Below are 72,089 nucleotides of genomic sequence, written 5' to 3' on the forward strand. Positions count from 1 at the left end.
GGAAGCTGAATTGGAGAAAGAAGTGCTTGATGTTTTCAAGAAGGTTGAAGTCAATATTCCCTTTTTGGAGGCAGTAAAGCAAATTCCTAAATATGCAAAGTTCTTGAAAGACCTATACACGAACAAGAGAAGATTTAAAGCTAATGAGAAGGTCAATCTAGGAAGAAGTGTATCAGCTTTATTCCATGGAGGAATGCAGTGCCAACCCCCTATGCCTTTAAAATGCAAAGATCCGGGGAGTTTTACTGTAACACTTGCCTTGAGTGTTATCCAAAAATCACATAATTCAAACAAACTAAGTGTGGTTAAGGAGTTGATCCTCTAACCAACTTAAGAAATAAATAATTTAAAACCTTAAAAATAATTATAGGTTCTACCTATAGCGCACGGAAGCAAGTTAGACGAAAATGGAATAAAAAGATGCTGTCATGACAGTAATTTATTGCTGTCATGACAGCCCTCCTGGGCCAACTTCCAGGAGGCGGTGTTCCATCATTCGACCACCGATTGAAGTGATTTTAAAGCTCACACGTCACATTCAAAGGATACTATAAGTGTACCAAATTTCAAAAAGATCCAACGGTCGGATTAAAAATTAGACATGTTAAAAGATTGACTATTTTTGCTGTCATGACAGCTAAAAAGCTGTCATGACAGCACTTCCGGATCAACTTCCGGAGTGCACCATTTCATCATCTGACCTCCGATCGGAGTGATTCCAAAGCCCACATGTCACTTTCAAAGAATATTATTAGCATACTAAATTTTGAAAAGATCCAACAGACGGATTGAATTTTGTGCAGGTTACAAAATCAACACTGTAGCTGTCATGACAGCAATTTAATGCTGTCATGACAGCACCTCCAGACCAAATTCCGAAGTGCGTCGTTTCTCCGTCCGATATCCGATCGATGTGATTCTAAAGCCCACACGAAGCTTATAAAAGGTTTTACTTGTGACCCAAATTTTAGAGAAATCCAACGGTCGGATTAAGATTTGGACACCCAGATGCAAAAGTACAGCTTTTTGGTAAAAACCATTTTCAAAATTGTCCAAATCTCATCCTAATGGTCACAAACCTGTGGGAACACTTTGGACACGTCAAATATGATTAAAAACACCTGATAGAACATTCAAATGATGGAAAAACCCCATACATTAAAATTTGACCACCCGGGTGCCATTTCCCAAAATGGACCCTAAACCCCCAAAATGCACAAATCATACAAGAGTGGTCACAAATCAATCCAAATATCATGTATTTATATAAATATATATGCTAAACATTTTCACTTGGCTCAGAGCTCCTTGTGGGGCCCACGCACCCACTCTCTCTATCCAAGCTGTATGTTTTCCCATAGCACACCATTTGCAATGCAACCACTTTGCATTTGCTTATAAAATCACATATATATCAAAATAAAGATCTGCTTGTAATAGAAACTTGGTGTACTAAGTAAATCCATCAAAACCACACACCATAACTAAGTTTCCTAGCCACAAGTCTGCAAACAGACAAAAATTCATACACAAGCACACAATCCACACATATTCACACACACACACATAATCATATCCTACTGGCACCCTAATCTTAAATACATTACAATATATTTGCTCAAAAGAAAGGGGTTGCAGTTCTTTACAAATCACAAGCAAACCCCTAGCTTTGCTCTTTTCCCCGTCCACCACTGGATCCTTCGCCTGGACCTAGAATATTGAAAAGAAAGGGGTGAGACAACCACAGTCTCAGTAATAATGAAATCTATATTGATTATTACAAAGTAAGCCATAATTAAATAAATGAATAATAAATTCAATATAGTATATAATTTAGCCATTTAAAATGCATGAATGCATGACCTAGGCCGGTATGGCCTTTCATGACCAACAGAATGCCCCTTGGCACTCTTTAACTCGCAGGTAAACCTTATACCTACTTGTACCTCCACAGGCACAAAACATAATCTAAGGCATGATCTAATCCACCGAACCGCCTATGCCCCTTCGACGTGAATCCTGAGCAGTCAAAGCTAACTCCCTCCCAGAGCTAGCCCGACTTACTCTCCATGTGAGGGCTACCTTGGCCTAGGCACTCAACCTCACACTTCATATGTCGGATTCCCTCCCCCACTGAGAGGTGTCGAACACTCAATACACTAACCACTTTAGTGCACTGAGCCCACAATACGTAAGACAACACTGAGTACTGACAGTGTGCCATAGAATATCAAAAATCCACACCTTCTCATTGGTGAACTCCCACCGAGATCATGCCTTTTACTCTTGTCTACCTTTCCTGAGTATTGACCATTCAACACTCTAAAGTAGTATAATATTTATAAATCTCATTTCCATAAAAACATTGTTATTAAACAATTAGAAAACATATTTGCACTATAATCAAAGTAGTACCCCATAACCCCTTATAAAGCACATTTAATCTTTTAAAACATGTAATGCATGATAACTAGTAATATTTATTCAAAAATAGCTAAAACAAAGTAATAAGAAATATAAATTCCCCTGTTACCTCAACCCTTTAGTACCAAAAGGGTTCCCCTTGTACAAAATAGGGCTCGGCTTGTTCCTTACTTCTCAATAAGTTCCACCAACAATTTTCTACAACATATAAGTGATCCACATCACTTATCATGAAAAATAGCATTAATGAAGACTATAACTCATACCACACAACTTGGTCTCATAATCCCACCTAATGGTCCATATATTAAACCAACCATTCACATAGTATCACTTAACCACCAAAACCATTTATTAGCCATCACTAGGCTAATTTTCAATTTATATAATTTTTTATCAATTAAAAACCTTCACTTAGTGTCACCAACTTTCACCATTAGCCCTTATAATGAAAACCAAACCTTAATTTAAATCTTATTGGGCTCAAATAGCAAAATTATAACTAAATCAATAAGCTTAAACCATTGAAGAGCAAAAACCCAATTTCTCAAGGTTTATTTTGTGCCCAAAACACCTCTTTTCATCCAATTATCCACTCAAAATATTAGATCACTATATAGAAACTCAAAACATGCTCCCTAGGATCCAAAGAAATAAAAGCTTACAAGAATAAAGCCTTTGGGATCAAAATCCAAAAATTTCCTCTTCCAAAAATTGAAGAAAATCAAGAGAAAGAGAAGAGGATTGAAGTAGGGAGTTTACCTATCGTGTAGCCGAGCTCGCAACGGTCGCAAAGACTCCTAGATCCAAGCCTAACTCCCTCCCTTTCTCTTCTCTTCTTCCTCTCTCCCTCTCATACGTTTCCTTTCCTTTCCTTTCCAACTCAATTTCTGCGTTTCTGCATCAATTTGGGTCTTTAAATTGCTGGTCAAAAAGTTTGGGGAAAATTACAAGAAAGGGCCCAACATTTTTTATTATTGCACAAAAGCCCGGGTCAACTTTGGTAATTTTTCCATAGTTAAAAATAAATAAAACCAAACTTTTGCTTAGTAAAATTCAAACTCTGGGCCTCTATTAAATTATTCTAAATTTTAATTTAATTATAGATATTTTATTTTATTTTTATTTATTTTTTTAAATAAATTTGAGTCTTAAAATTTTTAGGATGTTACATTCTCCCCTCCTTTAAAAAGGATTTTGTCCCCAAAATCCAAGCTAATACATGAACCAAAGAGATAAACATACCTAGGGAAACAACTGTGGATATTCCTTCCTCATTTGATCCTCAGTCTCCCAGGTTGCATCTCCCGGAGCTGTCCCTTTCCAAATCACTTTTACCAACCGGATTGTTTATTTCTGAGTTGCTTATCCTTAGCATCCACAATACGATCTGGTTCAGTCCGGTAGGTTAAATTCTCTTGAATTTCAACCTCCTCAGGTTCTATCACATGCGACGGGTCTGGCTGGTACTTCTTCAATTGTGACACATGAAACACATTGTGTAGACCCGCTAACTGAGGCGGTAATGCCAACTGATAAGCCACCGGCCCAACTTTCTTCAAAACCTCAAAAGGACCCATATATCGAGGAGATAACTTTTTAGCCCGAATTGAGCGTCCAACGCCCGTCAATGGGGAAACTTTGAGAAAGACATGATCCCCAACCTCAAAAGACAAGTCCTTACGACGATTATCTGCATAACTTTTCTGTCTACTCTGTGCTGTAAGAAGCTTTTGTTGGATCAATTTGATTTTCTCTGTGGTCTCATCTACCACATCCGGTCCCATCATTGTCCTCTCACTCAACTCATACCAACAAAGAGGCGATCTGCATCGTCTTCCATACAATGCTTCATAAGGAGCCATTTGAATACTGGCATGATAACTGTTATTATAAGCAAACTCTGCCAGAGGTAAATGCTTATCCCAGCTTCCCTGAAGCTCTAGGGCACATGACCTCAACATATCCTCTAATGTCTGGATCGTCCGCTCAGTTTGTCCATCCGTTTGTGGATGATAAGACGTACTGAATTTCAGATCTGTACCCATAGCCCTTTGCATAGCTTGCCATAAATTCGATGTAAACCGAGGATCACGGTCTGAAACAATATCCCTCGGTACCCCATGTAGTCGCACAATCTCCTTAATGTAGATCTCAGCATACCTATCAACCGTATAGGTGGTCTTGACCGGTAAGAAATGTGCTGACTTAGTCAAACGATCTACAATTACCCAGATAGAGTCAAAACTAGCCTGGGTCCTCGGCAAACCAGATACAAAATCCATTGAAATACTCTCCCATTTCCATTTAGGAATCTCCAAAGGCTGTAATAACCCCGATGGCTTTTGGTGCTCTATTTTGACCTTCTGACAGGTCAAACACTTACTAACATACTCTGTGACATCCTTTTTCATGCCTGGCCACCACCAATGACGCTGCATGTCATGATACATCTTAGTAGCACCGGGATGAAGGGTGTAGCTACTTCGATGTGCCTCATCCAACAATTTCTTTCGAATAGACTCATTGTTAGGAATACACACCCTATCCTTGAAAACCACATACCCATCATCACTAAACCAATAGTCCATTATCTCACCATTCTCGATGTCTTGACTTATTTTTAACAAAATCGGATCTTGAAGCTGAGCATCTCGTATCTCTTTCCAAAATTCATTAGAAATAACCATAGTATTAAGACCATTCAAAGAGAACTTAGTCATACCCAAAAAAATTTCAACCAAAGATTCCATCAATCTATGCTCCCGAACCATTAAATAGGCTACATGTAAGGTCTTGCGACTAAGAGCATCTGCTACCACATTTGCTTTCCCCGGATGATACTTAAATTCAAAATTATAATCTTTAAGAAACTCCATCCAACGTCTCTGTCTCATATTCAGCTCTTTTTGATCCACCAGATACTTGAGACTTTTATGGTCGCTCATGACCCTGAACTCTGTTCCATAAAGATAATGACGCCAGATCTTTAACGCAAAGACCACCGCAGCCAACTCGAGATCATGTGTTGGATAATTCTCCTCATGCGGTCTAAGTTGTCTAGATGCATATGCCACTGCTCTCTCATCTTGCATTAGAACACAACCAAGACCCTTATGAGAGGCATCAGTATACACATCATAGGGCTTTTGAGGATCCGAAATCACCAATACTGGAGCTGTTGTTAACCTTTCTTTCAACTCAAGAAAAGCTGTCTCGCACTTATCATCCCAGATAAATGGCCTATCCTTCCTTGTGAGTCTAGTCAAAGGCATAGAAATCTGAGAGAAACCTTTGATAAAACGCCGGTAGTAACCTGCTAATCCCAGAAAACTACGGATCTCAGTTATCGATTTTGGTCTCTCCCATTGCATGACTGCTTCAACTTTATATGGATCAACTGCAATACCATTTGCCGACACGATATGTCCCAAGAACCTAACCTCTCTCATCCAAAACTCGCACTTACTGAGCTTGGCATATAGCTTATGATCTCGCAGAAACCTTAGGACAGTCCTCAAGTGTCTGGCATGCTGCTCCTCATCTTTAGAGTAGATCAGTATATCGTCAATAAAAACTACCACAAACTGATCCAAGAAAGGTCGAAAAATGCGGTTCATATAGTCCATGAAAACCGCAGGCGCATTAGTCAGCCCGAATGGCATAACCAAAAACTCATAATGACCATATCGAGTCCTGAAAGCAGTCTTTGCCACATCCTTCTCACTAACTCTTAGCTGATGGTACCCTGAACGTAAATCAATTTTAGAGAAAATCGTGGCACCAACCAACTGATCTAAGAGATCATCGATGCGAGGCAGTGGGTACTTGTTCTTCACCGTAACCTTATTCAACTGCCTGTAATCGATACACAATCTTAAACTACCATCCTTCTTCTTCACAAATAAGACAGGAGATCCCCAAGGAGAAACACTAGGTCTAATAAATCCCTTATCTAACAGCTCCTCAAGTTGCTTCTTCAACTCAGCTAACTCTGAAGGAGCCATTCTATAGGGAGCCTTTGAAATTGGCTGAGTCCCCGGTACCAGGTCAATTGAGAATTCAACCTCACGTTCTGGAGGTAATCCTGATACATCCTCAGAAAACACCTCTGGGAACTCCCTAACAACCTCAATTTCATCCACTATACCTGTCTCAGACCCTTGGGTAGCGAGCACTACCACGTAAGCCTCACATCCCTGCTCAATCAACCTTTCAACTTGTAAAGAAGAAAGAAAACAAGAATGACCAGGGTATTCTTTGATCACCTCCGGTACTTCTACCAAAGTCACTGTCTTAGCCACACAATCTAAGACAGCACCATAAGCTGTCAACCAATCCATACCAATAATTAAATCAATCCCTTGCATAGGTAATTTGATCATATTTACCCAAGTCGATTGCCCATTAAAAGTCATCTTAGTCCTACACACCACACTGGATCGACCAACCAAACCAGAAGTAGAGGAAACTTCTATATCATGGGGCAACTGGTCAACAGGCATAGCCATTCTATCTAAGCGCTCGGCAGAAATAAAAGAATGCGTCGCACCACAATCAAACAAAGCTTCTAAATCGAGGCCACAGATAGAAACCATACCAGTGATTAGATTCGATGACTTCCTAGCCTCCTCCTGAGATACTGTATACACTCTACCAGGAATCACGTTCCTCCGGTCCGAGCTCTCATGTAAATCAGGGCAGTCACGGATCAAATGGCCTAACTTTCCACACTTGTAACAAGCAAAGCAGCGACCAAAATGAACCCTACCACATCTATTGCAAGGTGACCTCGCTGTACTTAGAATTGGGGCTTGACTGGTCTGTGAAGAACGTGCTGGAGCATTCCCAGAGAAACGAGAACCCCCAGATCTCATATTACCACCCCGATTACCTTGAAATCTTGAACCCCTATTTAAATTTCGATTACCAGAAGCAGAAGAAGACCCGATTCTAAAGGAGCCACTAGAAGAAGAACCAGAGCTAAAACCCATTCTCTTGGATACACCACCAGTAGGAGCTAACTCGACCTCGTATCCCTACTCCGGCTACTCTCTGTGTCTCGGCCTCGACGAGCGGCAATCCTCAGACGATTGCACATCTCATCATATGTCGCCTCGCCTAACAAAGATAGCTGCTGGCGGTATTCTGGCCTCATCTTTTCTAATAACCTCTTTGCTTTCCACTTGCTATCATTAGAAGCCTTCAGATATGTTGAGAACTTAGACAGCTGATTGAATTTTCTTATAAAAGTCTCCTCGTCTAAGTCCCCCTGCTGAAATGCATGAAACTCTGCCTCTTTCTCATCTCTGAAAGCTGGCGGAAAGTGAAAATCATAAAATCTTTCTTTAAATTCATCCCAAGACATAGATCTTCCATCTGTGGGCTTAACAGAATCCCACCAATGCTTGGCTTCACCAACAAGCTGCATCGTAGCCAAGATAACCTTCTGCTCAGATGTACACCTCACAACAGTAAATAACTGCTCCATCCGATCCAACCACTCCTCAGCTTTCCCATCAAGCATACTACCATCATATGTAGTCGGATTAGAGCGAGAGAATTCCTTCCAAGGTTCAGATATGTCATCCTCTCGATTATTAACAACTGGTGCATGAGCTCCCATAGTACTAGAAGATCCCTGCCCAGCACTTAGGTCAACATGCTGATCTGGAACAGTATGACTTCTAAGATTTTGCTGTATATCCACCATAACTTCAAGCAGCCTAGCCATGACTGCATCTGTCCCCTGTGGTGGTGGTGGAGGTGGAGGCGGAGGTGGAGGCGGAGGAGGTAGAGGTGGTGGTCGTTCCTCATTCCTCGATCTACCCCTTCCCCTTCGAGCCATATTAGAACTGAAAGGTGTACGGCTACAAGCGTACGGACCTTTCTCCCCTCCTAAAGGAACAAGCCAGAGAAAGAAAAACATATTAGTCCAGGTTAGTGGTAGAAGGGAAAGAGCATAAAAGTAATGTATTTAAGGTGCCAAGTAGGAAAAAGGAATCATAAACCTAAAACTGATACCAAATGTAACACTTGCCTTGAGTGTTATCCAAAAATCACATAATTCAAACAAACTAAGTGTGGTTAAGGAGTTGATCCTCTAACCAACTTAAGAAATAAATCATTTAAAACCTTAAAAATAATTATAGGTTCTACCTATAGCGCACGGAAGCAAGTTAGACGAAAATGGAATAAAAAGATGCTGTCATGACAGTAATTTATTGCTGTCATGACAGCCCTCCTGGGCCAACTTCCAGGAGGCGGTGTTCCGTCATTCGACCTCCGATTGAAGTGATTTTAAAGCTCACACGTCACATTCAAAGGGTACTATAAGTGTACCAAATTTCAAAAAGATCCAACGGTCGGATTAAAAATTAGACATGTTAAAAGATTGACTATTTTTGCTGTCATGACAGCTAAAAAGCTGTCATGACAGCACTTCCGGACCAACTTCCGGAGTGCACCATTTCATCATCTGACCTCCGATCGGAGTGATTCCAAAGCCCACATGTCACTTTTAAAGAATACTATTAGCATACTAAATTTTGAAAAGATCCAACGGACGGATTGAATTTTGTGCAGGTTACAAAATCAACACTGTAGCTGTCATGACAGCAATTTAATGCTGTCATGACAGCACCTCCAGACCAAATTCCGAGTGCGTCGTTTCTCCGTCCGATATCCGATCGACGTGATTCCAAAGCCCACACGAAGCTTATAAAAGGTTTTACTTGTGACCCAAATTTTAGAGAAATCCAACGGTCGGATTAAGATTTGGACACCCAGATGCAAAAGTGCAGCTTTTTGGTAAAAACCATTTTCAAAATTGTCCAAATCTCATCCTAATGGTCACAAACCTGTGGGAACACTTTGGACACGTCAAATAAGATTAAAAACACCTGATAGAACATTCAAATGATGGAAAAACCCCATACATCAAAATTTGACCACCCGGGTGCCATTTCCCAAAATGGACCCTAAACCCCCAAAATGCACAAATCATACAAGAGTGGTCACAAATCAATCCAAATACCATGTATTTATATAAATACATATGCTAAACATTTTCACTTGGCTCAGAGCTCCTTGTGGGGCCCACGCACCCACTCTCTCTATCCAAGCTGTATGTTTTCCCATAGCACACCATTTGCAATGCAACCACTTTGCATTTGCTTATAAAATCACATATATATCAAAATAAAGATCTGCTTGTAATAGAAACTTGGTCTACTAAGTAAATCCATCAAAACCACACACCATAACCAAGTTTCCTAGCCACAAGTCTGCAAACAGACAAAAATTCATACACAAGCACACAATCCACACATATTCACACACACACACATAATCATATCCTACTGGCACCCTAATCTTAAATACATTACAATATATTTGCTCAAAAGAAAGGGGTTGCAGTTCTTTACAAATCACAAGCAAACCCCTAGCTTTGCTCTTTTCCCCGTCCACCACTGGATCCTTCGCCTGGACCTAGAATATTGAAAAGAAAGGGGTGAGACAACCACAGTCTCAGTAACAGTGAAATCTATATTGATTATTACAAAGTAAGCCATAATTAAATAAATGAATAATAAATTCAACATAGTATATAATTTAGCCATTTAAAATGCATGAATGCATGACCTAGGCCGGTATGGCCTTTCATGACCAACAGAATGCCCCTGGCACTCTTTAACTCGCAGGTAAACCTTATACCTACTTGTACCTCCACAGGCACAAAACATAATCTAAGGCATGATCTAATCCACCGAACCGCCTATGCCCCTTCGACGTGAATCCTGAGCAGTCAAAGCTAACTCCCTCCCAGAGCCAGCCCGACTTACTCTCCATGTGAGGGCTACCTTGGCCTAGGCACTCAACCTCACACTTCATATGTCGGATTCCCTCCCCCACTGAGAGGTGTCGAACACTCAATACACTAACCACTTTAGTGCACTGAGCCCACAATACGTAAGACAACACTGAGTACTGACAGTGTGCCATAGAATATCAAAAATCCACACCTTCTCATTGGTGAACTCCCACCGAGATCATGCCTTTTACTCTTGTCTACCTTTCCTGAGTATTGACCATTCAACACTCTAAAGTAGTATAATATTTATAAATCTCATTTCCATAAAAACATTGTTATTAAACAATTAGAAAACATATTTGCACTATAATCAAAGTAGTACCCCATAACCCCTTATAAAGCACATTTAATCTTTTAAAACATGTAATGCATGATAACTAGTAATATTTATTCAAAAATAGCTAAAACAAAGTAATAAGAAATATAAATTCCCCTGTTACCTCAACCCTTTAGGTACCAAAAGGGTTCCCCTTGTACAAAATAGGGCTCGGCTTGTTCCTTACTTCTCAATAAGTTCCACCAACAATTTTCTACAACATATAAGTGATCCACATCACTTATTATGAAAAATAGCATTAATGAAGACTATAACTCATACCACACAACTTGGCTCTATGAGTCATAATCCAACCTAATGGTCCATATATTAAACCAACCATTCACATAGTATCACTTAACCACCAAAACCATTTATTAGCCATCACTAGGCTAATTTTCAATTTATATAATTTTTATCATCAATTAAAAACCTTCACTTAGTGTCACCAACTTTCACCATTAGCCCTTATAATGAAAACCAAACCTTAATTTAAATCTTATTGGGCTCAAATAGCAAAATTATAACTAAATCAATAAGCTTAAACCATTGAAGAGCAAAAACCCAATTTCTCAAGGTTTATTTTGTGCCCAAAACACCTCTTTTCATCCAATTATCCACTCAAAATATTAGATCACTATCTAGAAACTCAAAACATGCTCCCTAGGATCCAAAGAAATAAAAGCTTACAAGAATAAAGCCTTTGGGATCAAAATCCAAAAATTTCCTCTTCCAAAAATTGAAGAAAATCAAGAGAAAGAGAAGAGGATTGAAGTAGGGAGTTTACCTATCGTGTAGCCGAGCTCGCAACGGTCGCAAAGACTCCTAGATCCAAGCCTAACTCCCTCCCTTTCTCTTCTCTTCTTCCTCTCTCCCTCTCATACGTTTCCTTTCCTTTCCTTTCCAACTCAATTTCTGCGTTTCTGCATCAATTTGGGTCTTTAAATTGCTGGTCAAAAAGTTTGGGGAAAATTACAAGAAAGGGCCCAACATTTTTTATTATTGCACAAAAGCCCGGGTCAACTTTGGTAATTTTTTCCATAGTTAAAAATAAATAAAACCAAACTTTTGCTTAGTAAAATTCAAACTCTGGGCCTCTATTAAATTATTCTAAATTTTAATTTAATTATAGATATTTTATTTTATTTTTATTTATTTTTTTAAATAAATTTGAGTCTTAAAATTTTTAGGATGTTACATTTACTATACCCTGTACTACAGGAAATTTAGAATTTTCTAATGCTTTGATTGATCTTGGTGCAGCAATAAATGTTATGCCTAAGTCTCTATTTTCTTCTTTACAGGGTTGTGAGATGAAGCCAGCTAGGATTATTGTGCAACTAGCAGACAGGAGACTTGCCTATCCTAATGGTATGCTTGAAGACATTCTAGTAAAGGTAAAGGATTTAGTCTTCCCTGCTGATTTTTATATTTTGGATATGGGTAAAGATGATAGTCATGGGCCGCCGCCACTGATTTTAGGTAGGCCATTTCTTAAAACAGCTAATACTATCATCAATGTTAAAGATAGTACTCTTTCTATGGAATTTGCAGGACGTGCTGTTCAATTCAATCTGTTAGAGGATATGAAATATTCTATAGAGGATCATTCTGTTATTAATGTGAGCATGCTTAATATGTTAGTTGATAATACATGTGATGAGCCTTGGGATAATTTGACTGCTGAGTTGCCTAATGTGATGAATTATGAAAACATTATGCATTGTACACCTGATTACTTTCATAACTGTGTTGGAATAGATAAATTCATAAACTCTAATGATTCTTTGGATCCTCTTATTTACATTAACTCTATTGAGCGTGATGATCTACTTGACTGTATTGATTCTACTGAGGCTATTAGCCCATCTATTTGTGTTAAGTCTCCTGATTATAATGATATTTGTGAGACCATGCAGTCGATTGGTTGTTTTAATAGCATTGATTTTGTGATCCCTATGAGCTTTTGTGATGGCATTGATAATATCAAGAGTCATGGGATTATTAATTATGTTATGCATTCTGACTCTAATGGTCCTTGTGTGGAGGATTTTGTTGTTTTTGTTGAATTTCATGATCAGGTACCTGTGATTAAGAAAATTATTTCTACTACAATGAGGCCATCTTCAATGGAGATATTGTCATGCAACCTTCAACCAAATAAAGGAAAACCAGTGCCTAAAGGAGCTTTTGATAAACTTGAAGAGAAAAATATTTTAAACAAGCATTTATTCTCCATCAGAGATGAGAATTTTAACTTTAAGAGCTTACAGAGATTTAAATTATCTGGTTAACTCTTCTCCTTTCACTTTTACCTTGCATCTTATATTTTATTTTTAGATTAACTGGATTATTCTAAATTGAATTGCATTGAGGACAATGCAAGATTTAAGTGTGAGGAAAGGGATTTGTCTTTATTTTGAAATTTTTTTTAACAAAATTATTAGGTGTTTTCTTGCATTTTTTTTAAATACTTTTAGTTTTTTTTTTGTGTGAAGTTGTGGGTTTAAGACAATTTTAGTTTGAATGCATTTGAGCATGATAAGTAATTGATCTTATGTTTAGAATTTAAGTTAAGTGGCAATGAGTTTGGTTTCAATGAATTAATGTGATAGTCTTTAGCTTGTAAGGATTTGAGCCTAATATTATTCTCTTTTTGTGTGTATTCTGCTATCACTACTCCCACTTTAGAACTCGTCTTGATTCTTAGTTGAGACTATAATTGCATAGGCTTTGCATGAAGATGATTTAGGCATTCTTTTTTTAGCCTACTTAGCCAAATAGCCATCCCATGCAATTTATCCCTTGTTAGCCCCTTTGAGCCTAAACCTTTTCTTTAAAATTTTAGCCAATTAAAAACATAACCTATAAAAATATTTTCCTTTCATTCTTCTCACCCCACTTTAGGTGATGAAAAGTGTATTATAATATTTGTTGGAATGAAAGAATATGCTTGAAGAGAGATTTGGGTTATTTTGAAAAAAAAAAACGAGAGAAAAAAAAAAGCAAAGAAAGAAAGGAATAAAAGAAAAGAAAAGAAAAGAAAGAGCATAAAAGTCATAACGCAACAAAAATAAATAAATAAAAAGGTGCATGAAGCAAAGGAAAGGAAAACAAAACAAAGAGAGAAAAATAAACCCAAATCAATTTATTTTGTTTTTTTCATTCTATATATTTCGTTTCAAATATACTTTTCATTATCCTAAAGTTTATTAACCTTCATTTTCCTATATTATACCTTTACCTAAGCCCCATTACAACCTAAACTAAAGTCCTATTAATTCTTACATTGCATATGACATAAATAGTGGAGACCTAGATGATAAACAAGCCTATGGTAGTGAGGTTTTAATAGGGAAACTTGAGTGAAACACTTACCTATATACATTTGAGAGTTGAGAGTTAAACACTTGACTTTTGTGAGGGGATATTGCTTAATTTATTCTTACCAAATGAAATTGCCATGATACTTGTTATTCTCAATATAAGAGACATTGATTAGAGTGTTAAAATGTTAAAGAGCTATAATTATTTCTTATTCTTTGTTGCTTCCACATTTCTTTTCTTGAATTTTGAGATTTAAGTTTTGCCCAGGAGTGCAAAAGTCTAAGTGTGGGGGAATTGATAAATGATAATTTTATATATTTTTATTCTTTTAATTTAGACTTTTAAATATTTATTTAAGGCTAATTGAGTTTAATTAGATATTATTTGATTTTATTAGCTAATATTCAGTTTTGGAATTTTAACTAACTAAATCTTTGATTTTAAAATATAAATAATATCTTTAATATTTTTGCACAGGTGCTATTTAATTTTATTTTATTTGTGCAGATTTTCTAGATTCAATTTGAAAGATATTGATGAAGAATATTTTGGATAAGAAGAATATGGGCATGCTTGGAGATCAAATCAAGAATCAAATCTTTAAAATTTTATTTGAATTTATTTTGGATTATTTAGTGTAATTTTTAATTAGGGTTATTTAAGGTAGTTTTATCTTTTAATAAACTATTAGTTTTTATTATAAAAGAAAGAAAGAGAGACGCAGGGGAGAGGGTCCACTTTTCATATATATATATATATATATATGAATAGATGGGGGACACAGAGAGGAAGGACGATCTGGGAAAAAAAACGAAAGAAGGGAAACAGAGCAGCGATCGCCATTCGTCTTTCCTTCCTCCAATTTCTTGGGTGATGGCTTCTCAATTTTTCATTTCATGTTGTTTGATTTTTAATTCTATGGAGAGCTAATTTTTTTTGGTGTGATCAATCACAAACCATGATCCTAAAATTTAATCAGAGTTTTTAATATTCAGGGAAGATTTTATTTTAGCTTTATTCCAATTTTCTCTTCTTCTCTCTACCTCCAAATTTTATGCTTTAATTACTATTACTGATTAAAGTAGCTTTATTGCATAATTTTTGAGTTATAAATTTTATTTGAGGTTTTAATTGCTATAATCGATTGATATAGCATTGTAAGAGTAATTTGGCTTGGTTTGGGTGATTATCCATGCTTTGTTTTTGGTGTGACTATAAAACAATTGTTAGGCTGTGGGTTAAGGGAGATTTCAATTAATCTATAACTTAACATCTTGTTTAATTCTTGAATGATAATTTGAGAAATATATAATGAAACCAGAATAATAAAGTTGAATAAAATTAATTTATTTTGTGGACGAGGAAGGTTAAATTTAGGTGGTTGGGTTGTGATTGATTGCGCTGCTTATTCTCGGTAATTTTCTTAGTTGAATTTCCTCTATTTATTTATTTATAATTTAGTTTTTAATTTCATCAGAAAAAAAATCCCCATTATTTACCTTTTCATAATCATAATTTAAATAGTTACTCTATTGACTCTTAGGGAGACGACCTAGGTTGCACTTTACTGCAAAATTTAGTTTTTATTAATTTTGGTGCTATTCGACAGTAGTGTCACAGATATAAACAAATATAAAAACTACTCATTATATAAATATCTCATGCAGCTATAAAGATGTCATCTCCAATTTCATCCACTTTCTAATGGTCCTTCAATGGACTGCTATATTTTGCCCCCAAGAATAGGCTCTTCAACACTCGAGCTTTTTGTCAACGCAGATTCAGCTGCAGACACTCATCATTTTCCAATTCCCCATATTCTTCATTCTTAGAGATGTTCTTCTTTCCATGCTATTTCCTTTCTTTATTTCCTTCCTTCAATGCCTCTTTCTTGGAAACGTGCATAGCTTCATCTATCCAATTATTTAACAGATTAAATGTTGAATCAACATCTGTATTCCATTTTAGGAATCATTTCTAATTAACAGTCGACTACTAAAAATTCTCATGCATTAATCATTAAATATTATTAAAATATTAAAATAGTAGTAACAAAACAATTTTTGGGACATGGTTATGTATTAAAAAAGCTATTGATTTGTTGATCTGATATCATCATTCAACAACTGTATCAAAATTTTGCTTTCTCGCTAAATTTGTATCAAGCTATATATGCCCAGAAATTTGAATTGGAATGAATGTCAGATAATTGATAGGTACTGTTTAAGGACATTAGTGCAGAATTTTCAATGTCACTTATAAAATGTTCCCACGTCTAATCCTATTCATTTTCAGATGTGCTGATCTTCATAACTTCTGAAAGCCCTTGATCAGATGAATGTCAAACCCCTCCTTCACTTCTATCTTTCTATTGAATGACTTCATGCTTTAAAATATACTTATTTTCTGTTTCGTGTGCAGCAATATTTGTCAGAAATGAGAGGTCCGTCTAGAAAACACAACAGCTCCCAATCAACAGATCAACTCTGAGCTCCAACTGAGCCAACAAGTCCTTCAGGCGTCAATCCTGGTTCTCTCAATGCAATTTCTTCCTTTCTTGTCCATTTAACATCAAGCATTGTTTTCCCTTACATGTATTTCCATAATTTTAATTAGGACAAATGAACAATCCTGCTATGAAGCCTGTACTGCAGAAGAAGAGAGTAGCTAGACAGATGAGGCATGATAATGATAACACTGCATTTCAGGAACCCAGTGCTATTGTTCACGGTTATAATTCTATCTCTTACTACATATGATTAAAAGATTCATATTACATAATATTTTATTATATTATAGCCATACTGTTCTGCATGTGTAGGTCAAATCTCTCATTCTGACATGAAAACTTTCTGTCAAGTCTATGAAAACTTTCTTCTGCTCTGTTTGGATAGGAAGAAATGTTGAGAAGAAAGAAAATGAGAGAAAAGAAAATGGAGAGAAGAGAAAATTGAAGAGATAATATTATCACTCCTTTTGTTTGGATGAACAAGCGAAAATAGGAAGGAAAGAAAATAGGCACATGACATAATGGCAACAGTATCCTTATATTAAAATATATTATATGTTTTAGGTTATTACCTTAAAATAAATTGAAGAAAAAAAAAATAAGACCATCTCAATATTTTAATATCAAATAATTTGCAAGATATATTTTTATTTAAAAATCAAAACAGATAAATTTTTTTTAAAATAAAATATAACAACCCATAAGAAATCAAATTAACGTTACTGTGCTTATTTTTTAAAACAAAAATAGAGAAGATGATGGTCATGAAAGTGGAGATGAATATGTATGTGATGTTCTTAGTTTAAAACAGTGTTAGGAAGAAAGTTCACAACCAAAAAGATCAAGAAAAAAAGGAGGATAATATTGGAATAAAAGTTTTCTTTTCAAAATCTCTCCACATGTGGAGAGAAAATGTGAGAGGAAAAAATGGTGGAACTCACTCTTTATTTTCTTCCCAACTTTTGCTTCCTTTCAATTTTCTCTTCTCAACCAAACAGGGAAAAATATGTTTTCTCTCTCGTTTTCTCTTCTAGTTTTCTTTCCTCCAATAATTTCTTCCCAACCAAACAGAGGGTTCATGTATAATCCCTTGCCTAAACCAACTTCTGTATTTGATTATGACACAACTAATGACCTAGTCATGGAACAATTAATGAGGACAAGGAAAAAAAAATCAAGGTATGAGCAACAGCTGACAGATGAGGAGAGAAAGATATGAGATGATATCGTCTCAGCTGTCCAATAAAAAAAAAATGGGTTCTTCTTTGTCTATGGCTTTGGAGGTGCAGGAAAGACATTATTCCAGGAGTCATATTGACAAGTTTTCATATCTTATTTCACTTTACATCTCACATAATTTAAGGTTGTCATATAACATTTTTGTAGCAAAAAGGAGTATCAAACAGGACAAGTGCCTAGCTATTTTGAAATATCTTTTGTTTATGAAACTTGTGATCTTTTTTAGGCCATTAGAACTTAGGAACTCTGTATGTGTGTAGTGTGAAGTATTTTGAATGTTCTCATACGAAAAAATGTATTTGACAACAGACGATTTCTTTCATGCATATGCAAGATGAAACAAGTTTTTCTCATCTTTTCACAGATTTGCATCTTCACATGTATTATTAATCAGAATTTTGGAAAATAGTTAATTATGCATCTTGTTCTTTTCTTATGTTTGCTTCCATTAGGATTATGAGTTCTCTTTACTTTCATTCTATACGTGGCTTTGTTCTTTTCTTATCTGTCTGTTGCACCTTTTATCCTTATACACACAAGCACGTAATTTTGTTGTTTTACATGTTAATCTTATTGTAATTGAAAGTGTACCTTGTCATTTCTTCAACTAATGCCTTTTAGTTTCTAATGATGCTGTGATTAGTAGTTTTGCTTTGTTGTATGTTTGCTTATTTCTTTGATTGGGGATGTGAAATTTTATGTAAATTTGAATTTGAATTGTTTTACTATTGATCTTGGGTCAAATTGAAGGATTCTTGTGTTTTTTTGGTTTAAATCTCGTGTTCCATATCTGACTTCACTACTACAAAATAAGTTTACAGGAGCGCTTTTTTTTTACTTTAGGGAGCGCTTTTGAAGCGCTCTCGTATCGAGCACTCCGAAATGTATAGGAGCGCTTAAAAAAAGCGCTCCTGTATATACGCTATACGGGAGCGCTTTTCGAAAAGCGCTCCTGTAAGGGAGCTACATACGGGAGCGCTCTCTACAAGAGCGCTCCCGTATGCAACCATACCGGAGCGCTTTTATAAAGAGCGCTCCCGTATGAACCATATAGGAGCGCTCTCTGGAAGAGCGCTCCTGTATGTTACTTTACAGGAGCGCTTTTCAAATGAGCGCTCCCGTATATTACTTTAATTTTTTTTAAATCAGATTTTTTGAAATTTCTCCTTTTACGTCTCTTTAATAATGACAAATCATAATATCAAAAACTAATTTAAAAATAATATTAACATAAAAATTTATATACAAGAAAAGAATTTGAAACTGATACAAAAATTTTAATTTCCTAACTAACCTAGTTTAATTTCTAACAAGCCTAACAAATGAAACTATTGTTATTTTTCTAACATTGAAATCTAACTTCCTATCACAAACAGCAAATAATATATTCTGACAACTCTTCAACTAAATCTTCTATTTGCTCCATAGTAAAATACGAACATCTTACTCCAACAAAATACTACACAAGATATGAAAGCAATATATAAGGAATTAACATTATATCAACTTAATTTTAAAGTTTTTGACTTACATTTTCAGGAATGATCAACTCTTGTTGTGTGATTACTTCTCTCATAAACTTCATAACATAGTATCCACACTCCCAACCTTGTAATTGTGTAGGTACCTATAAAACAATAAAAGATGTCATTATCAAAATATGGTGAAAATAAATTCTAACTTAATTTAAAATACTTCAGCGATGAAGTTATATATATGAATCATTTCATCAAGACGGTCAACATCATATGTCCCACTATCACGATCAAATGTTGAGTAGCTCGCACTATCCCTCCAATCATTTGCATCATTCCTTGTCTCCCCATGCATGGTTCAACAAGTATAAGTTGGATCAATCCCATTACAGATTAAATGATCTTTCAATTTTATTGGCTTTACTCTTTTTCCATAGCAACATTTCAAACAAGGACATATGACTCCAAGGGGGTCTTGATCACAACAAAATGCAAATTCAATGAATTCATCCACACCATCCCAATATTCTCTAGATAGTTGATTAGCCGACATCCACTTATGATCCATATCACTAATATGATTATCAAAATTCAATAAACAAAAGACTTAGATTTCTATAAAAAAAATTCAACAACATCTTCCTTAAAAGAAGAACCTCCCAAATGATCAAACAATCAAATTCCACAACACAATACATTTAAACTCAAAAAATTAATTCATCCAAATAAAAATTAGTAGCATAATGCATCTAAATTCTGTAAATCAATTGTAATTTAATTAATAACAATAATCTCTCTTAAAAGTATATTTCATAAATAAAATAAAAATGTTCAAGTAGTTTCCTCAACTTTAATCTAATTATCAACTACAAATACTCCATAATTCTAATATAAATAACTCCAATTCATATATTATCTATAATATTGATTATTAAAAAAATATATGTGAAATTTATTCTCAAATATATATAAATATATCACTATATTACATTATAAATTAATTATTAAAAAAATACCTTCCCAGTGTAGTCTTCACGGCAGAAAACGGAAGTCTTCACGGCAGTAGCGGAGGTCTTTGCAGCGTTGCTTCCTCGGCTGTACAGCAATGACACACGGCTACAACGGAGGTCTTCACGGTGTCGCTTCCTCCGGTGTACAGCAGCCGCACAAATCTGGAACAGCAATGTAGATCTAGAATAGTGATGCAGGAGATGGCGGTGACGGCGACGGCAGCGCAAAAACAGAGACAGATGGCGTGACATGACACAGAAATGAACAAACAGCGATGAACACTAATCTGGAACAACGAACAGCAGCAGACGATGATTTGGAACAGCGAACAGTGGCGAACAACGATCTGGAATAGCGAACAGCGGCGGACGACGATCTGGAACAGTGAACAGCGACGGAAGATAGACTGATACAGCGATGATCTAGAACTCGTTGGGAACGCACAACCTCAGCAAATGAGAGAGAGGTTTGAAAGAAACTCATAAATAGGGAAAAGAAAACTGACAGGAGGCAGAGATATAAAAGACCACCTCTTCCGGAGCGCTCATTCCGAAAGAGGTGGTCTTCCGGAGCGCTCTTCAAAGAGCGCTCCGGAAGATCTCTCTTTCGGAGCGCTCTTTGACGAGCGCTCCGGAAGAACAACTCTTTCGGAGCGCTTATTCCAAGAGCGCTCCGAAAGATGAGCTCTTTCGGAGCGCTCATTCCAAGAGCGCTCCGAAAGAGTTGATCTTTCCGGAAGATAGTCTTCCGGAGCGCTTAACTACGAGCGCTCCCGAAGGTCTTTTTAAATTTTTTATAATATTTTATTTATATTAATTAGGAGCATTATCTTATTGAAAAGCCCTGACATATAGGAGCGCTTTTCTAAAAAAGCGCTCCAGTAAATTCCGCATTTACATTTTAGAGCGCTTTTTAAAGAAGCGCTCCTAAATACCCGCTCCTAAAGATATATTCTGTAGTAGTGCTTGAAGAAGCATAATTTGCAAATACTTATTTATTGCATTTTAATGTTAATTTTATTTTCAGTACTTTGTTGAGGCTGGGGCATTTGCTGTAAGGCGAGTGTGGAAAAAGGATACGTGCCATGTTGCCAAGGCGAATAGGGAACTGGTGTTACTTTGGTAAGTCCTTTGCTTTTCCTTTAGTATGATTCACAACGAGGGTTGTACTAATCAGTAGTAAACTGAAATATTTGCTTTCATCCTAAGTAGCACATCTTTACTTGTCCTTGTAGTTTACCTTCACGAACATGCATTCCTATCAAGTAACTTTGCTGAACTAATCTAACAAAATGGCAGCTTATTTCCACAAAATTTTCTATAATGATTTACTATTCTTTTATTTATAAATTGATTGAAGTGAAAATAATTCCCATTCAACAGGTAGACTTTGTTTTCTTAATTTTTTTTACAGTTTTTTTGTTTTTTATTTTAGCTTCGATAGATAAAGATCTTATTGTTTTGTTCTTATTTTAAGCATAACCTTATTTTGTTTTATTTAGGAAAAAAAAAATCATGTTTCATTCCTCATTTTTATAATTTACCATTTTTATATTGGTAGAGTAATTGTGTAAAATAGATTATTTGTTTATGATTGCAAGTTCAGAAGTTAATTTAATCATATAATTTATTTAAAAATATGAAAATAATTTAAATTTAGCTTATAAAAAGCGTAATTCAATTTTAAAAATTTTTAAAAATTATTTAAAAATGTAAAGAAGAAGAAGCAAAGCAGGTTGACTTGCCAATCCACCTATGACGGATAACCCGTCAGAAAGTGGATCAATTTTAACCCATCCTGTCAATATAACAACTTGCAGACCGACTTGGATCATCACCTCAATAATTCATCTCTTTGTTCATTTCTTGTTCTCTATTTTAAAAGCACTGGAGGCTAAAACCAAATTAAGTGGCTGTTTGAATATGCTATTATGATTCATTATTTGTACCGAAATAATGTTTTGATGAAAATTAGCCAAACACTCCTATTTTTACATAATTAATTATGTTGCAGTCCCTTTTCAATTTTGATTATGCTGATTGAAACATTTATTATTTGTCAACATTTCAAAACGCAGGCTTTTATGATTTATGACATCGGCGTTTGCTCATGCAGTACCAAATATACCCTTGAGATTTCGTGGCTCATTATTTATATGACATATCGTGGCTTGGGGACATTTTCTTGGCATTCAAAGATGTCCCATGCATTCATTTTGTTAAAGTTTTGAGCATTATGCATGTGTTAAATAATTCTATAAATATTAAATATATCACTATTATATTTTTTTTAAATAAATCAAAATAAATTTAATAATATGAAAAAATTAATTATGTGTTATAATTGAGTTATACATATAAAAATCGAGTTACAATAAGTTAAAGTTTAATAATTGAGTTACAATTGAGTCAAAATTAAAAAATTAAATGATTAATTTTTTTCACATAACATTATATGCAATTTTATCAATATTTACCTCAAAATTTATGTCCTTTATTGTAAATTATATGTTTAAAATTAATTTTAATTAAAATAATTCAAACATCTTTAATTCTATCAAAATTAGTTTTTCATAAAATATCATCCAAACGTTATCACGTTATAACATAATCAATAATAATTAAAATTTATTTTGTTAATCAATTATTTTATAATCAATTGTACTAATTGAAATCCAAACAGGTCTTAAACTATGTTTGGAGCTAGAAGAATGGTGAGATTGTTATATATATATATATATATATATGAAGAATGGCAAGATCAAGTATTGAGAAATACTCCCCCTTTCAAAATATAAGCATTTTCTTCAATCTAATCTTAGACTTAAAATGTAAGCAACTTAGTAATTGTAAAGTGTTTTTCCTCATTTTGATCTATTGCATTTCTTAATATGGATTTTTGCATGAATTTAGAATATTCTTCTCACTCAGCATTGATAATTGAGATTAAGAATACAAAGAAGAAATATATTTTTTATGAGAATAAAAATTTTATTAATATACAGATTTTGTTGAAAGTTGTTTACATTTTGAACTAAAAGAGAGTAATTGCAAACCCATCCAATAACAACATTTTTTGCTAAACTAGCTTTTACAACTCGATGCATTGCATAAGGAACATTAACTGATTAAATATCAATAACATTTATTACACATATTTCATCTAGATGTGTGTAATTAATTTTCTTATATTTTCATAAAAATTTAAAATGTAATAGACTAATCATGCCAATTATTTGTAAAAACTAACATGCAAATCTTAGGAGAAATGGAGATATATTGTCAATCTAATTTTTCTCCACCAACATGAATCAAAGCTTATAATATTATTAGTTGATTTTTTTTTCATAATGCTTTTTCCCCATATGGCACCTTTTTTAATATATACACACACACACATGTTGAAGTGACATGGTCAAATATAGACTGACTAGGCAATTATACATTTATATTTGTGTTGAAGGGATGCTTTACATAAAAGTTTACTGTTGTCTTCTATATTTAGGATTAAACTTTGCAATAAAAACTTACTATTATCTTTCTAACATTTATTCATGTGTTATGGCCCAAAAGAATATATTTAAATAGTAGTTAAATATTTTGTTTTTACGTCAATTAAAGTCATAACAATTTAGCAATATATTTAAATATTTTAGAGGCCAAAATACTCCAAGCAAATGAAACTATTCGGGAATGGATGTGGTAGAAGAGAAGTTGAGAGTAAAAAAGTGGAAGGAGAGCAAATGGAAAAAAGAGAAAATTGAGGGAAAAAATGTTATTACTCTTTGTATTTGAATGGACAAGAGAAAACATTGAGAAAAGAAAATGAATAAATATCATATTGATTATAATATCTTTATATCAAAATATATAATCTTTCATACAATTATTTTTGTAAAAATAAATTGAAAGCAGAAATTATATTAAAATAAACACAATAAGATTAATCTAAAATCAAATTAGTTGCTAAAAATATATATTTTCATGTTATTATATTTTAAAATCAAATAATTTAGTAAAAATGTATTATTTTTACATTTAACAATTCAAACGTAAGAACATTTTTTAACGTAAAGATATACATTATACATTACTTTAAATAGCTTATTTTTTATGTTATTGCACTTGTTTCTCTTACACATACCGTTCTACCGGATTATAATTATTTCATCACTTTTATTTTTTTGCTAGCAAGTTTGTTTTAGATTGCTTTCTTTGTTAGTTATTTTTAGTACCCAAGTCAGTCAAGTTTTTCCCATATGTTCAAAGAGGACTATGGTTAATCATTTAAATGAAATAGATGAAGAAAAATAGAAACAAAAGGGCAACGAAGAACACGCCGAAATAGAAGATTAAGCTACTGACTGGGTCAAAGATGATGGGTCTCCTAATACACGTGAAAATGAAAATACCAAAAAAAAAAACATATGAAAAAACATTACGTCTGGGTCAAAGATGATGGGTCTTTTATATTTTCTTTCCTGTCATATTTTTTCTCCACCCAAGCAAAACATTAGAAAAACCATGCATTGACAAAAATGACCAGAATTAGTGTTCATAAGAGAACATGGGTGGAATACATTTCTATGATATATTGGTCGAGGAGAATGTCGCCTATCATTCTCGCTTGCTTTCCAAATTTTATATACTAATAAAATTTTGAACCATTATCTTTTTAATCTTTTTTTGTTGTTAATGACCTGTTTAGTCTTTGAAACTTCACAATGATTGGAGAGTCGCTCTCTCGTCGAACCTTCGTTTCGTGTGACCTCTTCCATTTGCCTCCTCTTTTCTTTCTCTTTTTTATTGAAATATTTATGAATTTCCATTAATTAATTAATGAACCAATAACATATTGATCTGTGATTTTGTATAGAGTGTAATTGATGAACCATACAAGTGAGTCAAATATGTTAAGACTCAACATATAAGTTTGTCCTGTCAATTATTTTCTATCCCTATGAATGTGTCAAAAAATATCGAGAGATATAATATAATTATTTATTTATTTATTTGATATCGTCAACAATATAGTACTTTCTTATAGACTATCAGTCAACAACCTCAAATTATTTCTTCCTCCTTCATCTCAGTGTCTGAAAGCTAGGGCCCTTTCGGCCTACATTCCAAGTGATTGAGAACTCATTTTTCAAACCTATTAACTTTATTTATTTTATTTATATGATTGATTGATACACATTTAACGTTCTTCTCCTTCTTCTATTGAATTCATGCAGCTTCACTGATCTTTTTGTTTTGAAATTTTCTCACTGATGTAAATTTAAGAGTTAATACAATGCCTGGAGCCGCGTAAGGGTCGTCAACACTGGTGTAAAATGATGAGCACCTAAGCATAGTCGGCTTACTAGCCGAGGCTAGTAACATACGGATTCAGACGCCTCATAATCTCTGGTCACTTACAATTTAGAGGAACTTGAAATTTGTTTGAAAGGTAATATATTTTCTTCTTGTCTCCCTCGTTTTCATTTTATCTGGTTTAGCTCATATGCTCGATTCAATCTTTGTATGGTTGCTGGTGTGACCTTCTGGCCTCTGTTAAAAAAAATATCTTACTCAACTCAATATTTTTTTGATTTGGAATGACAGTTTTCTGCGTTTCTCGAGAATTTGAAAATCTCGACAAGGTAATTTATGCTTAATTAATCAAACAAGTTTATCCTGAGCTTCACTAAAAGAATGTTGAGATTGTTATTAAAAAAAAAATGACGAGTTAAGCACTAAGCAGTAAGCACATATGCTCAGAACATTTGAATACGCAGTTAAGAAGTTGTGTAACCCAGATGCCCGGCAACGCTTCAGTGGATTGTTTGATAGACTATATATGCCATAACAAACTCTTCTGCTTCTTCTTCCCTTTTTGTGACGATATCGGAGAAGATTCAGTGTGTTCTGTTTATTAACCTTTGCATGCTTGCAGATGGCTTCAGTAGAGGAGCAGATAGATCATGACTTTGATGAAGAAATCGGTTCTGGCTCTATAGAACTTGGGAGAAAAGTCTCTAATTTTGGTGTTGAGATGACACTTGAGGCTAACACAACCATGCTCAGAAAAATATTGATTAGATCAATCATGAGCTTACACTTTGTTTTATCTAAGGAAAAAATCTGCCTGATGCTACCTTTTGGTCCCTTGGCATTACTGCTGCATTATCTTACTGGAAACCAAGTATGCTATTCAACTTGTTCTTGAACATTTTTATTGGTCTTTACTTGCTTTGATTTTTATAACAGGAGAGGACTTTAGGATCGCAGTGAGGCTTTTTCTCTTGGGGACTTTAAACTCATGTTGCCTCATATGTTATTACAGAATATCATGTTTTATTTGGGCTTATTGGGCATGATTCCTCTGGGCGATCGTCTAAACTATGCCTCTAAGTAAGTGTTGAATTGTCTTATCTCTCTCAGTATGTTACTGTGGAGCCAGTTTAATTGATGATTTTTCTGGCGCAGGGAGCTTGCTTACTACACACGGCCCATAGGTATAGCCGTATAGGTCATTGCCGATTCATTTAATTACTACTATCATATGATATTGTTTAAAGCCTTGAATCCAAATCCAGCTCTTTCTTTCTGATATCTATATAGTTATTCATTTACTAAATGGTCTTTTTAGCTGTACGGCTGAACCCGCTGGTCCATATGCAGTGAGGGTTTATCTGTTAGCCATTTTTAGCAATGCAACTGATATGATCATATCCATTCATGCACTGAGAAATGGAATGTTGAGCACTGTTCGGGAATCTTTACTGGGCTCTGTCTTGTCAAACCTGCTTCTTATTCCTGGTTGTGCTTTCTTTACTGGAGGGATTGTCCATTCTATGAGGTTGCAGTACTTCAGTAAGGTACTACTAAAAAACATAATCTGATCTCTTAATTGTCCATGTCCCTGATCTGAAATTTCTGTTGCCCTTTGCTGCAGGCATCTGCTACAGCAAGATCTGGGTTGCTCTTGATGGCTGTCATGGGAATAATGTTTCCAAATGTGCTTCACTTCACTCACACAGGGGTTCATTTTGGAAAATCAGAGTTATTTCTATCCAGATTCAGTAGCTGCATAATGCTGGTGGCGTACGCTTGTTACCTCCATTTTCAATTTCAAATTAAGCAGAGTCTTGATGATACTCTTACTCTGGAGGTTTGTTCTTTTTTCCGTGTTTTATTCCGACATATTGACACGAATTTTGATGATGCTATGATTTTATATCTATAGGGTTGTATCACTGCATCAAAAGAATTTTTTTCCATTTATTTTGTTGCTCGCCTTAGATAGGAAAAATGTTTTGTGAGAGAAGGGAAATTTCTTCTTCATAACTTTGCCTGAATTTTAAGCAAAAGATCTGATGACAAAGTTTCCCTTATTCAACTTTACTTTGTCATCACTGTACCATGATTAGGAAGTTGATGAGGAGGAAGTATGTGGATTAAGCAAATGGGAAGCAATCGGCTGGCTAGCTCTATTAATAGCATGGACATTTGTATTAACGAAACACCTTGTAGATGCGATCCAGGTGATGCATTATTAAATTTTGAGAACACCTTGTAATTTATCGTCTATGGATCATAATTGTTATAGTGTTTATTGATTGTGATCACTTGCAGGTTGCATCAGAGTCAACGAACATACCACAGGCTGTGATAACTGGTATTATACTTCCCCTTGTAGAACGTGCAAGTGCTATCATGTTTGCCATGAAGGACAAGATGGTAATTTAAGTTCTCGGAAAGCCTGCACTTTATTTATTTATTTTGCTGATATTAGTTGTTACTTGGTTGATATATGATGAACTTTCTTACAGGATATAACGCTTGAAGATGCTGTTGGATCATCTATACGTCTAATTATGTTTGTGGTATGATTGTTGAGAAGGTTGTCTGTTGAAATATGAGTGAAGGTAATACAAAAGGCATGACAATTCATACTTTGGTGATATTGACATTGCAGATGCCCTTCAGCGTGCTTGTTGGCTGGTTCATGGGGCTATGGTTGGACTTGAATTTTCCACTTTTCCAGACAGCTGTACTTCTGATGTCTGTCCTAATTTCAGCATATGTTCTGCAGGTATGTGATTTCCTTGCCTACTTCACTGTCTTATCATCATTAACAACTAAATCCCAAGGCTCACATTCTCCTCACAAGTCTCCTATTGTTTTGAGCCTTTCTGATCCCACAGACCTTTTATCGAAATTTCTATGAAAAGGAATGAGGGTAACAATTAACAAAGACTGAATTTTTTATTGTTGGATCATAGGAAAGCTTGACGTTAACTGAATTTTTAGTTTCTGAGAAATTCTGCTTATTAATTCCTGTATCTTGATCTTTACACAGGAAGGGTTCTCACATTATTTGAAAGGGTTGATGCTTTTACTATGCTATTTGATTGTTGTGGCCAGTTTTTTGGTACATGTAGAGCCTGATTCAGAGGATTAAGGATGTGTATGCAGAAGGATCAGTTACGGCCAACAATTTCTTCACAGCTTGTGGTTATTTTCTGCAAGGATGGATTGGATTAGCTCCCATCACGTGTTTTGGTTTCAAGAACTAAATCTGGAATTTGTAACCTATAAAACCTTAAGATATGGCCTAAAATATTTATCATATATGGCCTAAAACCTTAACAATTATTTCCTGCACGGATGGATTGGATTATTGTTTATTGTGTCGCATACTGAATTATGGGAATTGGTTATTGATGTATCTATAAAAATTATAAGAGGCCACAAAAGCTGCTGAAACAAAGCACATCTGAGGAGCACATTCTTTTTTTGAATAGAAACCTAAGCTTCATTAATCAGTTAAGATCAACACACAGCAAATACACCAAAGGAAAGCAAAGAGAAGGGGTCACTCTCTTTCATCACCCGCCAACTCATGCAAGAGAGGTGGGATGCTCAGAGAGACAAAAAGGCCCCTCAATTATTGCACAATGTAGTTAGTCTTATAGCAATTTGATAAAAATATTTTTTTGAGTTTATTAAGTACCTTTGATCTCAAATAACTTATTTAATATTTTTTTCAATTAAACCACCCAGCTTGTTTCATATATACAGCATCCTTGTCAATTTTTTCATGCTAAATAATAGCTTTCAACATATAAACTTTTTCACTTGATATATAATCTAATCTCTTAATTTCACTTTTAAATTACTATTAATTAATTTCTTATCAAAATTACAATATAAATATTCTATCTTACTTTTATTCAGGCAAAAAACATTTTGACTCTATTGCCATCCTTCATAACTCAAGCTTATAGTTAGTATCTTTTTTTATTTTTATAATAAAAACTATATCATTCATCAAAAGCATGCATTTAAAGATTTTTCTTTTTAAATATGTTAGTCAAAATATATAGGACTAGATTAAATAAATAAAAATTCAAAGATAATTTTTAATTTAGTCTAATCGATTTTTAATTTAGTCTAATCTTTATAAAAAAGTCTTTCATTTCACTATCAAGCCTTCTATATATGTAAAAAAAAAAAAAATAAGGATGGCACGTATGCACGTTAAGTTTATTCATAATTATAAAAGCTCAGCCCAGATGTCAATTTGATTTGGGACTCTTCGTCAGTTCTAATTTTGAGTTTTATTGTAAACGTCCTAAAATTATCTTGATGTCAGTATATTGAAGTTGACATTAGAGAGATAGGAAATTTTACCTTTAACAATTATTTTGATGATCTTCTATCTATCCATCCGTCCATCCATCCATCTATCTATCTATATTTTCAAACCTTGTTAGCGTATTTTTTATTCTCAAATCTTAGTGAATGAAACTTAATTGATAAATTAAATTTATTATCACATTTTCATGCGAAATCTGATTGGTTAATTAAATTTATTATCACATTTTTACCTTATTGGTCAAATAAATTTATTATTATCACATTTTTATCTTATTGATCAAATTGGTCAAATTTATCTTATTATTATCTTATTGATCAAATTGATCAAAGGCCCCTCAATTTGTTTTCCTCCCTTCCCCCACCCCCCCTCTCTCTCCGCGTCTCCGCCTCTAATACCGATTCCTAAATCTTTCTCTATCCGAAATTCCGAATCCAATCAGCCATCAAACATGAATCTGCCGGGGGATTCCGCCGGCGGAAGCACACCACCGTCGTCGAAAAAGCAGCTTCAACTCCAGGGGCCACGCCCACCTCCTCTCAGAGTCAGCAAAGAATCTCACATAATTAAGAAACCACCGCTGCCACCACATGCTGCCGCCGTCGCCACCCACCAACATCCCCGCCTCTCGCCTGACGATGCCAGCCAGCAGCGGCAACCGGTGATAATATATTCCGTATCTCCTAAAGTCCTTCGAGTCCCCGTCAGCGACTTCATGGACGTCGTCCAGCGCCTCACTGGGCTACACTCGGTCAACGAACAGCCTTCTGGATCCGGAGCTGTTTCGCCGGCGGCGAAGCTGGCTTCGATCGAAAAGACAAGCCCATCAGAGAAGGAAAGATTGCGGAGCGCCGGAAACGACGCGATGATTGAATTGGAAGGCATAGATGTGGGGCAGTTCCCGGGAATATTATCACCGACGCCGGCAAGTTTAGGGCCGATACCACCGGATTATTTCTCACCGGTCGCAGAAACGCAGCCGTTTTGGCATGACTTGAGCATCCAAAGTTTCTTGTAATTTCTCTTGCCACCCATGATCTTCTCTATAAAGATGGCTCATACAATACCACCATTACGCGATATGCTACTTTATTTGTCATCGAACCCGCCTCTCATGAAGAACACTTTGTCTTTTTGTGGGTTCATTTGAGCTAATGAAATTTTGACTAAAGTGAAGGAAAGCCCATGGTAAACAAGGTGCATCGGTTGAACCATAAGAAACGAGATAAGCAGAAAGACATATAAAAAATGCAAACAATAAGAGGATTGTTAAATTACAGCTGACCAACGAAATGTGTTTTACAACTTTTGTATAATAAGGTTGATTTTAATGCTAAACAAAACAAAAATTAGTAAATGCAGTATTCATATTAATATGCTTTTAAATCATAAATATTAAATTATATATTTTTATATAACAAAGAATACATTTTTAAGTAAAAAATTCAAATTTAATCAATTTTTTTGTACAAGTAAAAGAATTAAACACTTTAAAAGGGTCAAGCACTCTTGTGTGGAGGGTTATAATTGAATCTGACTCTACAATTGTGAATATGTTGCAACAGTTATTGTCAGGTTTATGTGTAAAGAATATAATCTTTCATTAAATATAGAATATGATTGATGATGGTTGAAATATATGAGTGAAACATATTTATAGGGAAGGAAATTTTAGTGTTAATTGTTTTGAGTAAATCTCCTAAAAGTTTTCGAAATTTATTGTATAAAAGTAGACTGGCCTTAAGTTTCTTGAGGTTAATTTTGGTGTAATTTTATTTGGGCTTTGCCTCACTATGTTAAAAAAAAAAAAAAAAAGTCAAACACTCAAGCTAGTTGGTGAAAAAAATAAAAACAAAAATGATCATGTAAACATAAACACATAGGCATATTTCTCTTCAAATTTCACATCATGTTCATAATGATCACACACATTTCGCAATTTTTTGTTTTTCTTTCTCATCAACCACAGGATGTGCGAGAATCTCCTCACTGCTCGCACTTCACAATTTCTAATTATCACAAAAATACTCCAAGAGTTTAAGTTACAGTTAGACGACTTAAAAACATTAATACAATATTAATTTCACTATTTTTTAACTATTTATTTTTACTTAAAAATTTTAAAATTTATTTTTTTGATAACCTTGTTACCAAATAGTTTCATTAGCTTTATTAGACCTTATTGAGTCTAAATAAACCCACTAACCACTAATACAATTCTCACATTATCCATTTCCAACCTAAGGTTCGTTCAAATAATTTTTTTAATAAAATACTCAAATAAATCATACCATCCTAGCAACAACGATATATTCACAACAACTCCATTCCATCCATCTATGTCAATCAAAACTTCTCCCATTCTCAAAAATATCAGAAATTTTAAATTATAAGAAATCCTAAATCTTTCATAGTCAAAATTTTTTTAAAAAAAGTGAAGAAATATACTCAAAAAAATATTTAAAAAATTATCTAGTCTTAAAAATCACTAAATCATATCTAAAGTATATATTCCCTTTGATCTTATTTATAAGATACCTTTTAGAATTAAAATATAGAATATATTGTGATAATTAAATTATTTTTTTAATTTTATCCCTTCTTAATTAGTGTGAAAGTATTTCATATAGTTATATTACTACTTAAAATTAAGTATTAAAATAAAGGTACATCTTACTTTTTTTATAATATTAAAAAAATACTTTTTTAAAATATATAAAATAATTGAAATTGTTATGTAATAAGGATTAGAGAAAGTATATTAGAACTTAAGGGATGGGTTTCGCTCCACTACTTTTTTTTTCTACTATCTCTCCATTGTAAATCTAAACTGTTTAAATTAAATCTATATTTTTTAAAATTTTTAAATTTAAATTTTTAAATTTAATTTGACGGTGCAGATCTGCACTAGTTTCTCCATTTCTCTCCTTTGCAAGGGAGAATCCACCTCCAGAACTTAAGGGGTTGTTTGAAATTATTTTTATTTTATTATTTTGAGAACTGATATTCTGTAGAACATGTTTTGAGAATAAAAAATAATAAAAATAGGTATTTTTCTCATTCTCTCTTGTTCTCCATAACAATAATCACAAAATACTTAAAAGTTATTTTTATTTTTTTATTCTTCAAAATAATATTTTATTTTTTTATTTTTCAAAATACTTTTTAAAAATACATTACTAAATAAATTTTTTTATTTTTTTATTATAAAAAATAAACAACTATTATCAAAATAGGTTTTCAAACAGGTACTAAGCTTTTAAAAAGTTGCCCACCGACACTGGTCTCTTCCTCTTTCGTGGGCATACTGGAATGCAGAAGTAATTGCTCCCCTTGGTAGATTTTAAAATTAATGGTGCGGGTCCCATATCTTCTCCTATTCATTTTTCATTTTTTTTAACAAATATATATCCCCTCCCAACGGTTCGCAACCCGGCCTTCCGCGTGTATATATATTATTTTTATTTTATTATTCCTTTATTATATCCCCTTCATCATTTTTAATCAAATCTCATTTTCAATAAAATAATTATATATTTTTAAATTAATTTTATTTTTTATATTTATTTTTATTAAATATCTTATAATAATATAAAGTTATTATCAATAAAAATACTTAAAAAATAATAATTATATCTCAAAAAAAAAAAACTTTATATCTCAAAAAAATAAAAATATTTTATATTTTTTAATACTAAACTCCTCAAAAAATATCTTATATTTTTAATAGAGAAAATATGTTTGATTTATATGTTTATTAATATTGATTATTTTCTTCTAAAATTCAAAGTGTTAAACTAAGTTTATATATTTTTATTCAAATAAATTTTTTAATTATATTAAAATATTTATAACAAGTTAAGTTGTAACAATATTTTAAATAATTTAATTTAATTCTTCCTGATTTCATTTATTTTATTTTTTTAAAAAAACTATGACTTAAAATAAATTTTTCAAAATTTAATCCCACACTAATTCTAATCATTTTTTAATTCATTTTAATGTGTTAATTTAAATTTTTGAAATGTTACATTCTAAGTCTCAGTCTTATTGTAGTGGAATCAAGTCCTCTTCACTCAAATAAATTTTCGTTAATTTTATTTTAAAAATTTTAATGCTAAACTAAACAGAAAGTAGTAAATGCAGTAATTAGATTAATTTTAAAAATCATAAATATTAATTTATACATGTTTTATATAATGCAGATTACATTTTTAAATGAATAATTCGATTTTTGTCTTTTTTTTTTGTACTAGTAAAAGAATTAAAACCTTGAAAAGGGTCAAGCGCCATACAAGCTAGTTGCCGAAAATATAAAAACAAAAGGTCAAGTGATATTTATAGGTCAAGATGGTCTAAAGTATTGGACGAAATCTAATTGCAATTCTCTAATGGAGACAATATCATCTTTTCGTGTAATCATCATCAATGAATTAAGAGGAATCATGAATGTATAAAAATGGAGAGTATATTCATTCAGAAGCAAAAGCATAAATACATTGCAATAGAAAAATCCATAAAAAGTAAGAAATTGAAAATCCTACTACTTCAAGTGCCTCAGACGCTCTTTCGTCGAACCTTCGACTTCTTGTGTCACTTCTCTTCCATTTGCCGGCTGTCTACGCCACATATGAATATTGCCCTCGCCTCCTCTTTTCTTTTCTTCTTCTTCTTCTTATTCGGCTTAGCTTGAACACCCCCCCCCCCCCCCAACCCCGGGGGTCTTCCTGATTCACTGCCCCACATAAACCATATAGCTGCCAAGAAGTCCAAGAAGATATAGACACTCTTTGTGTGGATCCCACCAGTTTGGGTCTCTTCTTTTTCTTTGATTTTGCTGTTTGATTTTTAGCCGAGCTGGATCCATCTTGGAGATCTTAGTACTCTTCAATTCAAATCCAGTGTCTTTCTTAGGCAATTCTCTTTATCTTCTATCTTTTGCGATTGATCTGGTTATTTGGTGGGCTTCGTGATTGCTGCCACTTTCTACTTGCTTGTGAGTTGTAACTTGTCAACTGATCTGCTTTACGTCAATTACGATGCAATACTACTAATTTGTGGTTCACCTCGACCGTATCATTTGGATTGTGCTCAAAGCTGATGCCTTTTAGACTTGCCCCTGGCTTATTTTTACTGATCTTCTTGTTAATATTGGCGATGTAAACACATCCCTGTTGGGGTTAGGTGCAAATCAAATGCTATAACGAGCCAAAATAGTGACATGAAGCTTTGAACAAGTGGGGCTGGTTGCAGGCCACATATTTCCATATATATTGCTTCGTGAAAACGGTTGACATAATAGCTGCCAAGTATTCTTAAGGATAATGGAGTGCAGTAATCTACATTTGAGGAATACATTTTTTAATTTCTTGTGTGGCAAATTGCTAATAAATATACTCCTTGAGTTCCTGCATTTATATTAATTTGTACAGCACTTCTTTTAGATCATGTTATGAGCTTGTGAGGTGGCCTTATTCTTGGTTTGTCCGTGTCTGGTAATGATCAACATCTCCCTCGGCTGAAAAATTGGCATATTTGTTATCTCTGGATGCAGATGGGTTCTGCAGAGGATAAAATAGACCTTGACTCGGATGAGGAGATTGCTTTTAGACCTTCACCATCTACAACAAAAGTCCATACTTTTGATTTTGAGACAGCAAATGTACTTTCTCCTGTAAATTTGGCCAGCTCATCCTTCTTTAAGCGGACACAGATCCGGCCTATCAGGAGCATGTATAATGTCTTAATTAAAGCAAAGATCAACATGTTGCTACCTTTTGGTCCCTTGGCGATATTGCTACATTATGTGACACAAAAGCATGTATGAATCTGCTTCTTGGTCATCCAGTTGCCATTGGCTTTCAAACTTTGAATAAGATAAAAATGGGTGTAAGAAATAGGAAACCAGGTTAGAATTTTTATAATAGCAATCTCTTCATCACAGAGAACTTCCTTCTTAGGTTCTTTTGGATTTTGTTTTGGACTAGGAAACGACAACCTTGTGATATGCATGTTGATAATAACAGCCGGATATTATCAAATGGTTGGAATTTGAAACCTTCTCAAAGTTTATAACCCTTGGACGTCTAACAATTGTTAGTTCATGGTTGCTTCTAAGTTTTTAGTTTATTAATGGTTACCTCATATTTGTTAGGGATGGGTGTTCTTTTTCAGCTTACTGGGTATTACTCCTTTGGCAGAACGCTTGGGTTATGCTACAGAGTAAGTGTTGACTTGTCCAACAAAATTGGATATTTGCTTGCTTTTTCTTATTCTATCCACAGCTCTAACAGATGAATTTGCTTGCATTTGGGGCAGGCAGCTTGCATTGTATACTGGACCAACAGGTATAGTTGTAGTTTTCATGGTATAAATCTTGTTAGGTATGAAAAGGAAGGTATTATATAGATAGTTGTATGAGGATGATAACACTATGAGAAGCTTTTTGTTGGAGTTTTTGGTCTGCAGTTTTAGGTTTTGTTATCCTTCATTCTAAATTTACTAAATAAAACACATGAATCAGGAGAGTTTGCTTGAACAATGGTTGAAAGTTTTGCAGACAAATATCATGCATGTTGTATTAAAATTTTTTCCTATTAATAATTTTGGATGTCCCTCATGATAAGACCTAAGTTCATATGGAATTATTTAGCTGAAATCTTCTCAAATAATTTGAGAAATTTCTTGCCACATTTCATCATCAGAAACGTGATTGAATTTATTATGATCTTTGAAGATAATAAAGATACTGGAGGTGGCTGTTTTGTAATGGAATATGAATGCATAATTTTCTTCCAAGTATTATTTGATTGCTTCTTTTGTCCAATTTGTGGTGAAGTTAATCGAGAAAAAGCATTAAAAATTGCCAATGCTACACCTATCTTGCATCTTCAGTTATGGTCTAACCAATCTTCACAACTTTACTCCAGAACCAAGGCAAGGGTTATCCTTTCTTTTGGTTAATTTTGGTGAAGTTTAATGTTATCTAGCATTTCATGAATTATACTGGGGTTAAACGTTTAACATTGTGCTGCAGAGGGCAGTTGACAGACTCTTCTTATAGACTGCATGTAACAGCCAATGCTAATAGAAATACATTTTATTCCCTGTGGCCATGTAACTTTAGCATTGTGATGTGGTTGCTAGGCCTAGATTGTTCCAGAGGTTGTATTATTACACAACATAATGCTTTTGAGAATGAATAGCACCTCAAGGCATGCAACCTAATGCTTTATTAAGTCTATGCCTAAGTGCCCCTGATCTATGTTTACTAACTTTGCAATGGCATATGCAGTCGGAGGTCTTCTGAATGCCACATTTGGTAATGCCACTGAAATGATTATATCAATTTATGCTTTGAAAAATGGGATGATTAGAGTCGTTCAGCAGTCTCTATTGGGCTCAATTTTATCAAACATGCTTCTCGTTCTTGGATGTGCGTTCTTTACTGGAGGGATTGTCCACCAAAATAAGGTTCAGGTTTTCAACAAGGTAGCTGACATATGGTTCGGAAATGTTTCTTTCCATTCTAGGCCTCTTGATGTTCATATCGTCCCTGAAAAGAAAAAAAATAGATATTCACATTGACACTGGCCTTTGCACCAGGCATCTGCTGTTGTAAATTCAGGGCTGCTCTTGATGGCTGTGATGGGAATATTATTTCCTGCTGTGCTTCACTTTACGCACTCAGAGGTTCATTTTGGAAAATCAGAGCTATTGTTATCCAGATTTAGTAGCTGTATAATGCTAGTGGCATATGCAAGCTACCTTTTCTTTCAATTAAGAAGTCAGCATAATCTTTATAGCCCTATTGAAGAGGTTATCAACTTTTGCTCCTCTTGTATTTATTCATAGTTGTGTCTGAGCCTTATGACTTGGAATTATTTTGTTAGACGCCTCATGATTCAGTTTGAGGCCTAATATATATGTATTTATATTTTGAAAGCAAGTCTATTTTGTTTTGGTAATTCATGCTACATTATGCTTTTAGATTACTCACATTTTTGAAGAAGATGAATCATGAATATGCTATAGGTTTCATGACCTAATATGCTGCATGGTCTTTAAGCAATCATTCAATTATATTCTGTCTCTTTCTGTGTTAACTCAGTTTACATATTTGCTAGATGCCATATTTCTAGAGAATAAAAGTAAATAAAATAAATATCCACATTAATGCTCAGCATTGTATAGAGTTTCTCAATCGAACCTGCTTCAAAGCCTCCCTTCCTAGAATACAAAAAAGGAATGAACTTGAAATTATAGAATTCACTAATGTGTGTGTGACGTTCATTGGGCCACTTGATTTGAATGTCTAATTAAGTTTGATTCCACAAGAAGGACGAAACTGTATTCAAAAAGGAACAAACTCGGTGGAAGTAATTAAGTAGACTGTTATCAGGTGGTATCCAGGTTGAATTTTGAGAGGATTCTCAAAAAGAATACGATCTTATAAAAGAAGATTAAGGCTTCATTTTGCTAGACATGCGTTGGTATGAGCAGGATTTTTTTTTTGGGCACCCTTTAGAATATTAAATATTTATTTTGAAGTGTAAACAGTGTTGTGCTTATGTGACTTTTTGTTTGCATTAGATGCTTATTTTATGGTATTATCCTTGTTTTATAATGTAGGAAGATGGCAATAGTGAAAATGACGATGAGGAAGAAATTGAATTAACTAAATGGGAAGCAATAGGCTGGCTTGCTATTTTGACTGTATGGGTATCTGTATTGTCTGGATACCTTGTGGATGCTATAGAGGTACGATCTATTTCTTATATGTTTGTCCATGTTTCTTATATTTGTCTCCTTAATGCTCTTATGCTTTTGAAATGTTGAGTGTTTGCTCTCATGACTTGTTAGTTCTTTTTAATCTTTGTTCTGTCAAGGTTGAACGTGCATCTGCCTCTAGAAGTAGAAACTGAGGACCTACTCAGGTCATAGATCATATCCTTATAATTTTATGGCTGGTATCATGAATCCTTTTAATTCGTAAATATGATCTCTGTCCTTATCTTATTTCCTACATAAAATTAGTGGCAAACTACCCTTAGAATAGCATCTGGCTACTGATGAGTTTTGGATTTAAGGTACTGGAGTTGTATCTAGGACGAGGGAATTTGGATTCAAATCTCAAATTGCACTGGAATAGAAATTCTATATTCCTAGCTGGTTTTACTTCCAAAATAGTTCTGTTTTAGCTTGAATGAACCGAATGTTGCTGGGAAAATATTTTTCATGGGTCTGAATCCACTTTCATGAAGTGAATTATGAATATTTTGTTATTTGTGACTATATTTCTGAGGTTTAGAATGTTCAAAACGTGCTTCTTCCTTCTTTCTTTGTTGGTAGTGAAGGAACTATCACGTCCCTTGTTTGATCTGTTACGGGTGTGTTGATATGTATTGCATTTGCGGTCTGTTGCAGGGGGCATCTGAGTCATTGCATATGCCTGTGGCTTTTATTAGTGTCATATTGCTTCCAATTGTAGGCAATGCTGCTGAGCATGCAAGCGCCATCATGTTTGCCATGAAGGATAAGCTTGTGAGTCACTTTCAAACCCTACATTTTATTCTATGTTTACTGCCTACTTGACTGATGGAGTCATTTTCTCTGAAGGATATCACACTTGGAGTTGCTATTGGATCTTCTACACAGATATCTATGTTTGTGGTATGCTCTTGAACTGTTATAAACTTGTTATTAGGGATTTGCATCTGACCAGATCATTTCGTGAATAAGGTAACGTTGATTTCACCATGTCATAGAGAGAATTTGACGAGTTTTTCAATGCTTTGATAATTGTAGATCCCTTTCTGTGTTGTTATTGGGTGGTGCATGGGAAAAGAAATGGACTTGAATTTTCAACTCTTCGAGACCGCCACACTTTTTATCACAGTGCTAGTAGTTGCATTTATGTTGCAGGTACGTGATCTCCTGTTCCCCCTGCATGTTGTGTTATTAGCGTTATTATTTGTTAATGAATTAATGTTTTCCCAACTTTGAGTGACCTAAACTGAAACATTTTGGTCATAAGATTGTCCAATGTTATCAGAATCAGACCATGCATTAAACCGGTCGGGACATTGATTCTGATAGGTGCTCAAAATAAGAAAAGAAAACAAGAGAGATAAATCTATCGAAATGATATAGAACAAGAATTTTGTTCTATACTTTTTTCAATAGCCACGCTTAAGAGAATATCCAAAGGGCTTAAAGAAATTATTTTATTGATGATATGTTAGCTTTTGAGTTGCTAATCATATTTATAAAGGCAAATACAAATGAAATCTAGATAATGAAAGACTAAATAAAATTTAAATATAAATAAGATCTAAATCTAGGTAAAAACTAAATATCTAAATGAAATCTCATAATAAATAAAATCTCCTAAATAATATTCAAAAAATAATAAAATCAGATTTAATTTATCTTTTATCGCTTTCTTCTCGAATAAGTCTTTACGGGAATCTTATCAGATTCACTGAACTGTGGTGGATCAAGGTTGGACTATGGTCGTACCAGTCTCAATTAAAATCATTTTTTTTTAAATAATACATATGAAAAAAATGACATGGACAATATTTATCCATATATTGTCATGCATGCCCAAACATGTCCCATACATGCCAAATTAACACAATCTCATGCATTTCCAACTTAAAATACTATATATTGTCAATTACAAACTATTAAAATCATCAAGTATGCTAGATTAATTGTCCAACCAAGCTAGTATAAGCTTCCATAATTAAGCAGAGCCACTAATAAATCATCAAATATATATAACACTAAAGACAAATCTACCAAAAGATAAATAAACATAGAAAATAACATAGTTGTGGGTTATTGATTTTTGTTTTTAAAAAAAAAAGAAAAACCAGTTCTAACTAGTCTCCCACTGATTCTGACTGGTTCCTACTGGTTCACTAGTTGGAGCTGCAAAAAATCCAGTGGTCCCCTCTAAAAACTGAATTGCCTTTTATTTTAACAGAATCATGAACGTTTACAACATTTCCAAAATGACCAAAGTGCTCACAAAGTATATGGCCATCACAAGACATACATAAAGACAACTAAAATTAACCGTACACAAGTACCCATCTTCACTAACTCCTGTGGTCGTGAATGTCATGGAATCCAAGGCAATCATGCTAGCCAGCTGAACGAAAGGAGCCTTTCAAAATATCACTAGGATCAATAAAAATCCCAGAACCTGCTACTCAAAAGTTTTCTGATCTTTTGGCCAACGAAAGCCTCCTGATCTGAAGAATTGTATAAACAATTGACAGGAAGGGGCAAAAAAAAAAAAAAAAAGAAAGGAAAGAGAAATACACACAGGTATTCGTCTTGTAGAAGGACCTCTCATATGGAAATAAAACATTGAAATCAAGAAGTACGATATATGATAAGATTGAAAAATATTGTTTTAGAACACTTAAATTTATCAATTATGAGAAACATTTGATAAAAATACTTTGGGAAAACATAAAATCCTTTTCTACTAGGTTTTCAAATGAGAGGATTATAATTCATCCATATCATATCTTTGGAGTTGATTGCATCTAAGGGGAAGCTCTTTTTCCACCCATCTGTACCATCTCATCTTTTTATGGCAGCTATTCCTAATGAGTAGCTCATTTTCCGTCAAATGCAATCATATCAAATGTTGGGGGGCAGCTACACCTCGTAGACAACTCCTTGCCTCTCATGAACGGTTGCTCCTGACAGATAAACCTATCATATTATCAACCTCAATCTACTAATGGCTATGAAATTATAGCGTTGATTCCCAAAACAAAGATTTTAATCAGATCACAATCTGAAAACACATTTTTCAGCATGTACATCCTGTAACATCATATGAAATGGAATGGAATTCAATTATATTTCTAATTTGAGTGCTCAAATTTGTCGCATCATTTATCTAAAGAGCATGCTCATTATATTACTTTCCTGATCAGCCATGTTTAATTAAATATTTGAATAACTTCTACAACTAGTGGGCTAATGAAATGCAGTTTCCTCCTTGACGTCAATACTCTATTTAATGCCATACAACATCACAATGCCCCAGCTATTGGCAGATGCAGTACCTCAAGCCAACATGGCCTAAAAAAATAGATCTCTCCTAGTTACTCCAGATCTCTCATTCCATAATTTTATGTATGTTTAGTAATTTTATTGGAAGCTGGATTCCCTCACTACACCTCCCCGGCCCCCACCCCAGTGGCCTGCTGCCCCCCCCCCCCGGGACAAATATTTATCTCCTTCTAAATGTTTAAAGCCATACTTTAAAAGTAGGCTATAAAAAATTTGTAGCTATATTTTGCCCCCCATAAGTAGTAGAAGAAAATTTGGCCCCCTAGAAAATAATCCTTGATCCGTCCTGCCCCACCCCATATTAGATACGGCAACAAATCCTCCAATAAGGTTTATGGCCTTTGCCTTTCTTTACTATTATTGTCCGGTCCATGGATCTCTTGGTTAATGGATTTATATACGCTGGATGGACATTTATTTAACTTTGGGTTTCAAGTTAAAAGAGGGCATGATTGATTGGTGCTTGTGATGGAAGTTGTTTATCAAAAGATGTATTAGATTTTGGTAAAATGACAATTAAGGACCTTATTAAGTAATTAATTCTAATTACGGGTATTCAATTATTGAAATTTTATTGAAGGACCACTGGGAGACAGCCACATTCTCAAGTAGGTTACCTGGTTTTTACAGGTGATTTTCCTGGAAATCACAAATTATTTTATGCAATTTCAGTAGTTCCAATTATGAACAAAAGGAAAGTTTGAATTAATTTCACAAGTTATTAATGGAACTACTGAAATCACATATAATTAGTGGTAAATTTCAAATAAACCATTTGGGAAGATTAGGTAATCCACTTCGGAATGGGGTTGTCTCCCTGGGGCCCTTCAACCCCATTCCCAAGTGGGTTACCTGGTTTTCACAAGTAATTTACCAGATTCACAACTATTCTATGTGATTTCAGTAATCTAGTTGTGAGAAAAAGAAAAATTCAAATTAATGGGAGAATGACAGTAAAGTTCCAAAACAGGGTTTTTATGACAATTAAATCTTTGACAAAATTTTTTAAAAAACAAGTTGCAAATTTTGGATTCAAATAGGTACAGACAGGATTCTAGTTGCAAACTCAGAATTATATTTGGAATTTAAATATCTTATTTGCAATTAAAACTCCTGAAGTTGCAACTATCTGAATCAATATTTACAGCTGATTTTATAGAAAATTTTGTTGAGGACTTGACTATCATAAATTCATTGTTTTCGGACTTTAATGCCATTCTCCCAAATTAATTTGACAAGTGGCAATGAGACTATTGAAATCGCATATAATAAATTTATGAATTCCAAATAAATGATCTGGGAAAACTTGATAACTACTGGAAATAAGGTTGTCTCCCAGTGGTCCTTCAATGAAATATGAATAATTGGAAGTTTGTAATTGAAATTAATGGCTTTATAAGGTTATTCATTGTCATTTTGCTGGCTCAAGAGTAATTTATTGTTGAGGACTTAACTATCATAAATTCATTTTGTTGAGGACTTAACTATCATAAATTCATTGTTTTGGGACTTTAAATTCATTGTCATTTTGTTGAGGACTTAACTATCATAAATTCATTGTTTTGGGACTTTAATGCCATTCTCCCAAATTAATTTGACGAGTGGCAATGAGACTATTGAAATCGCATATAATAAATTGTGAATTCCAAATAAATGATCTGGGAAAACTTGATAACTACTGGAAATGAGGTTGTCTCCCAATGGTCCTTCAATGAAATATGAATAATTGGAAGTTTGTAATTGAAATTAATGGCTTTATAAGGTTATTCATTGTCATTTTGCTGGCTCAAGGGTAATTCCAGCTCGAAAGACTTACTCCAGTAAAGAAGGCAAGGCAGAGAGGCTTATTGGACAAAGGAGTGACTGTATCTGACGCTAAGGGAGGTCATGGGAGCGTAATGTATTAGCGAGAAAGAGATGGCAAAGGGCTTAATATGGGTTAAGGCAGTGAAAAAGGGGTGCGAAGAAGAATCATATTGGGGGCCTTGCTGTCCTGCTTTTAATCTTTCTCAGTGTCATCAATAGCGAAGAATTTCAATATTGAAGGATGTTTGTCTTGTCTATGCTATGTTGGTCTTGTATCTCTGTTTGTCCTGGTATAAGTATGTTGCAGTGTATGGTCAAAATTTCAGTGCTCTGTTTGGCGTTGAACTGTGCTATTATTATTTTTTTTTTTGAAATCTAAGCTCCACTTTTTTTTGGGCATTGTAGCCCCTATCATTGATGTTTATGACAGCTGTCTCCACATTGCTTTCACTTTGCAGGAAGGGACTTCAAATTATTTTAAAGGCTTGATGCTTATTCTTTGCTACCTCATAGTTGCAGCCAGTTTTTTTGTACATGTAGACCCTAGAGATGGTGAGTTACTGAAAGTTTACTTTCATAGTAAACTTCTGAGAGCCTGAAGGTTCAATGAGTCTCCATTAGCTAACAATCATGCCCTTTTTTCAATATATATATATATATATATATTAATTCATCAAACTTACGGGTATCAGAATTGAGTTCTCTTTCTGAATCATGATTCACATTTGAGTCTGAATTGACTTTATCACAATGACTAACAATAATCTGATTGTGGGATTTTGGTACAGATGATGGGTGAATATTGTGGCTATGGCAGCCATCTTTGAAGCCTTGCTTCTGCATTACCGAATTCTCAAAAAATGGTTGAAAGTTGTGTGCTTGAAGGTGAAGAAGGTGGCTTTTCAGAAAATTCCTCTACTAGAATCCAACAAGATCCTGCCTGAATGTTGCATTGCACTGAGTTAGATCAGGACGAAATTGTATGTATAAATATTAAGTTTTTATTTTTTCTTCCCAAGGAATACGCTTGTGTATTTGATCTCCATAGTTTATATTCATTTTTTTGAGTATTTCATTAGGCTCTTCATTGAATCAGATGGAAATTAACCTATCACGGCCCAAAAGAGCATGCATTGATAAATATTTTAATTCATGGATTGCCTCACCTCTGCATGCAATAAAACATTCTTCTTTTGCTTTTCCGAAAAATGACATTATTATATTTATAAGTGTATCTTTACACTTAACTTTATATAAGTTTCAATTTAATCCTTTACTTTTATAAAAATTTTTTTAATCATATAACTTTAATATCAATAGTTTCCTTTTTTTTTTGACCAACCAATAGTTTCAAATAATGGGTTTTTTTGTATTAATTATTATTATTTTAAAAAAATTAAATTTAATGTATCAATATTTGAAACTGTTTTATCAAATATTTAAAAATTTAATATTATATTTTTTTAATTAATAAAATTAATAATATTAGAGTTAAAGGATTAAGAAGATATTTTAAAAATTTAATGAACTAAAATAAAATATTGTATATAGTTAAAGTATCAAAGGATATTTTTGTTATATAGATTATCATCACCTAATAATACTGGTCTTTTTATTTTTTCCGAGTGGCAGAAATATTTTTATTCACAATTATTTTTTATTTTATTTCATTCTATTTTGATCTGCTCGAGATCAGACTGGTCAATTTTTTTTTTTTGGGTATGAAATGACTGGTCTATTTTTATACTGATCTTTTTTGTTGAATGTGAAAGTCAAAACTTGTGGACTCATTTGAATTTTCAGATTCTCATGAGCTTCCGAAGCATCTAGACTGATCAACTTGGGAGTAGGTGGCTCTACTCCATTTAATCATATTTTTTCATTATTATAAACACATTTCACTTTCTGATATCAAAGAGAACAACGTCCCTTTTTGCATGGTTGTTTAAATACATGATCTCAAGTTTAAGTATTTATAAATATTAAATATATATATATATATATATATAAAACTTTTGAGATTACTATCCACAAATAATATTCGTTCAATGATCTACTTGAAAAATGTGACATGTTGAATACATTTTTTGCAATTTTGTTGATTTTATTTCTTATTGATAATTAGTATAATATACGCTAACGCTTACTTGGCATAAGGATTAAAAAAAATGGTGTTAGTACTATAAAAAATATATATAAAATGTTTTAAAAATATATTAGTTTTTATATTTCTCAAAAGTGATTTCTTTCCCAAAAAAATCAGGAAAAAATGAACAGACCCTAAATCAAATTGTTAAAATAACAAACCTCAATCACAACTTTTATTTAAAAAATAAAAATTTTTATTTAAAAAATTATAAAAATTAAATAAAAAATACAACTTGTCAATAAGAATAAAATGATCTTTTCACTTTAAAATTTATTGATACAAATTTTTTTTTTAAATTTTAATATAATTATAACATTTCGAGAGATCAAATTATCATTAATATAATTTAAAATATTTTTTTATTATTTTTTTAAATAAAAATACTAGAAGACAATTTCAATTGTCATTATTGCTTAACCGTGTTTAGTTTGATTTGAAGCATCTAGCTGGTACATCTCACTCGATGTGCTAACTTGCTTTTTTTTTTTTTTTTTAATGTTCTATTTAACCATTTCTTGTGGGGAAGGAGATGGAGATCTCAAGCACATGCATTTCACGCACACCCACACGCCGCACAACAATCTCACACACAGAATATTTTTCTCTTTTTTAATTTTTTTTTTGGCTACCTTCCAAAGTTGGACACCAACAATTAAATTAAATAAAGGTATAATATTTTTTTATCAGTAGATGCGGCTACTTAACTTGATTGGAGACTAGCAATTTAAGAAAGGTACTTACAAAAACAAGCCATGTTCATTGTTCCTTGACAATCCTTGTACTGTTATTAGATTTTAAAAAAAAAAATAGTTTGATTTTTCATAATATAAGTCGTAAAAAAATAATTATTCACTAACAAATTTTATTCCAAAATTGTATCATATTAGTTCATTTTTAAAATATTTTCCTTTTTCTTTGTTCTTCATTAAACGAAGGATAATTTTAAAAGTTTATTCTTCTTTTTAGAAAAATTAAGATTCCAAATTTTAATTTGTTTTATTAGTATTCACAATTTCAAAAAAAATTATAAAATCATACAGAAGAAATAATTTATTTAAATCATCATATTTTCTTAACTATTATTTATAAGTTATTTTTAACTAATTTACACAAGAAATTTTAAAATTAGTTAAAAGTATCCTAGTTTTATAAATATCATTAATTGAACATAATAAATTCTAACACAATTTAATTTATTTCTCTTCATTTCTTTAAAATAATTACTGAACAATATCCATTCCGTGGACATTATTTAAAAATATTAAAATTCTTTTTTGGCTAAAAAATAATTAAGATTAAAGTGCACATTTAGTTTTTTATTTTGTAAGGTGTCTTTTCAATTCTTTAATCCTAATATCATTAATTTCATAACAAAAAATTGTTACATGGAAATTTTAAATATAGGTAAAATATTATCAAATATTGACATATCAAATTTAATTTTATAAAATAACAATGATTGACATAAAAAATAATGAAAAAATTAATCTTTTAATCTTTCAACTTTTAACTCACTTGTAACTCAGTCTTTCAGCTATGACTCACTGTGACTCAATCCCTCAACTAAAACTCACTGCGACTCAATTCCTCAACTTTTGATTCACCTATAATTTGATCCTTATTTTTAATTTTTTTAAAAAATTTCTTATCAAATAAGAGGGATAAAAATGCTCATATATTATTTTAAAATACCCTTCTCTTACTCATTGATGTGAGATATAAGCTAACATGAAAAAAAAATTAACGAAAATTCAAGGATTAATTTGTAAGTGATTTAAAAGTTGAGGGACTAAATCATAGACGAGTCATAGTTGAGGGACTGAGTTATATAAAAGTTGGAGGACTAAAAGATTAATTTTTTAAAAATAATTATTTAAAACTAATAATGTTAAGATTTGAAGACTGAAAGATATTTTATAAAATTAAGAAACTAAACTAAAATCTTATATAAAATTATATGAATAAATTAGAACTTTAGCCAAATATTAGTTGCTTTATAAATTTTATAAATGACATTAGATAAAAACATGCAAAAAAAATTTGAAAATAATTTATAAATAAAAATGCTTAGCACAGAAGTATTATTTTTTCATTTACAACAGTTTATAAAAAATTTGAAATGCAAGGTTGACTATAAATAAATTAATCATTGAACATAACAATAAAAAAACAAAATCATTGAATCAAGCTGGACATTACAATGGAATCACTCAATTATTTAAGTGGAAAACACGAAAACTAAAAAAATAATGGAGCTGTTTGAATTATTTTTATTTTATTGTTTTGAAAATTGGTGTTTTTTAAAATATATTTTGAAAATAAAAAAATAAAAAATAAGTATTTTTCTCATTTTTTTTTGTTCTCCAAAACAATAATCTCAAAATATCTGAAAGTCATTTTTATTTTTCTAGTCTTCAGAATAATATTTTATTTTTTGTTCTCTAAAATACTTTTTGAAAATATATTACCCAACAAATTTTTTTTATTATTTTGTTCTGAAAAATAAAAAACTATTCTCAAAATAAGTTATCAAATAGGCTCAATGTTTTCACTTGGACCTTCTACAGTTTTTGCCATTAGTTTTTTGCATTCCATTGAACCTTCTTGTTGGTCAAATAAATTTTCAAACCCTATTTATAAATTGAAGGTGGTTGATACATCATTGTTTTAGGAGTTGCTTGGTCCATTTTACTGAAATTCACAGAAAATTATTTTCAAAAAATTTATAAATGATTTGATTTCTTGTTTCCTTTTTTACGTTTTCAAAAGATATAATTTTGTTTTAAAATAAATATAGTAACCTTTTGGAGCTAAAGACAAATTATTCTCTTTCACGTAAAACAAAAGGTGTAAAACTCTTGATTTATTTTCTTAAGCTTTCTATATTATTAACTAAGTCAATTTGAGCAATGCTGGCATCTAAATGAGGAAAGAAAACACTTTCCAAACGTGCTTTTTTATATCAGATTCCAATTCAAGAGTTTACTTAATAAATATTGAGTTCTTTTTACTTGACAAAATCACCTTTGATCTATGAAGTCTTTTATTTTAAGGTGAAGGCCAATTTTTTATTTTTAAATTGTATGAAAGTTTACAACTAATTATAAATACTAATTATAAATTTAACTATGAGTCATTTATATCCTTAATATTAAAAACTTTTTATTTTATCACCTTATCATTTTATCCGTTCATTTTTTTTAATGAGGCCCATTTTTAATTTTTTTGAATAATTTTTATTATAAAATGTTACTTTTGAGCCCCACATTATTATTATTTTTTATTTTTTCCCCCTCTCTCTCTCTCGTATTTGCTTGACCCTCATCATCTTCTCGATCGTCTCACACTCTCCATCTCTCCCCCCTTCGTCTCCTTCTCTCTCCCTGTCTTCTACCTACTTTCTCTCTTAGTCTCTCGTCACCCTTCTCCCTCTTTGCTTCGCTTCTCAAGGACAACATCAGGCCTCAACTCCAGCATCCATGGGGTACCAACGCTGCTCAAGGGCAGCATCACCATCAAGAATGAGCTCAACAAGACAACAATAACAAACCTCATCATGTTCACCATGCGTGGTGGAAGATGAGGGGCAAAGAAAGAGAGGAGTGTCATGAACTATGCATGCATGTACACATGAAGGTGTTTTGATTGAAGCTATTTCAGCTTGTGATAGATGGCCATCTCTTCCACTTTCTTTCTACCTCCTCATCTCTCTCTCCCTTGTTGAAGCTTGCATGAAGAATCCATGGACACATGCTCGAGCCCTCCATCGTCAACCTTTGGAGGATCCATGCCTTATTTAGGTGAACTCGCACGCTAGAGGTTTCCTTTTTATTTTTTTATTTTTTTTTGGTTAAAAATAGAGATATCATCAGAGTTCGTCGGTTTCTGCTAGGTCCTACAAAATGCATGCATGTCGATAGCCGAGCTTGGTGGAAAACTTGGAAGGGTTGGTTCTAGACTTGCCCTCTCTGGTCTTGGATTTTAGAACAGAGGTCACTCGTAAGGTTGCTGGGAAACTTGCTCTGTTCTTGCTCAGTGGTTTGAAACCTTAGGGAGAAGGGAGATAGGGACTTGAGGAAGAAAGAGGGAAAGGAGCTTCCCAAATACTCTGAGGGGGAGGTGGTGAGAGGGATTACAAGCGAAAAACGAGACTGATGATTGTTCCAAATAATTTGCATGAACTTCTCTTTCTTCAAGCATTGCCATTTTCATTGAATCTCTATTTGAGTTTAATAAAAAAAAAATATCAAAAAAATGAATGGTGCAGGATTAGAGAGATAGGGAGGAGAGAGGGAAGAAAATATTAAAAAAATGAGTTGTAGGACCACTTAAATATTTTATAACAAAAAAATATTAAACAAATTCAAATGTACACCCTACTAACAATTAAATTAGATGAACTTAATTGCAAGATGATAGAAACTAAATTTTTAGCAGGAGCAAAAATGACTCCAAATCAAGTTTAATCATTTGTACACTTTTATATACAAGTGCAAAAATGATCATTAACTCTTTATTTTAATATATCACACTATTTTCAATTTGTTTAGTTGTACAAAATATCAACTATAAATTATTTTCAATATAATTTGACATTCAATGATGATATCATGTAACATGGCATTTAAGATAGTAATTAATTAGCAAAAATGAGAAAGTAAGATGCGACTAGTACAAAAAACAATATATATCGATATCGTGGGTGTGGGAGGTAGATACTAGTAACGTCTTTGGTTGGAACATATTTTTGCACATCATTGTTGCAAAAACAAAAAACAAAAAAATATAAAAGAAATACAATCAATAATATCACACATAGATGATGGATGGCTATGAAGAAGGCATCCATGCATGCATAATCTTCAAATCCATGAAAGCCTTTTTGCCCATGAGGTGAAGGGTAGCATTGTAATTGTACATAAGATGCTTCAGTTAGCAGAAGCTAGTTTGGCTCTGAGGTCCTTTCTTAGGATCTTGCCTGATGGTGACTTTGGAATCGCATCTATGAAGAACACTCTGCTTAGTCTCTTGTAAAACACCACCTGCACCATCATTATCTCACAATCAACACTATTTTCCTAAAACATTACATAAATTTTTTTATTTCCTCAAAATTTTATTTTTGAAATATATATATATATATATATATTGTGAAAATGATTATCATCAATTATTAGCAATTAATATTTATAACTCAAGCACACACAAACTTGATATCAAAATATATAAAATAAGCTACTCGTGATTTCTTTCTTTGAAAAATTGATTTGTGTATATTTTAGAAAGGAAAAAAATAAATGATGAAGCTTATATAAACTTAAGGTAATTTTTTCCAATCAAATTAGAACATCTGTCTGTATTATGTTATCCATGATTTATTTATACAAAATACTATTGTTATTAATACATTTAACCTGTTTTCAAGTTTTAAATTCATTAGCTATAACTTGATTGGTAAAAAAAAATAAAATAACTATATAAGCTTAAGTAAAAGATATTTAAATAATTTTCTTGATTCAAAAGATTTTCATATGAATTTTGAAACTCTTATAAGAAAAATTATTTATATATATATAATTTCAATCCCATAAAAGAAATGTATGTGTATGTAGTTTATTTTTTTCAATTAATTAAGTGAAAGGGAAGGAGAAGAAGAAGGAGAAACAAACCTGTTCTGAGATGAACTGCTTGATGTCATTCTCAGTGGTTTGAGTGTGACCGTTAGATCTGACCACAAAAGCAACGGGCACCTCTCCAGCTGCTTCATCCTTCATTCTGAAACCAAAACAAACCAAATCCACACCTTTTAAGATAATGGGCAGAGATTGTGAGGCAATGTGCAGGGAGTGAATATTAAGATACGCACGGGACCACGGCGGCGTCGGAGATGTGAGGATGAGAGAGAAGGAGGGCCTCCAGTTCTGCGGGGGCCACCTGAAAGCCCTTGTACTTGATCAGCTCCTTCAGCCTATCAACGATGAACAGCTCATCGTCGTCATCGATGTAGCCTATGTCTCCCGTATGCAACCACCCCTCCGCGTCTATCGTTCCCTTCGTTGCCTCAGGATCATTCAGATACCCTGTCCATTTTTGTCCAAAAAACATTTATTATTATTAATTTTTTAATTTATATTGACATTTGAATAGATTGATACTGATTGGTGAAAATGAATAATGGTAAATGTTATCCTTAAAATTCATGCAAGAAAAAATTGATATGCAAAATAAATCAAACATACAATTGAATTCAAGATGCATTAAATCAAATAATTAAATGTAGATATCAATATCGTTGTAAGGAATGAATGATTATACCAACGGTTACATAAATGAAATGCTCAAGTAAAACAGACACATTTGGTCCAAAAGAAAGTACTCTAAAACAATAATACATTTTTATAAATTTATAATGATAACTTAATATAGTATAAATATATAATCAGATAATGAAAGCCTACAACTTACGTGCAAGTGTAGTCATATACCACATGTGGCCTAATAAAAATGGACCATGGTTTTGACTTATAAGGTAATTGTAGACCAGGCTTGCATTTCAAAATTATTAAATTATTTAACACAAGCACATGCACTTCTTTTATTTATTTGTTTTTTTAACCTGACAAAGTATTCCCTCCAATCCCATACAAGTCACTTATAACAATCTCACCAAATCAAGTAGATTTAATTAAATTATTAATATTATCTAAAAAAATAAAAATTCTAATTTACCATAACTAAATCATTATTTTTAAAAATATTTTCTCTCTCATAAGTAATTATTTATCCTAACTCCGCCTATATTTAAGCCGATCCCAAGCCCGGGTAAAGGAAGAGGGTTGTGTTAGATCATCAAGCCAATGTAAAACTTTGTTGAATCTCATGAACATGGACAATAAAAGTAATTATTTATCCTACTAATAAAAATTATAAAATAATAAAATTGGAAGAAAGTAATAAATAATACACCTTGTGCAAAGTAATTAATAAAAAGGATATCAATTTCTTTTACAACGTGACTTATTATAAACTAAGATTTTAGTACATTTTATAAAAAAAGCATAACAACGGTGGATGAGAAAGGTCAAAGGTTGATCTGGACGGCGGAGAATTTTCAAAACAATCATGATCATTAATTGAGCGCGGGCATTGTTTGGTGCGAGGGAGTACCATCCCAACCAATTAAAACGACACCGTAAGCCAACCGTTGAAAGTTATATCTACCAACTTTCACGTCCAAAAAAGGTAACAATCACAAGTAAACTCATATTATGCCATAATTAATGTGGCTACATCGAGTGGCAAGAACGAGGAGGGGTTAAAGTATTAAAAAACTATAAAGATACTTTATAAAATTAAAAAAATAAAATAAAGTTTAATATAAAATTAAGAATTGAGCAAGGTGATGAGGATAAGGACAGGCAAGGAATAAGTGAGATTTATGATGATGATGATGATGAGGTACCTTTCATAATTTGATCGCCTCTGATGCAGATCTCGCCGGGGTGGTTACGTGGCAAAGATTCAGAGGTCTCAGGATCTACAATCTTCATCTCTGCATTCCTCACTACCGTCCCACACGCTCCTGCCTTCACCTCCATCGCTTCCTTCGCAAATGCTAAGCTCATCGTCAACACTGGACCTGCCTCCGTCATCCCATAACCCTGCACAGATTATAATTTGAAATTTTAATTTAAAATAATAATTATTTTTCATATTAAAAGTTAATTTAAAAAAAAAAACAAAATGACAAGCATACAAAATCCAAAAATATAGAAACACAGAGCAGCATGGAATATGACGGGCATTGATTCGAATCTCTTCATTAATGATTCAATTCATGCCCTCCACCACTGCTCACCAACCATGGTTGCTTATAATTTATATATTATTAATTATTTCCAAGAAAAACCCCAAATATTCTTTATATCACCATCCATCCTCTTCATCTCATACAACATAATATGTATATATGTGTGCGTGTATGTATATATATATATATAATACAAGTCCAACATAAGTCACACCAAACCCATCAACCATACATATCTTATCTACCTATATACTCTCATACTTTTATCCGTCCAAAATTTACGACACTTTTTAAACTTCTATTTAATCCAAATATATAAAATGGAATAGTTTTTATAATCTTTCTCAACTATATCCTCACTCTATTTATTATCCTTTTAAAAAAATAGTTCATTAAAATTTCACTTCAAGTATTATTATGAATACAGTTATATAAAATATTTAACAAGGATATAATAAAAAAATACACATAATTTTTTACTATATTAAAATTTCAAGCAATGTTTAACAGTAAAATAAAATAGTTATCAATAACTTATATGCTATATGATAGCATGTGTGTGTCACATGAATAAGTATTAAAATTGAAGAGGAGAGGTAAGCCAAACGTAAAAGATTGAATACCTGACCGAGTCTGGCCTTAGGGAACTTGGACCTCAGAGAGTCTTCAAGTTCTTTACCGAGAGGAGCACCACCGGACTTCAATACTCTGATCGATGACAGGTTGTAATTATCGATATCCGGGGACTTTGAGATGGCCAGCACGATCGGCGGCACCACCGGAGCGATGGACACCTTGTATTTCTCTATCAACCTCAACAACCCATTGATTTCAAACTTGGGCATCAACATGATCGCCGCCTTCGCCCTCAATCCACACAGCAAAACAGAGTTCAGCGAGTAGATGTGAAACAGGGGAAGCACGCACAGAATCACATCTTCATGGTGGAAGTATAGGTTCGGATTCTCTCCGTCCACTTGTTGGGCTATACTCGTCACCAATCCCTTATGCGTGAGCATCACTCCCTTCGGTAACCCGGTGGTGCCAGAGGAATACGGCAATGCGACGACGTCGTCTGGTTTGATTTCCACCTCGGGAACATCGTTCTCGTCCGCCTGAGATAGCTCTGAGAAATGCGAGTGTCCGTCGGGAGGAGAATCGACGAAGATGAGCTTCATGTCCAGGTCCTTCACTTTCTCGTAGTAGGATGATTGAGTGATGAGGATCTTGGCATTGGAGGCTTTGGCTTGTTTGGCAATCTCCGCCGGCGTGAAGAAGGGATTCGCGGCGGTCGTCATGGCGCCGCGGAATGAGGCGCCGAGGAAGGAGAAGACGAATTCAGGGGAATTGGAGAGGAGGACCATGATGACATCGCCCTGACCGACGCCGAATTTGTTCAATCCGGAGGCAACTCGGCGGGCGGTGAGCTCGACGTCGGAGTAGGTGTAGATGTCGCCGGTGGGGGCATTGATCAGGCAAGGATGGGACCCGAATTCGGCGAGATTCTCGAAGCAATAGGAATGAAGAGGAAGGTGTTTGGGGATGTAGATATCGGGAAGTTTGGACCTGAAGATGAATTCGTTCTGGGGCTTGGTGGTCTCTGTGGCAGCCATTGGAGGAGCTGAACGAAGGTGAGAGAATGAGAGAAAAACGAAGAAGGAGAGAGAGACAACGAAGGAGATAGAGGGAGTGTTTGGTAATGAGGATTGTGTGTCTCGGTCTCCTGAAGGAGAATTCGGTCGCGAAGGATTGTTGTAATAAAAGGAACGAGGTGGTGTTGGTGAAGATGGGATAGCGGGGAATAAGAGAATTGTTTTGGGCTAGAAATGGGAATGCGGAGGAGATGTCTTAAACGCGGGGTTGGTGAAGCGTGGGAAAATAAGGGGATGTCCTTTTTTGACCTGAAAAAACAAATATATGTGGAACCTCTGAATATTTTTGAACTATTTCCCAACAAGTCAGTGAAATTGAACATGTGATTTTTTTAAAAAAATATTTTTATTTTAAAAACATTTTATAAAATTACTTTAAAACTTTACAATTAAAGGGACCTTCAAGTAAAATAAATACTAATACAAGGAATCAAAATTTGATAGCAATGAAATAATTTTTATAAAATAAGTTTTCAATACATCTTATAAAATAATTAATTTGATAGCCACGAAACGTTAATTTTTATTATTTCATGGCTATCAAATATAAATTTAAAATATCTGAATCATTGACAAATTATGAACTAAAAGCATGATAGGATGTAATTGAGATTCAATAAGTAACCTAAATTTATTCACTCAATAAAATATTTTAATTATAACCATCAAATTTCAACAATATTCAAAAACTATTAAGATATATTTTTTTAAAAAAATTCAAAACAATTCTTACAATTAGAATAATTCTCGTGTATATTATCCCCTCAAAAATTTAAAATTCAGTATTTTTTAAATATCATATGACAAAATATTTAAAAAATCAATAGTTGTTATTGCAATACATAAAATTCTTATGACGAATTAGCTAGAGTTTTGTAATTTTTTTTAAAATTTTATCTATAAACTAGCCCTTTCTCATAGGCAAAAACACACACATTCACGCAATCATGTCAATGTTAGAATTGAACTTAGAATCTTTTCTTTTTTGAAAAAAAAAAAAAAAAAAGAAGTGATATTATCGCTAAGATAACTAAAGATAAAACCCCAGGGGGGTTGGTGAGAGTGGTTTCAGGGAGTAGGTGGGACCGGGAAGACAACATCTGGCAAGGAAGGGGGAGACACTTTTTCAGAATAAAAATAATAATGCAAAAAAAGTATTATTATAATTTATAAATAAATAATAATAACAATATATGGGATTCACCTACCACAACGCACCGCGGGGGGACGACGAACACACACTCTTCTCGTTGGCTTTCCCACTTTACCTACTACGTTACATCGACCACTCACTCCTTTTGGCATCACGAATTATCATTACCTTCTTTATTTCTCTTTTTTTTTAAAAAAAAATATCAGTCAGTTTCCTCTTTCGGCCCAACCTTTTTTGGGCCCTTACTGGACTCCATCCTTTTTTTTTTTTGCTTATTTGGGTAAAAAAAAATTAACCACACTATTATTGTTAACCCACAGGTCCCTAATATCGTCTTAGTCGCGCCTTTCTCATGTTGAGACGAGTTAACCTACCCTAAAAGAATGTGCAACGAAACATAGTAAAATTGGAATAGATTTAGGTATGGAATGAGACATGAGATGATTAACGAGATATCCCGTTTATATATTTGTCTTTATATTTTTTTTTTACTCTTTTATTTTTTCATTTATAATTTTAGATATTAAGATTTAGATCTTTGTATTAAAAAAAAAATTAAAACAAAGTGTTAGTTCTATAGCAAGTGCATTTCAGCTTATAATTAAAGATACTTTTTTGATTCAGGTTTACAAGATCTAGTCATATTAATAACTTTTTAATATTTAATGATTGTATATATTAATAATTTAATAACATTTAAACCTATATATTAATAAATTTTAGAATAATTTAATGGTTGTATATATTAATCACTTTACATAAAATTGTAGAGTGTTAATTAGTATTTTCCAAAATAGCCCACATTTACAACTTTGCAAGATTTTTCTCCTTAAACTTTATGCTTATTTTAAAAAGGGGTGAGCTTGGAAACTCATTTTATTCTTTGACCATTTTAATGATTTAATTACCTCTCTCTTGGTTCATGTGAGAAACTAAGAAGTGTCCTATATTTAATATAGACAAAGTATAGTATTTTTTTTTTTTAGCTTTACAAGATTTCTCTTTTTTTTTTTTTTTATGTCTTGATTGTTGGAAAACGATACTTGAAGCAGATAGATTTTTCTTGCCCAAAAAATAGAAAAAATGATTGATCACCCTAAATTTATAAATGTGAGTATGCTCAAAAATGTTGGTTACTTATTTATTAATTTGTCATTTCTCTTTTATACTCTTTATTATTATTATTATTTACCAAAATTTCCCTGCCTCTTCCATTCTCATTCCCTTTTTGAAATGAGGCACAGAATATGGTATCCCATCTTGTCCCATCCCAGATATATAGTCATAATGTTAGGTTTACTTTCCTTGGATCCCAACCTCGTCTGTAAATGTTAACTATATATATTAAAGTCATTACTGGAATAAGGTCTAACTAGATTGGTGGACCTTCTCAACCATATGCATTTCAAAATAGGCCCTCAACCAACACTGCGTGTGAGCGCGAGCGTGAGGGCAATACAGTAGAGTCTAACATTAAAATTGTATTATATTACTATTTATTGAAGTACAATATTTTATATTTTGATTTGTTCAAATATTTTTCTGATTTTTAGGTGCTTGATGAGAGAACATAGTTGCGATGATCTTTTTAAAATATATATATATATATATAGTACACTACTACAAAAACAATATAAAATAGTTATTTTTGCTAATATTAAATGGTTACGAACTGTTAAATAATTAAGTATTGAATATTTTTGAAGTTTTTATTCAATGATTATTAACCGTTAAACATTTTAGATATATTAAACGTTTTTATGATAAAAACTGTTTAATAATGAGAATCAAAATATTAAGATCATAATGAGAATTATGAAAAACAAAATAATGAGGTTTTGAATAATGATAAAAACCGTTTAATAATGAGAATCAGAATATTAAGATGATAATGAGAATAATGATAAAAACTGTTTAATAATGTGAATCAAAATATTTGTTTGAGGTTTTGAAGGGTGTAAATGAGAATCAGAATATTAAATGGTTTTGATGCTAGAACCATTTAATATTCTTAAATATAAAATGGTTGTATCTTGACAACAGCTTATATTATTGCACTATTGTTTTAGTTATAATATTAAGCGGTTTTCTCTTATAAACATTTAATATTATGATCAAATTTTTTAAAACAAGGGCTGCATTTTAGCAACCCCTTGTAGTGTACATTACAAAATCAATAGCCAACACTCAAAAATAGAATTTTAGAAGCCAACAATAATCATATACATGAAATATACTTATCAATCCCTATACAAAAGCTATATATAACTTGAAGTTGCTTAAATTAAACCAATTAGTGGTAGAAATAAAACTCTAAATTTCAAAAATTGGCTAAGTATATCTATATATATCATCTATGTCAACTTTAAATATATACATATATCATCTATTTCTTCACTATTGCTATTATTGGTTGTTATAGATAAACCATGCTTTAAAAATACTATGTACTAACTTTTCTTTTCAAGGACTTCTTTCATGTGAGTCTCAACAAATATGTCACAATATACATTCTCATAGTATTGAATGCAAAAACAATGACAACAAAAAATTAAAGTTATATTAATTAATAAAAATAATATAGCTAACTTGAAAACTTGTTATTTTTTGATAACATTTTTCTAATTAGAGAAAGCAAGTTTGAAAAGCTCGTATCACTCCACCTGCTTGTAGCTTTTAAGCTGTATGATTCCAACACAGCGACCAATAAAGTGAAATCAATTCAACTCTCATACAAAGGTGTCTCTACATCAAATTTGAACCTTTCCAACTTCTCTAAAAAATTCTTAACTTCCCTTTCAATTGCATCGACCAATTCTTTGATAATGATGTTGATGAGTTCCACATTTTTTGCTTTATTAAACAGAAAGTTTGTCATATGATCTTTGATGGTTACAAAAGTCAAAATATTGCTAATACCCTGATGGTTGAGAAATTAAACTTGCCTCCCTTCGACCATCCCTGCCCTTATAAATTGTTAAGTGATGATGGTGGTGAGTTTACAGTGTCTAAACAAGTCCCAATTTTTCAGAAATAGGATATTTATGAAAATAAAATTCTATGTAATGTTGCTTTTATACAAGCCTTTCATATTTTATTAGGCTATTCATGGAAACATTCAACAAGAGTCAAGCATGATAGGCATAAGAATTATTATTATATTGCATTCAATTAGGAAACTAATGTATTTAAACTTCTTGAGTCTATGCAAGTTTATAAGGATTGTGTTAGAATTTTGGAAACATATAGAGTAAGAGAAAAAGATCAAGAAAAGAAAAGGATCTTGAGAGAGAGAGAGAGAGAAAATAATGAAAAAGAAGAATAAAATGAGATTGAAAATATTAAGAATAAAAATAAGAATGTTGAGTTGAGTGTACAAAAAGAAAAGAGAGAAAATAATGATAGAAAGAATTGTGAGAAAAGTGACATTAAGGGTGGTTGTAAAGATTTTTGTTTGATTATTAACCATCCTAATCATTCCTTACCTTGTGTTTCTAGTAAGTTGCAGGTTTCTTGAGAATTTTATCCTAAGGAGCCATCAATTGAATTCTTGTCCTCAAGAATCATCAGGCATTTTTCTTTTTCAAGTGGTGTTGAGAAATATTTTGATGGTACTCAAGGAATTAAAATTGTTATTTATATTTGGGTACATGTGAGAAAGAAAACATTTTTGATTGAAAGCACACTGAAAAATATTTCTAAAGTGGAGATTCAAGGACGAATTTTTTTAAAAAGGAAGGAAATGATAGAATACAAGTCACGCATGTCCAACAAGCCCAACAAGGCCAAGAGACCCACAACACAAAAGTGGTAAGACAAGGCCAAGAGACCAACAATCAACCAATGACCAAAAACATAAAAGGATCACATGGATGATTGCACAGAGGATGACATATCCCTTGATTGCTCCAAATTGATTAAGTTAATGATTTAGATATCAGTTTAGTATTTTATTTAAGTTTTGTTTTCTATTTCTAGATTAGGATTTTATATAATAATGTAATCATATAATTTTAGGAGATAAATCCCTAGATTATATGGCTAAATTTTATTATTTATTAATATTAATATTTTTATCCAAAATAGGGTTTTTAAGTCTTGAGTAACTCTATATATAAGCATACACTTCTTGATTGTATAGTAAGTTAAATTTGAATAATAAGATTATTCTTATTGTTAAAATTTATAACTCTTGTGAGCTTTAATGCTTATGATGGAATCCTTTGGTGAATGAGCTTGATCAACTCTTGTGATATTTTCAAAAGTTAAAATTATTAGAAGCAGGTGTTTTAAAGGATCCTTTCCTTAATCTCTATCTTTTTCCTTCTGTTATTTCATTTCCTTCTTCCACAACTCTTCTCCCATATTTTGATTTCTATCTTGTGTTTTCTTGTGTTTGTTTTATATTTTTTAGTTTGAAAGGATTATATTTTTAACTAGTACGATTTCACTTCTGCATCCCCTATCAAATGATATCAAGGACCTTACAATAAAGAATCAATAAATACTAACTTGAGGTCTAGATCTTGACATTTCTTTCTTAAGAATTTTTCATGAATATTCTCACATGATATATCTCTGAATTCAATTATGATACCAAGATCGTGAGTCATCATATGCTTTCATGATGACTTAATATCATGAGGCTACTAAGTTGTTAATCAGTAATTATTGATGAGATAATAATTAAATGCGTGTGAAAGAGAGTGAATAATTACCTCTAGTCATGGGATCACACACATGAAGACAAAGGAACTCAAAATAGTTGGTAGGGGTATTCAAAACTGGATCACATTTATGAAATGAATGCCTATTCTCATTGCGAATAGAACCACCATTTTCATGCAGTGACAAAAGGTCCAAAAGCTTTAACGCTTAAACTTTGAGACCCTCTTTTGTGATGATTTGTGAAACCTTCCTGCCATGCACAAGTATACCTAAAGCTTATATGGTGTTCACACATATTTAACAATCTCAAACGGAAAATTTCATACAATTCGAGGACATTCTATATATCAACAATTATATAAGGTCAAAACTGAACAAAATTTCCATTCAACAATTGAGCATTATGTTAGATATATCAAAAATTCAAGCATAGAGCATAAAGCGTTCAGCATTTCTATTCAACAATTATGTAAGGGCAAACCTAAAATTTGAAGGAAAAAAATTAGCAACATAACAACATAAAATTGAGCTTTAATTTCCTAAGCTTAATTCTCTCTTTTCACAAATTCAATAATAAGCTATCAACTATTTCATAACAAAATCACATACACTAATTCCATTCAATCAAAATTCATACATATTGAGCAATTTCATATCAGAAATTAAAAAAAAAAATAAATCTTCCACAACTATTCGATAAATAATCAACCAAACCCATTCAATCCAAATTCAAGAATAAAACCCACGCACAGACCAAAACCCATTCAATGACAATCTAGTTTGATGTATCTACAAGTAATTAAAAAAAAAAACAAACAAACTAGTTTGATGTTCGTTGAAGACAAGAGGAAGAAAACCCAACGCGGATGAGAAATGGAGGAGCAAAGCCACACACAGGTGAGCAACTCCAAGCAACCAAAAGAGGAATGGAGGAGGAAGAGGAAGAGACAATTGATGAGATAGCCAAAACCTATGTGAAGAAACACCTTGGTGGTGGGTATGAGGTCTGAAGCCAGAGAAAGTGAAGAAGACCACGAGCTAATAATGTCTTGAATGTAGATACTAGAGGGGCGTTTTAAAATTTTAAAAGAAACCATTCAATGGTTATTTATAATTAATTGTTGAGTTGTCTTTATTGAACAGTTGTCACTACCCAACCATTTAATAGTTTAGGAGACTATTAAACAGTTTTGTAGAGACAATCATTTAATAGTGTTCATGACTGAATAATAAATATCAGGCGTGCCAGAGATGCTGAGTCTTAATTGATAACAAAGGGTCTCGAGCTCCTTTACCACAATTTACTTAGATGTAAAAAGATACAAGGCTTTGGTAGAACAATTGTATGATTTTTTATTGAAATGTGAAAAGATTACAAACTGAAAATTGAAAACTAAAAGAGGGCTAATGAATGTAAAATTTGCGAGTCTTTGATGGAGCATTAACTAATTTCTTCTATATTTTCTTCCATTTATAATGTTAGAGTAGTGGTAGCTCTTTTTCTTAAAACCTAACATGTTTTGTCAAAAAATCAGAGATCTCATAAAACTCATGGTAAAGTTTTCATTCCATGCTCTCCATTTTGATAACCAATCTGTTTCATCAAAATGCTTGGACGTAGATTTCAGCATTATTTAAGATCATGACTTCATGCCAATAGTTTAATATTTACAGCTGACGAAATTTTGGCGTGTTTATTTATTGTGGCTTTTATTGAGCCTTGAGGCCGACCCCTTTCATTTATATTAAGCATGATACTTTAATTATTCAGCTCAATTAACTTTGTGACCTATTTAAGCAACGTTTCATATTTAGCCCAAACAAATAGTCTCTAAATTTTTTAAAATAAAAAATTTACAGCACTATTCAATGATTATTTCTAATACCCATTGAGTAATTGCTTCAATTATTAAATGGTTCTGGGCATAACCATTTATAATAATTTTATGAACTCCCACCTATATTTACATAAAAATTCTCCAAATAACCGTTTAACAAATGGCATTTTATATTCCCCCTTAGAATTCAAAGCCATGATGAGAGGGGACAATTAATACTCATGCATGTTTGAAAACTATCCCATAAGTGTGTGGGAGTTATACATGTATGGGTGCATGAAGCCGCTTAAAAGCTCTGCATTTTTCTCTCCCGGAACAGAAACTTCCTTCCCTTGCTTTCTCCTCAATGCATTTGTTGTGAACCTGAATTGAGTTCCTACGGTAATTCTGTTCCCGCATAAGATCCAACCGATGCAACTCATTAGGTATGTTTCCTCCTCCATATTCTTACAACATTATTAACGCCCTTCAAAAGGTTGCAGAACAATTTAGGTTACGTTACATGACATATGCATACTTCAAAACGTCAATTTCTAAACATACTTAAAAAAAAAAAAAAATTGGAAGTGGGAGGATGCAAGTATAACTACTCTCTCAAGAGGTCTAACCGAAGAACAACCTCAAATATATATATATATATATATATATATATCCAATAAAAAAGGTACGGAGAAGGTGAACAAAAAGTCAACATGATTCTCATCCAACATGTTTATCAGTGCACGCAAGTGGCCATATAAAAATGCACACAGCATACAGTGAATCCAAACCAGACTAAAAAGAGGTTAAAGGGAGCTAGCTAGGTGGTTCTTCCGTGGAGTCATCCATAATGACGAGTACTGTGTTAGTTCTCATCATCTTCCTCTCAACTTCTATATTGTCATCACTGTGTTCCCACGGCGACGAGGTGTCAGTGGTTATAGTGTCCAAGGACGGAGATGGAGATTATGGAAGTGTGAGTGAAGCCATAGCCAAAGCTCCAGAATTCAGTGAAACCCCCTACACCATCCAAGTCCGAAGCGGCACTTATAAGGAGTTCGTCGTGGTTCCGCGGGAGAAAACCAACATTAAGCTCGTCGGCGACGGCCCTAGTCAGACCAGAATAGTCGGCTCTCACCATGGCACCACACTAGGTATATATACATACATACATACATACATACATACAATTGTGTGTTGTCTCTTTTCTTATATATATATATGTATATATACACATACAATCATTTGTGTGTTGTATCTTTTCTTACTCAAAACCTAGTATATATACATATATATACATTACTTGTTGGATAAATTCATTAATCTCCATCATCCATTGAAGTAAGGATAGAGATAGGTGTACATTGATCCCATGGATACACCTCGTTGCGTCATTGTATTGCTCCGATGCAGAGAATCCAAGTGCATGTAATTAGTATATAAAAAAGCGTTTTCTTAGAAAAGAAATAATAAAGAATATATTTGGAAAGAAAATAGGAAGAGTATATTTACTATTTTATTTAAAAAAAAAGCACTTTTTAACCTATAACAAAAATTTCATTTTGGTTCATCATGGGCTTTATTTTGGACAAAAGAGACAATAGAATTTTCAACAAGGGTTGAAGAAATTCTTAAATTCTTTGTATTAAATATATTAAATTAAGGATAGTTTATTTCATTAAAATAACTTAGACTACTTAGTTAAACATATCTTGAGCTTTATACCTAATTTATTTTTTAATTTTTAAACGTGAGACTTCTTTAACTTTTATCTCTTATAGAAATCACCATACACTTACACACACACACGTGCCGGCTTTCCTTTTCTTTTCCTAACTTCATATATGATTAACTGACACCATATATCTTTTCTATTTAGTTTTGGCTTTTCCCTCGGTTTTGGATTATATATTCAGATTAAACTTTCATTGATGATATTTTTATCATGGCTATTAATTAATGACATTTTGGCTTGAAAAATATGGGTTAAATGCACATACGTACATATGAAACTCTTAAAGGATGGAGATTTTTCTTACTTTATATATATATATAGTCATCCTTTCTCGAATGATGAATGTTTGAACCAGTTTATATATATATATATATATATAAAAGGAAACCAAAGAATATAACCTTGATGTGTTAGGTGAATATGCAATTTGATCTTATCTTTTTTTGCCAACCAAAGTTGTCCAATTATAAAAAATTTGACCTATAATAACAAGGTCCTAAGCTCAAATTATATTGTTGATGATGTGAGGGTCTTATTGTTAAGTAGTCTAGAAGTACATTTATAAATACTTTTTAAATCCTCCCCATCTAACTCACTTAAACTTCTAATATTAATCAAATTAGTTAATCCTTTCCAAAATTTTTATATGTTCGTGCATAACATTGTTTCCCAATTTTTTTAAAGAAAATGAATTATTCCAAATATATGCGCCGTTATATAATTTAATGGCCAGTGATACAGTATATAACAGACTAAGTTAGGAGTGCAATTATTGGCCTACTATACATTTGCTGGTTTGTATCTCAACTGCTCTACTGCCAATAGACTGTCATATTTTCAAAGTTAGGGCGTTTCATAACAAATCAATTAGGATTCAACGTACGTGACAACTTTGTGTGTTCAAAATTAATTATGCAACAGTCTACATGCATGCTGACTTGGTTTAAATAATAGAAAAAATTACACATAAGTCCCTCACAATATTTAAATATTTGTCATTTTCATTTAACTTGCTAATTATTGTTGATGAATCTTATAATATTTAAATGTTTTGTGAGAATCTCAAAGTAGTTTTCTAAATAATAAGATGCATGTGTTTGGGCATAATAGCAACAATAATGACAGAAATAGTGGGGATTAGGAGAGTGGTCGTAGCTCTAGATTCTGATTATATATATATATATATATAATATTTTGAGCCCCTGTGCAAACTTTTATTATATATTATACTTTTCCTATCTATATAAGAATTGATAGTTCATTTTATAAGTCACACCTTATATAAAACGGTGGATCATTAATTAATTTTTTTTCTATTTTAATTACCCTTTCACAATTTTTCATGAGTAGAGTAAAATCATGCATGTGAGAAAGAAAATGTTTTTTAAAAATGATGCAGTGTAATAACAGTATATTATAAAATTTATTTCATTTTTTAACAAAGTCAAGAAGTGAGTTATATAAAGTTTGTATGTATTTTTCAATATCTCAACTCCTTATAATTAAATCTTGACTAATTAATTCTGCCCTGACTAGCAGCCAAACAATACAATGATTGATTTGATTTCAATGAGTATTGGATAATTTATAAAAAAAACATTGCTTTAAGTTTCTAATTTATTTTAGCATATAATAAAATGTTTGAATATATTTTTTTCAAAATTATGATTTTGGTCTTCAAAATTAATTAATATTTTTGCTATCAAAACATGCACTAATTATTGGATAGGTAAGTGGGTAGATTGGTGACTCAAAAAAGGTGTATAAAAAAGAAAGTGCCAAACACCCAACATCAACCCCCTTTGACATCGCAACCTAACATCTATATGTAGTAATAAATAATTTCTGATAATTTCGGGTCACCAGAACAAGACCTACTGTGTTTCACTTTTTTGGTAAACCTAATCCATTACATAATTGATCAAAGGTTCAACATTTTCTTTTACCAAAAAAAAAAAAAGGAAGTCAACATTTTTATCATAAGCCTACCTTTGCCTTAAAAAAAAAAAAAAAGTAAACCAGAGCCTACCTTTGTCATGTAGGTTCAAATCTTGAAAGACTAGAGACACATTCTCTCTCTCTAAATAATTTTGAGAGAAAGTAATTTAGTGCTACACACACACATAAGCATATATTTCCGGTACATAGATATAGTAATTAATCATCAAATTGATAATATATGTTTTTCACTATTCCATCGTATCTTTTATTTTCGTCTGTGATATAATGTCACAATTTTTTTTATCTCATGATTGAGTATTCATGGACACGAGTTTTACTTTCTAATGTAATTTATTTTAAATCAATTTTATTATTGAACCTTGTTTATGATTATCAATAAAAAAATTATTTCCCCATATTATAAATATATATAATCAAAATATTACGGTTGTCGTGTACACAAAATATTTAATTTTAAATTTAAACTATACTTCTAATAATTTTGTAAATTTATATTTAATAATATAATGACGCATGTTCTGGACATGACTATATCTTCCTCTAATCTTACCTTAAACATGAATTAATTATAAAAATCAATTTTTTTTTCAACTCACCGGACCAATTTTTCCCTGAATTCACCTAAAATTTTGCTGAGGATAGAATATCATTTGATAACCATATAATTTTTTCCCCCCTATTTGCACTATCATCATTAGAATTTTCTGAATTTTCTTTTTCCCTCCTGGGTTAAAAAGTCGTTTTCTCACACATAAACTACATCGCTCATGATTTATATAAATTATATGTGATCAGTTATTTTATAATTAATTAATAATTTGCAATTTGCAATTATGTAATTGACTTCGTAGATGTCTATGGAGAAGGGTTCGTCGCCGAGAACATAGGGCTGATGAACTCGGCCGGATTGAAAGCAAGCGCCGCTGTGGCGGTTCGCAACGAAGCCAACAACAGCATCTTCTTCCAATGCTCCATCGAAGGCTTCCAAGACACACTCTGGGCCGTCGCCGGCCGCCAGTTCTACAAGAACTGTGACATCTACGGCACCGTCGACTTCATCTACGGCGACGCCGCCGCCCTCTTCCAGGACTGCAACCTCTACGCTCGCTACCGCCCTTACGTCACCTTCACCGCCCAGTCCCGTCGCAGCCCCGACGACCACACTGCCTTCGCCTTCCAACACTGCCACTTCACGATGGCCCCCGAGGACGCCGCCATGAAGTCCAAGGTCCGAGCGACACTGGGGAGGCCATGGAGGCCGTATTCCACCGTCGCCGTCATTGACTCGTTCATTGACTCTATGGTGGACCCCACGGGTTGGGAAGAGATGCAAGGTCAGCCTACCGATAAGGTGACGTATGTGGAGTTTAACAATTATGGGCCTGGGTCCAACACATCTGGGAGAGTGAACTGGCCCGGTGTTAAAGTCCTTTCAGACCCAAATGAGGCCCAACAATTTACAGCTTCGGTTCTGTTAGATGCTGATTCTTGGATCCCACACAAGGGGGTTCCATATAATTGATGGAGATTCATTTAAGGGTATTCATTGGGCCAACCGCCCCAAAAATCCTGGTTGGGCCCAATTATGAAACACCCTATGATTAAATTTTAATTTTGCACCCTACACCTCAACTCTTTGAACTTAATTTACATTTTCAGCATAATTGTTGTTTGTTACGTTTATATTCTATCCAAGTGTCAAAAAAAATTACCATCAAGGAAATTCATTATATTGTGACCTTGCCTAAAAATTTAGCAGCATGGAGAACAACTTCGGTTCATTTTCTGCTCTCTTCTTTTTTTCCTGCTTTACACATCTAAGAGAGAATGAAGAAATTATAAGTCATTGAAAAATCCTATCATCCTCTGTCTATCTGTCACAAATTTTGAAAAAAAGAAAAGAAAAGAAAAAATATTTCAGTGCTTAGCAATGAACAATATTAGTATGAGAAAAATCAACACAAATAGAAAAGTAGAAAGTGGTAGTATATTCTCCTTCCAATTTTATTTATAAAATAAAGAGAGAATGATTGTTTTTTACCTTGTAAGTTATGTCATTAAATATTTTTACAGATTTCTCCTTTTACCTCCAATTATATGTTGATGAGAGGAAGTACACTATTAAATTTTATATATATATATATATATATATTATGTTTCGGTTCTTGTGTATAATTTTTGGATCTTTTACTTTAATTTTTTTTATCATTTTATATAACTTTTAAGATCCTTCTATGTCATTTTTTAGATCAATTAACGATCAAAGTTAATTTTTGTTAATTATAAGAGCCACATTGCATCATTTTCAAAAGTTGAAGGAGAACAATATACCAAAAATAAATTTAGGATCCCAAATACTACTAAACGTATAGTTTAAGGACTAATTTACCATTTAACCTATAATATATGTGTGTTATATTTTTGAGCCTTTATACAAACTTTTTATTATATTATTTTTGGCTGTATGCATATATTAATTACCTTCTAAAAAAATGATAGTTCTTTTTATAAGTGTTTGGGCCTAAAATGAAGCTTCAAACCCAATATCAGATAAAAGTAAGGCTCAATTTGCTTTTAAAATAAGTCGTGCCATGCACATACTCAATGTGACCCTTAAAACTCAAAACGACTAGATATTAAAGGTTGTTAAATAGACATAAGATCATTATCTACATGCCATGAGTATCACGGGGCCATACTAAGTGATCACGAATATTTTGCATATAGGCTCCAGATTTTTCAAGCACAATAATTTCAAGCATACAATTGTAAAAAGTTCTCAAGTAACAACAAACCGGACACACAACCTATATTAGAAACAATCTTAGATTTACTTTTTCAATTCATTTACCCTATATTTCATAATTTGACTTAGGTTTTATTTTCAATTTATAAGTTATAATCACTGCAACTTTGTACTTTATTTTTTATTAATCAAAACACCCTTTATATTGATTTATTTGCATCTTCACATTTAGGTAAATTGAGAAAAAGAAGGCCGAGGACCATGTATTTGTTTATGAGACTCCGCATCTCCGGCACGTCTAGTTTTTGTTGCTAAAACACAACATTCAACTTGTGAAGAACAATGAGTCACTTTATATAAGAAGGCATATCATTAATTATTTTTTAATTTTACTCTTTTACAATTTTTTATGAGTAAGGTGAAATTTTACTTATGAAGAAGAAAATATTTTTAGAGATGACATATTTAATAAAAATAAATTAGAAAATTTCTTTCTTTTTTTCTAACAACATCAATAATTTAACTATTTCTCTTTATTCTAGTAAGGTAAATAGAAATGATTTATATATAGAATTGTATATGTTTTTCAATCTCAACTTCTTATAATTAAATTCTCGTTATACTTAATTTTGACATATATCATAGATGTTTGAATCTTTTTGAGAAAATTATAGTTTTTAATTTATAATTAATTTTGATACATAATAGAGACGTTTGGATATATTTGCACGAAATGATAATTTTAGCCTTTAAAATTCATCAATTTGATATTGGATGGTAAGTAGGTGTGGATTGGTGACACAAAAAGAGCTATAAAAAAAGAAAGTGTCAATAAACACCCAACATCAACCACCCTTGATATCGAAACCTAACAATGTATGTATAGTAATAGTAATTTTCTGATAATTTCAAAGTAAGACCTACGACAGGTACTATAACTTTGTTGGTAAACCTAATCCATTATATTACATCAATTCCAAGCACCTTGTGCGTAATAATTGATTTGACTAGTGGGTCAACATCTTGATCATATGCCTGGCTTAGCTAATTGCTTCGTCATCATGTCCAAATCTTGAAACACCAATTAAGAATATATATATATATATATATATCAATTCATTGCTGTTTAATAATTTTCTCTAGTTAGTGCCCACAGCAAAAAAAAAAATACTCTCATCATTAAAAAATATAAAACATTTTTTTAAAAATTGAATGTTAAAAAATATAAAGTATTTTTAGTTTTTTGAGGTGTAATCATTACTTTTTTTTAAAAAAAATATCTATATTGATAATGATTTTATATTTATTGTAGAGTATTTAATAGTGATGAATATAGAAAGATAGGGTTAGTTGAAAAGTAAATAACTACTTTATTGAGGGTAAGATTCGATTGAAAATACTTTACATTTTTTAATAGAAGGAGTATATAATATTATAATTTATAATGTAATATATATATATATATATATATATGTTTTGATGTGCATTAATCGTCATTCGTAGTTACTTGGAGATGGATAATATCAACTTTGTTTTTATTTGTGGTATGAGGCCACTGCTTGAAAACCTTTATATATATATATATATAGGAAAATGAAAATTAGAGATTGTACAAGAACATTTATATTTAATTAATAATTTTAGTATTGGAATATGGGAAAAAATTATTAAATTTAAAAATGTTAGTGTTAGAAGGAAAAAAAATACTAATTTGACATTAATATTTTTATAGGGTCCTCACTTGTCATTGTCCCTATATATGCTTCAACTTTGCAACGCCACACGCGCGCGCAAACACACTGATTGATGGAGATTCATTTAGGGGGTGTTCATTGGGCCAACCGGCCCAAAAAAATGCATGTGGGCCCAATTATGAAGCACTCTGATTAAATTTTAATTTTGCACCCCGTATCCCTCAACTCTTTGAACTTAATTTACATTTTAAGCGCAATTGTTATTGGGTTACGTTTCAATTCTATATAAGCGTACAAGAAAAAATTTATCATCAAGGAAATTTTTTTGGCCACATCGTCAGGGAAATTTATTATATTGTGACCTTGCCAAAAAATTCAGCAGCTTAGAGAACAAAATAAAAAATAAAAAGGAAAAATTAGTAGAAAAGACCTAGTAGAAACCAAAATTGTGCTCAGGGACCAAAGTAGATTGAAAGACCAAGCCTATTGTTTTATTCATAAAACAATTTGATCAAATGATCAAAACACTCCTCTATGTCAACTAAAAAAATTAAGGAAAGGGTACAAAATTAGCTCCGACGACCTCCTACTAAAGCTCTAGCTACTCCTCTGATAGTTGACAATATGCTTACCGAGGCTCTGATCGAAAAGTAAAGGGTTGCTGGAAAATGTCATCAGAAAAACTCAACACCACTTTATTACATGTAATCCTTAATGATTACATGTAAAGTCAACAATCAAAAGGTACAAGAACTTTGGCTTAAGATGTAAGACTTTTGGCTTGGATGTAAGGAATCTAACCTATGTAAAGCTTAAGCTCAGAGTGCAAGGCTTCTGCCTTGAGTGTAAGAAATTTGGCTTATGGTATAAGGGCTTCTGACTTATGATCCAAGGCTTCTAGCTTGAACAATTACATGTAAATCAAATACACAGAGAGTGCCCATTGGGCCATTGTCAATGCCCTATAATTACATGA

At 32.7% G+C, this 72,089-nt stretch overlaps 6 protein-coding genes and 2 long non-coding RNA genes across 11 annotated transcripts; 5 read left to right on the forward strand and 3 right to left on the reverse strand.

The window, feature by feature from the left end:
- Positions 1–1,242: 1,242 nt before the first annotated feature.
- Positions 1,243–3,750, reverse strand: LOC129288119 (uncharacterized). 2 transcript variants are annotated; one of them, XR_008587932.1, is made up of 4 exons: positions 3,670–3,750; positions 3,187–3,322; positions 2,534–2,622; positions 1,243–1,710 (listed from the first exon to the last, which is right to left on the reverse strand). It is a non-coding gene; the product is annotated as an uncharacterized LOC129288119 (long non-coding RNA). The 2 variants fall into 2 exon arrangements; XR_008587931.1 differs by lacking the exon at positions 3,670–3,750 and having other exon boundaries at positions 3,187–3,417.
- Positions 3,751–7,444: 3,694 nt separating this feature from the next.
- LOC129289271 (uncharacterized) lies at positions 7,445–11,630 on the reverse strand. Its single transcript, XM_054926050.1, has 3 exons — positions 11,401–11,630; positions 9,852–9,915; positions 7,445–8,322 (listed from the first exon to the last, which is right to left on the reverse strand). The coding sequence occupies exon 3, from the start codon at positions 8,270–8,272 to the stop codon at positions 7,445–7,447; it is 828 nt and encodes a 275-aa protein (XP_054782025.1). The 5' UTR covers positions 8,273–8,322; positions 9,852–9,915; positions 11,401–11,630.
- Positions 11,631–16,334: 4,704 nt separating this feature from the next.
- On the forward strand, positions 16,335–22,343 carry LOC129287903 (uncharacterized). Its single transcript, XR_008587839.1, has 3 exons — positions 16,335–16,670; positions 21,201–21,295; positions 22,252–22,343. It is a non-coding gene; the product is annotated as an uncharacterized LOC129287903 (long non-coding RNA).
- A 2,832-nt stretch (positions 22,344–25,175) lies between these two features.
- Positions 25,176–28,936, forward strand: LOC129289409 (vacuolar cation/proton exchanger 2-like). Its single transcript, XM_054926171.1, has 11 exons — positions 25,176–25,625; positions 26,112–26,360; positions 26,502–26,569; positions 26,645–26,673; positions 26,840–27,036; positions 27,114–27,329; positions 27,589–27,702; positions 27,794–27,898; positions 27,991–28,044; positions 28,137–28,253; positions 28,521–28,936. Exons 2-11 carry the CDS (start codon positions 26,112–26,114, stop codon positions 28,620–28,622), a joined length of 1,251 nt encoding a protein of 416 aa, XP_054782146.1. The 5' UTR covers positions 25,176–25,625; the 3' UTR covers positions 28,623–28,936.
- Positions 28,937–30,184: 1,248 nt separating this feature from the next.
- Positions 30,185–30,936, forward strand: LOC129287430 (protein MKS1-like). Its single transcript, XM_054923580.1, has one exon. It carries the CDS (start codon positions 30,271–30,273, stop codon positions 30,835–30,837), a length of 567 nt encoding a protein of 188 aa, XP_054779555.1. The 5' UTR covers positions 30,185–30,270; the 3' UTR covers positions 30,838–30,936.
- A 3,464-nt stretch (positions 30,937–34,400) lies between these two features.
- Positions 34,401–44,802, forward strand: LOC129288090 (vacuolar cation/proton exchanger 2-like). 3 transcript variants are annotated; one of them, XM_054924449.1, is made up of 12 exons: positions 34,405–34,815; positions 35,374–35,640; positions 35,974–36,041; positions 36,138–36,166; positions 37,114–37,310; positions 37,425–37,637; positions 38,451–38,579; positions 39,246–39,362; positions 39,438–39,491; positions 39,627–39,743; positions 44,186–44,279; positions 44,516–44,802. In XM_054924449.1, the coding sequence occupies exons 2-12, from the start codon at positions 35,374–35,376 to the stop codon at positions 44,524–44,526; spliced, it is 1,296 nt and encodes a 431-aa protein (XP_054780424.1). In that variant the 5' UTR covers positions 34,405–34,815; the 3' UTR covers positions 44,527–44,802. The 3 variants fall into 3 exon arrangements, with proteins under 3 accessions (XP_054780426.1, XP_054780424.1, XP_054780425.1); XM_054924450.1 differs by having other exon boundaries at positions 34,405–34,733; XM_054924451.1 differs by lacking the exons at positions 44,186–44,279; positions 44,516–44,802 and adding an exon at positions 43,713–44,175 and having other exon boundaries at positions 34,401–34,815.
- Positions 44,803–50,545: 5,743 nt separating this feature from the next.
- On the reverse strand, positions 50,546–55,426 carry LOC129288513 (4-coumarate--CoA ligase 1-like). Its single transcript, XM_054925128.1, has 5 exons — positions 54,310–55,426; positions 53,339–53,537; positions 51,743–51,956; positions 51,546–51,651; positions 50,546–50,918 (listed from the first exon to the last, which is right to left on the reverse strand). The coding sequence occupies exons 1-5, from the start codon at positions 55,297–55,299 to the stop codon at positions 50,805–50,807; spliced, it is 1,623 nt and encodes a 540-aa protein (XP_054781103.1). The 5' UTR covers positions 55,300–55,426; the 3' UTR covers positions 50,546–50,804.
- An 8,328-nt stretch (positions 55,427–63,754) lies between these two features.
- LOC129288871 (pectinesterase 2-like) lies at positions 63,755–68,424 on the forward strand. The gene is made up of 2 exons (XM_054925673.1): positions 63,755–64,130; positions 67,525–68,424. The coding sequence occupies exons 1-2, from the start codon at positions 63,827–63,829 to the stop codon at positions 68,193–68,195; spliced, it is 975 nt and encodes a 324-aa protein (XP_054781648.1). The 5' UTR covers positions 63,755–63,826; the 3' UTR covers positions 68,196–68,424.
- The last annotated feature ends 3,665 nt before the right edge of the window (positions 68,425–72,089 follow it).

Source organism: Prosopis cineraria, unplaced genomic scaffold (assembly GCF_029017545.1).
Source record: "Prosopis cineraria cultivar Desert tree isolate PC_DT_omini unplaced genomic scaffold, ASM2901754v1 PC12, whole genome shotgun sequence".
In the NCBI taxonomy this organism is placed as follows: domain Eukaryota; kingdom Viridiplantae; phylum Streptophyta; class Magnoliopsida; order Fabales; family Fabaceae; genus Prosopis; species Prosopis cineraria.

Bases quoted from the DNA above. Each gene is read 5' to 3' on its own strand.
- LOC129289271 (XM_054926050.1), bottom strand. From the start codon at position 8,272: ATGGCTCGAAGGGGAAGGGGTAGATCGAGGAATGAGGAACGACCACCA.
- LOC129289409 (XM_054926171.1), top strand. From the start codon at position 26,112: ATGGCTTCAGTAGAGGAGCAGATAGATCATGACTTTGATGAAGAAATC. The intron at 27,703-27,793 runs GTGATGCATTAT...GATCACTTGCAG, and splicing joins ACCTTGTAGATGCGATCCAG to GTTGCATCAGAGTCAACGAA. The intron at 28,254-28,520 runs GTATGTGATTTC...ATCTTTACACAG, and splicing joins TTTCAGCATATGTTCTGCAG to GAAGGGTTCTCACATTATTT.
- LOC129287430 (XM_054923580.1), top strand. From the start codon at position 30,271: ATGAATCTGCCGGGGGATTCCGCCGGCGGAAGCACACCACCGTCGTCG.
- LOC129288090 (XM_054924449.1), top strand. From the start codon at position 35,374: ATGGGTTCTGCAGAGGATAAAATAGACCTTGACTCGGATGAGGAGATT. The intron at 39,492-39,626 runs GTATGCTCTTGA...TGATAATTGTAG, and splicing joins CACAGATATCTATGTTTGTG to ATCCCTTTCTGTGTTGTTAT. The intron at 39,744-44,185 runs GTACGTGATCTC...TTCACTTTGCAG, and splicing joins TAGTTGCATTTATGTTGCAG to GAAGGGACTTCAAATTATTT.
- LOC129288513 (XM_054925128.1), bottom strand. From the start codon at position 55,299: ATGGCTGCCACAGAGACCACCAAGCCCCAGAACGAATTCATCTTCAGG. The intron at 53,538-54,309 runs GTATTCAATCTT...TAATCTGTGCAG, and splicing joins CTAAGGCCAGACTCGGTCAG to GGTTATGGGATGACGGAGGC. The intron at 51,957-53,338 runs GTACCTCATCAT...AAAAATGGACAG, and splicing joins AGGCGATCAAATTATGAAAG to GGTATCTGAATGATCCTGAG.
- LOC129288871 (XM_054925673.1), top strand. From the start codon at position 63,827: ATGACGAGTACTGTGTTAGTTCTCATCATCTTCCTCTCAACTTCTATA. The intron at 64,131-67,524 runs GTATATATACAT...TTGACTTCGTAG, and splicing joins TCACCATGGCACCACACTAG to ATGTCTATGGAGAAGGGTTC.